At 39.1% G+C, this 72,089-nt stretch overlaps 1 protein-coding gene across 8 annotated transcripts; it reads left to right on the top strand.

The window, feature by feature from the left end:
* Window positions 1-27,309: 27,309 nt before the first annotated feature.
* MED30 (mediator complex subunit 30) lies at window positions 27,310-69,989 on the top strand. 8 transcript variants are annotated; one of them, XM_057532244.1, is made up of 5 exons: window positions 27,310-27,641; window positions 35,007-35,165; window positions 37,103-37,207; window positions 67,011-67,210; window positions 69,765-69,989. In XM_057532244.1, exons 1-5 carry the CDS (start codon window positions 27,465-27,467, stop codon window positions 69,853-69,855), a joined length of 732 nt encoding a protein of 243 aa, XP_057388227.1. In that variant the 5' UTR covers window positions 27,310-27,464; the 3' UTR covers window positions 69,856-69,989. The 8 variants fall into 8 exon arrangements, with proteins under 8 accessions (XP_057388227.1, XP_007188865.1, XP_057388228.1 ...); XM_007188803.3 differs by lacking the exon at window positions 69,765-69,989 and adding an exon at window positions 52,544-52,602 and having other exon boundaries at window positions 67,011-67,202; XM_057532245.1 differs by lacking the exons at window positions 67,011-67,210; window positions 69,765-69,989 and adding exons at window positions 52,544-52,602; window positions 53,162-53,442.
* Window positions 69,990-72,089: the final 2,100 nt, after the last annotated feature.

Here is a 72,089-nt window from a genome sequence, read left to right as displayed (position 1 = left end):
TGTGAAGGGGAACTGTTTCTGATCCTCTTTCCTGATTTAAATACGAGAGAAAACACATTTGCCAAATCAATGGCTCTGTATTATGTACCAGAGTCCTTATTAATTTGTCATAGCAATAAAACCACATAATGTATAGCAGCTATGATCAAAACTACAAGTTGGTTTATTTTATGGTTGTCTATAGTCATTTTCCAGGACCCATCTGGTTTTTACATGGGCAAATGGGATTAAACGTAGATATGACAAAAAATACCACTGAGTCCTTTAGATTTTTAAGAGTAGCATTAATCTCCAATGTCTGCTCTCAGGATGTGTTACTGTTTTTGATTGACCGTCCTGACCAAGGCAAGGTATAATGAGGCAGTTTCAAAAGCTTCCACCTGACCTTCCCCACTGTCATAGCTCTTATCTCACAGGACCAGGATGCAATGTGGGAGTTACTCCAAAAGCCAAGTGTGCCAATCCCAAAAATACATTGAGGGAATGGGGGAAATGATCACTGAGTGTGTCTGCAGACCTAGTAGACCAACCAGAGCTAGCATGTGGCTAAGACCCTTTTTTTCTTTTTTTGTTGTAATATTCCTTTTTTATTGAATTATAGTTGATGTGTAAGTTACAGGTGTACAATATAGTGATTCACAATTTTTAAAGGTTATACTCCATTTTTGGTTATTATAAAATCTTGGCTATATTCCCTATGTTATACAATATATTCCTGTAGCTTATTTTATACATAATATTCTATAGTTATACCTCTTAATCCCCTACCCTATATTGCCCCTCCCCCTTCCCGCTTCCCACTGGTAATCACTAGTTTGTTCTCTATATCTGTGAGTCTGTTTCTTTTTTGTTATATTCACTAGTTGTTTTATTTTTTAGATCCCACATACAAGTGATACCATAGAGTATTCATCTTTCTCTGTCTGATTTATTTCACTTAGCTTAATGCCCTCCAAGTCCATCCATGTTGTTGCAAATGGCAAAATTTCTTTTTTATGGCTGAGAAGTATTCCATTGTGCATGTGTGTGTGTGTGTGTATACATATCACATCTTCTTTATCCATTCATCTGTTGATGGACACTTAGGCTGTTTCCATACACTGGCAATTTTAAATATTGCTGCTATGAACATTGGAGTACATGTATTTTTTTGAATTAGTGTTTTCATTTTTTTCAGATATATACCCAGGAGTGGACTTGCTGTGTCATATGGTAGTTCTATTCTTAGTTTTTTGAGAAACCTCCATACTGTTTTCTACAGTGGCTGCGCCAATATACATTCCCACCAACAGAGTAGGATGGTTCCCTTTTCTCCACACCCTCGCCAACATTTGCTGTTTGTGTTCTTTTTGATGATAGCTATTCTGACAGGTGTGAGGTGATATCTCATTGTGGTCTTGATTTGCATTTCCCTGATGATTAGTGATGTTGAGCATCTTTGCATGTGCCTCTCAGCCATTTGCATGTCCTCTTTGGAAAAATGTCTATTCAGTTCTCCTGTCCATTTTTTTTTGCTTTTATTCCTTTGCTTTTGGAGACAGATCCAAAAAAAATATTGCTATGATTTATGTCAAACAGTGTTCTATGTTTTCTTCTGGAAGTTTTATGGTTTCCGGTCTTACACTTAAGTCTTTAATCCATTTTGAGTTTATTTCTGTATACAGTGTTAGAGAATGTTCTAATTTCATTCTTTTACATGTAGCTATCCACGTTTCCCAGCACCACTTATTGAAGAGACTGTCTTTTCTCTATAGTATATTCTTGCCTCCTTTGTCATAGATTAGTTGACCATAGATGTGTGGGTTTATTTCTGGGCTCTCTGTTCTGTTCCATTGATCTATGTGTCTGTTTTTATGCTAGTACCACACTGTTTTGATTACTGTAGCTTTGTAGTATAGTCTGAAGTCAGGGAGCATGATTCCTCCACTTTTGTTCTTCTTTCTCAAGATTGGTTTGGCTGTTCAGGGGTCCAAGACCCTTTTTATTACCTACCTCCCATATGCCCCAATCTAATGGAGGACGCATTGTGAAGCATCAGGTCACTACATATCAGTGTTTATCCTATGTCCAATAGGCCTCTATATGTTTGAGTGTCACCCCTTCTCCAATATATAGTCACTCAAGTAGTCTGTTGGCTCTTTAGGAAAAGGACAGAGGAACCATTACAGTATATAATAGAGTCCTTCCCTGTGAGGACCCCACACCTCTTGAATCAGTGGAACCTACTCTGCAAACTGGCTCAGGTCTGGAAACTGGACAAGGGAATGTGACTTTATTTGGGCATCAGACCTCAGACTTCTGATCATTAATTCTTGTTTTCTTTTGATTGTGTAGGCAATCCATCTATTTTCCCATGGCAAAATATAATGTTTTATTAACCATCTTCTTAGTTCTTTGTGGGTTAAACTCCCTTGAGAACCACTCTGATCTTATCTGTGCTCAGGGGAATAATGATCTCCTGGCATTTGGTGTTAAGATCTATTTCCTGGCCTCTATTACATTGGATCCCAATTATCCCCACTGCTATTAGTGAGCCAATGTCAATGACAGTCTCTTCTACCTTCAGCTCTGGTCCACAGAAGACAGCCAACACTGGGCTCCACGGTGATGCTGATGTCCTTCTCACCAGTGAATTCCTGACTGCCTAGGTGAAAGTCTGATTTGGGGACCCACCTATGGAACATAATCCTCTGCTGATTCTTCTTGCCTCACATAATATACCTATTCCAGCTTGTCTACTTCACTCAGCCTTTTAATTCCTTTCTCTAGTTATTTTACTAGGCAATATTAAGTATTTCAACCTCACTCAGTATAAGCCATTGCCTTATCTAGGCTGTAGGAGCCATCCTAGCCACAAGTTTGCACCATCCCCTGGGGTCCTTGTCAGGGGGTTCAATCCTGTACCCCAAACAAGTGTCTCCAAACCAATAAACTCTCCAATAATCAATCTTATGTTTGAACTCCCTTGTTCAAGCACCCTCAGCCTCCAGCACATACTCAGGGCTGTGACTGAATGGGGGCACTGGGAAAAAATATTTCTTTGAAAGAAGGAAGAACAATTATATATATATTTCAGGTTATAGTAGTTTTTAAGTGGGAGTGGGTGTTTGCCATGCATACCTTGCAGTTTGTAATGTGAATATTTTAATAAGTATTTTTTTCTTTTAATGATTTTGTCTCTCTTCTCCAACCTTTTGTCCTTGAGTGTTCTTGCTATTAACACTATTTATAATTTAGTTTGTAATTCTTTTTTTAAATGTTCCTAGTTTTATTAAAAAAAAAAAGAAAGAAAGAAAGAAAGAAAGAAAGGACTCACCCTAGCCCCTGCTGGTCCACGATGGCTGGTCTTATAGCTCCTTTGGAGTGTAGCCCTGTTTTTCCTTATGTGATGCATTTTATCCCTGGCTGAGTTATACTGCTCCTTAACCCTGGTTAAGGACCTGGAATCAGGAAAGCAGTGGGAGCAGCTTCTGCAGTGGAATACTTACTGTCCAGTCTTCTAGTTTGGCACGAGCTGGGGGAGGCAGGTGCTAGCTCTTAAGGAGAGGAGTTGGGTAACTTCTTCAAGTCCAGAAGAGCAGATAAGTCTGAGAAATCAAATCTTCAGGCCAAATGTCCCCAACCTATGTGTCAGGGTCCTAGGTTTTACCAACTTCTCTTGACTTTGACATAGCAGGTCTGCCTCATTTGAACATTCATTCATCTCTGGAGTTCAAACACTGTATCAAATCTTGTACTTGACTGCCAGCTTTTTCTGGGTAAGACGAAGGCTTCTTTATAAGTTGGCAAAGATATTCAATGCAACTTAGTAATAACCATCCAATTCCATTGTCTTGATCTTTATTATTTCTTGGTACATGTCAAATCCTGATCTACTGCCCTGGGCAGTACATGTCTCATCCCATCTCAACATCCCAGCTCCCCATGGGTGAACATTTTAACAACTGGGCAACTACCTTGTACTAGGGGCTACCTGTGAGGGATAGGATCCTCGTCAGCCAGTCAGTGAGTGGTCCATTTCCAAAGTGCCATTTTACACACCTGTTTTTTCAGCCACTCCTGGTACCAACTGTGCTATGTTGGATTCTCCAGGAGGGAAAGGCTGAGATGGACTTCGGAATGTAAGCAGTTTCTTAGAGACTAACTTCTATAAAAAGAAAAAGAAGGAAGCTGGATTGGACAGGGGGAGCCATTAGACTGTGATACAGATCTCACAAGTCTCTGCTAGCCCAAAGGAGAACTCTGGAACAAAGACTGCTCATTGGAGGAACCAGGCATCAGGTGGAAAAGGCCAGGCCCTCATTCCACCACCCTGCTTGGTCATTGGCCAGGGACTGACCTGAGAGTATCAAGACCTTGGCTCAAAGGCTGAGGTACATGAGGAAGAAGCACAGAGCTGCAGACTGCCAGCTAATCACACCCTTTGCAGCTGGTCTGGGAGTCCTTTCTTGAAAGAACCGAGTAGCACATCTCCACATCTGCCACACTTATGTCCTCTCACACAAATGCTTAAGGGGTGATAAGCCAAGCTCTAGATCACAAGATAAATGTTGTAATGTGTCTTCAGCAGATACACAAAAGAATCTTTGACTTCTTAGTCAAAGTAGGGAGGGAGGGAGAGGTGGGATTGTTTAACTGTAGACAGTGTTTCTCAGAAGGACTTTGTGGTATCTTAGGGATTTCAGATTTGTGGTTAGGGGTTCTACAACAGATTGTGATTGGAAAAAAAACATCTTTTAAACTTAATGGGCCACTCAATGTTAGTGCTTGCTGAGGTAAGTAGTGACTGAATGGCCCTATTAGGTTTGTGATAAAGGTCTTCCAATCCTGTATGAGGAGGCTCAGTAGGATCGTGTTCATCTGCTTGAGTCAATTTTCAGTTTTTGATATGGGATAAAGGAGGTCGTTGATAATTGGTGAACACCTTATTGCACAAAAGTGCAAAGAGGACAAAAGGCTGATGGTGTCAGCTTACCTCGCCCAATCGCCCATCGTGTGTCACCAACTGACTTATGAGAAATTTCTATCTTAAGGAAGGAATTTTCACATGCCATGGCTTAGCCACCCCCTGCCATTTTGCTATTGCTGTGAATGTTGCAAAATACGAACTGTGTAAATGCTAACTCAATTTTGTTATGAAGTTTTTACACTTTGGGTGATTTTCTCATTTAGTTTTTTAGGCCCTTATATTTTATATATTATTAATGTTTGTGTTTAAAAACACATCTGATGATATAATGTGGTAAGTTTTTAAGGCAGATATAAGATGGAAGAGAAGGATTCTAGTCTTTGATTCATATACAAGTCTGATATGTCTACTGATGAAGAATTATAATCTTTTGAGTCATTTCACTGCACTAGTGAAACACACATATACACACACACACAACGTTTGGCACTGCAATGAAATGCCAATGCTTTGTTTAAAACAATCATCTATAGATATATAGAGATATAGATAATTTTTTCCAGTGCAAAGGCTCAGGAGCCAAGTTATTTAGTGGTAGTATGAACTGCCCAGAAAAGTAAAGGTAACACAATTGTTAAGAACCTAATAATGCCAGCATGTAATATTCAAGTGAATAAAATGCTAGGACATATGCAGTAACAGAAGTTGAAAAGGTTCCACTGTCAGTACAATAAGACAATATATTAATAACACTTGTCAATAATTTTCACATATAAATAACATTTAAAAAAATCTATTTGGATTTTTCATTAAATCTACCAAGCCTGCCTTTTAACAAATTAAACTCTTCTTCTGGCTTAAGTCAGTTATTTAATAGAAATGTATTATCGTTGCCTTATGAGTTTTTTAAAAAAATTGTTAAAAGGAAAGAAAAAAATAACTTCAAAAAAAGTAAGCTGAGCTTACCTACTAGAGTTTTTTTTAAGAAAGTTTGGCTACAAAGATACTTTCAGTTTCAAGTAGGGAGTAAACCTACTCTTGTACATGTCATCTACCATATACAATGGCTCCTCAGCAACTGGGTGGTGATAAGACTTCCAAGCCTACTGGGATGAGGTTTTAAAAAAAATCAAGCAAGAATTTAAAAACCAAAAGAACTGATGTTTACTGCACCTTCCCTACTGACTAGTGTAAGAGCGTGAGAAGGAAGAACCATACAAAAAGAATATCTCAAAAGTTGGTCAAATAAACTTATCTACAGAAAAATATCTTTCTACACTCAAAAGAGTGTTGAGGGTTATTATTGGATTACTATATGTACAACTCACTGATCCCACTAATGTATTGAGAGCTGTAGATATAATAATTTTATACAGGGATTCCCTGAGACCTGAAAATTATTTCAAAGGTTCTTCTGGGGTAAAAAGACTAAAAAAGGCTGCTTTGGGTTTTTTCCTCACCCTTCGTCATCTTCCCTGCCATGTACAACCTCCAAATCAGGGTGAACATTTGTAAAAACCAGCAACTAAAGTTTTATTTAATGACTTGGGAATTATTTCCTTGAACTAAAAAACACTGTTCCTTCTTAACTACATTAAGGCTTAGTCTGAGACACAAACTACTAACTCAAATAATGGGAAGACAGGAAATATAAATGGTTAATGGTTAAAATGGACAGTTCTCTAGTGAAAGGTACCAAAATATACTCAGGAGAAGGATCTCAGAATAAAATTAAAGCCTAAACTTGGAGAAATAAATTTGGAAGGATGCCATGGTTGATTTAGAGGCAAGCAAATTGAACTTAGTGAATTTCAAATTAATTTCACAGATGTATCCAATTCTGATATGGCTGGCAGGGTTCCAGGTTATATTGGAACATAAAGAAAAAGCAAAAATCTCACTTCAATTTTCTTTGGCAATGTGAGATGCTCGATGCCTAATTGTGTTTTTATATGTATGTTGGTGTGTGTTTGTGCATGAGTGTGTGTTTTTGTAGGTATCTAATAAACATGATATAAAAATTAACAAAGGGAAAAAGTACCCAGTCTGCAAGTCAGCTAGGAAATAAATTCTCAGATACTTGTCAAGGAAAATATCAAGTAAATATTTATTGGGTCTAGTTTTAAGAACTGCCAGATACATCTTGTTATGACTTTGAAAATAAACTTGATCCTTACTCAAGGGGCAGGATTATATATTAGTGATGTATATATTATAGCTGAAGTCTTGATTCCATACATCTTGTATAGAAATTAAAAAATAACAGCTGCCTGAAATATATATTTAATGCGTGATATTTAATATCCAATATTATATATATGCATGCATTCTTACTATCTCAGAAGACTACAGGATATTATTTACACATACTTATATACATGGATATTATTCACCTTTTGATTCATTTTTGTCCCCTGAGACACTATGCTCTTTTTAGATATTTGCAAACAGGTCCACAGCTACTATGAGACCTTTCTAAAGTTTAGAGGCTCCCACCCCGTATAATTTCAAACATATAAAAATACACCCATGTCACATGTTAAATATAGCTTCTCTAAAAATTTTGAAAGGTTTTAAAAATTTTTATGAATTTTTTTCCAGATCTTAAAAAAGCTATTGACAAGCTCATATACTAGTCTACGGTAACTACTACTAAAGCTGTAGTGCCTAATGGATAAAACTGCCATTTGGTTACCACTAATGATGCTGTCTTCTCATTGTACTTGGTATAAAACCAAGTTTTGTACCATGATCTATAATGCTCTATATGAATTTTAATAATCTCCTCTGACCCCACCTCATGTACTATTCCATTTATTACTGTGTCCAAGTCACACTGGCAGTTTTTTTGTTCTAAGGACTCATCATGCATTCAAAAGAGAGAGGATAGCAGATTAAGAAAGTATGGGTGTTGAGGGAAGGGTTAAGAACTGAGCATGCCTATAGGCAGACAGGAAATAGCTTTGGAGAGAAAGACAATCAGAAGAAGGAGAAGAAAGGACCTGTCTTTTTTTTTTTTTTTTTTTTTTGGCTGCGTTGGGTTTTCGTTGCTGCGCACGGGCTTTCTCTAGCTGCTGCGAGCGGGGGCTACTCTTCCTTGCGGTGCGCAGGCTTCTCATTGTGGTGGCTTCTCATGTTGCGGAGCACGGGCTCTAGGCACGCGGGCTTCAGTAGTTGTGGCTCACAGACTCTAGAGTGCAGGCTCAGTAGCTGTGGAGCACGGGCTTAGTTGCTCCGCGGCATGTGGCATCTTCCCGGACCATGGATCGAACTCGTGTCCCCTGTATTGGCAGGCGGATTCTTAACCACTGTGCCATGAGGGAAGTCCCAGGACCTGTCTTTTTTGATTTTTGAATTACTGCCTAGCGCAGTGCCTAGGTAGCCCATGGTAGGAGACCTCAAATAAATCTTTCTCTAAGGACACTGTGGTGCAGTGATGCCCTGGTATCAAAGAGAGTGTGTTGGTTTCCTACTGCTGGGAAAATATCTTCTTCCAAGCTCCCTCACATGCTTCATGATAGGCTTTGGGTCCTCACAGGCTATTGGACCAAAAAGCCTCACTTTCTCACTGACTGTTTGCCAGAGGCCGTTCTCAATTCCGTGTCACATGGGCCTCTCCATAAGGCAACTCACAACCTGACAGCTGGCTTCTCTCAGAGCAAGCAAGTGAGAGAGCAAGAGAGGCTGAGAACCCAAGACAGAAACCAAAGTTTTGTATCACCAAATCTTGGAAAGGTCATCCCATTACTTGTGCCACACTTTTATTCTTTAGAAGTGAGTCACTGGCGCCGTCCTCAAGGTCAGATTAGGACAACCAGCCTGTGCCTAGTCCTGACAATCAAGACTAGTTGGAAGTGGTGGCATTCGCAAAGCCATTCATATCCAAGTTTCACCCTTCCTTTGAGTACTATACCCATTCAAATCCTTGGTCCAACAGCCCATTGGTGGCTGGGTGTCACGTCTGTATCCCAGGGATGATGTCCAAAGGTGAACCGATGGAAGCTCAGGACACATAATACAAAGCTGAGTCTCGCAGAATGCATTTCTGAATCCATTTGATACATCCACATGACACACTCCTTGAGTCATTGGAAATAATGAGGTGAGTGTTGGCTGAGCCACATTCAACATCACATCCATTGTAGAAAGGAAATACTTTCACAAATAGACAGACCACATGGCCCAAATAGCCCTTTTTCATTTTAGCTGGTTTCTTATTGCTCTTCAGCAGATAAAACATTTCCACACAAATCTTTCTTGAACTCCCCAACTAAGACTAAATTAATTACCCATGTGAACACAGATCCTGTGTCATTATAGAAAACTACTTAAGTAGTAGACATTTTTGAGGAAGAAAGAAAGCAATACAAAATATGAAAGAAAGCAGGACAGAATAATTTTTGAAATACTGAGCTTTGGTTTTCTCCCTCTGTACTGTCCAGTCATCCTTTCCCAAATCAAACACTTGGTCACAAGTTAGAATTATGTGATTTTTTTTCCTTGTGAGTCTAAGAAAAAAGGACAACATTATGTCAGGTACCTTGTGAGAACACCAAGAACAGACAGAAGTTCTTCCCCCGTCTACCAGGGATGCCCTCCAGGCTTGGGCACAGGGAGGGAGAACAGTTATGGGCCAGCAATTTAGAACCTGGAGGTGATGGGACAGAACTGGGTGGAAGACAATGGATAGGGAAGGTGCCTCTGCTTTGGATGTGAAATGATGAGAGTATCCAGCAAATATTGGCAAATGATTGCTGTGGAAATGATTAAAGACTATTTAAATGAATTACCTTAATATAACCTGCATCCCTTCCACCCCAGCCACCATCCCCATCATCTCCCAATTTTGATTTCTACTCTTTAAACCATGATCACCAATGAGTCATATAAAACTGCAAAGAACAGGTTTTGAATTTTAAAAATTTATCTCATTTTGTAAATGCGATGTAAGGGAAATAGTAGCATTTATAAAATAGCATAAAAAAATAAGTGAGTCACTAAGTGGAGCCCACACTCAAGGAGAGGAGTTACACCAGGGCATGAGTACATGGAAGTGGGGATCACTGGAAGCTTTCTTAGAGCCACATTTACTATCTAGCAGATGATTCAGACATCTAAACAAGTAACAGTATACAATGTCAACTAATAATCTACAAAGCAGATAACCTAGAATATTTATCCGTTTCTGGAGCAGAGAAGAAAATCCTCAGAGCAGGTAACATTTAAACCAAGGCTGGGATAAAGTATAGAAATTCGCTAGCCAGAGAAAACAGTATGAGCAAAGAATAGATGCAGAGATGTTTATAGCATCTTCCTGGGACTTCAAGAATTTCAGCGAGCTTGAAGGAAGTGTTGGAGAAAGTGGCTATAGATGGGAGTGAAAGAGACAGACTTCTGAAGATCACGGAGTTTCCCAACCATTATGCTGAAGAGGTTAGACTCCATCCTATACTTGACAGAATTCCCAAAAGGAAAGAGATGAAAATCATATCTTAGAAAAATAACTCTAATAACAATGTATAGAATGACTGGGAATAGGGGAAAAAAGAAATCAAGGAGACCATTTGGGAGCACATTGTGGCAGCCTAGATAAAGATATGGTGCATTAAACTAAGGTAGTAGCCATGGATGTAGAGAAGTAGTGACAAACTTGACAGTTATGGATGGACAGGGGTTGTTGAAAGAGAGCAAAGAAAGGATGACTTCAAGGTTCCTGGCTTGCATGATTAGGCAGATGTTGATGACATGAACCACAGGTGGATGGATCAAAGAGGATAAATTTCTCTTTGGATATGTTGAATTTTGAGTATCCTATAGGACATCATAGATAAAATATGGATAGGCTTTACTGCATAGACAGCGAAAGGGGGAGTACATATAGAACAATCATCATTTGGATAGAGATAAGCAAGATCAAGTTCAGTTTCACAAATATTTATTGAATACCTACTACATTCTTGCCACCATACTAAATGTGGTATCTTAATGAGTTATGCCAAAGTATTAATATATATATTATATTCTTTTTTTAACATCTTTATTGGAGTATAATTGCTTTACAATGGTGTGTTAGTTTCTGCTTTATAACAAAGTGAATGAGCTATACATATACACATATCCTCATATCCCCTCCCTCTTGCGTCTCCCTCCCTCCCACCCTCCCTATCCCACCCCTCTAGGTGGTCACAAAGCACCGAGCTGATCTCCCTGTGCTATGCGGCTGCTTCCCACTAGCTATCGGTTTTACATTTGGTAGTGTATATATGTCCATGCCACTCTCTCACTTTGTCCTATATATTATATTCTAAAGAAAAAAAAGATTTTCTGGAGTAGTAAGTCATTAACTTCAGATTCACCATTATACGTATACTATCCCCAAAGTATAAATTCTGGACTTCCAAAATAAACACAGAAATCAAAGTGAACACGAAGAAGAAAATGTATGACCAAAACACACACCAAGCAACCATATTTGAATCGTGTATATTGTTTCCAAGAGTTTGTCTTTTATTAATATTTATTTTCTCTTGATTCAATTAGGCGTGTAGTCTGTAATTCTGAGGCAATTCTGCATTTTATGTGGCTGAGTTTTATATAAATGATTAATACAATGTAGGAAAAGATAATACTCAATGAATCTCTTATGTATTAACTTGATTACTAGAATTAAGTTGGATAGTTTCATTCTGAAGTCGTGTTTAACACATAATGCTTATGCAGCTTAGGAGAGTTTGCATTTCACAGCTAGTTAATTAAAGTTTGTAGTTACTTATTAAAATTATAATTGCATAGGGCCATGACTGGGGGTCTTTTAAAAATCAAATTATTGTTTACCAAAGTGGCTCTGAGATTTTAGTGTGTGTGCTTGTGTGTGTGTGTGCATGTGTGTGCATGTTTTAACAGCACAATATTTAAGACTTTTTTCCTCATTAATCTGTTCTTGAAAAAAAAAATATGAGCCACAAAAAAAAAAAAAAATATGAGCCACAGCTGCTTAGTTTCAGTGGCAGGTTTGTGTGTTCTGTCCCCAAACGCTTTCCTATTAGCTTTTTCTCACTCTTCAGAAGCACCACTACAAGGCTCTTGCTTACCTTCTCCAGATCCTAAACATCACACATTTTACAAAAAATTATGCATATGCTATCAGTTTCAATGTAGTCTATCCACTTTAACTTCATAGTTTGAACCAAAGATGTTTAATTCCTAAAACGTGCCTAACACATCAATGCTCTCTCCTGATTGCTTGTCCAGTTAGACAATGTCACAAACCTACAATGGTTCCAACAATGAGAGTAACTGAAGGAAAGGGGAACTGTGAATTTTAAAAAATTGTCTTCAGCCTATACATAATTTCTCTTCCCAGCAAATGAAAAAAAGGCAAACATGGGTATGTTTTCAACCATTTGAAAAATAAGTGCCCCTAAAACAAGAAAATACTTTAAATGATGTAATGTGAGATAACCACTGGATGGTGGTGGAAGTTGAATTCAAGCAATTCCCTCGGTTTCACACTCTATCCAAAGCAATTATGAAAATTTGCACATTTCCTTATATTTAGACCTGAAAAATGATATAATAGACTTTAAAAGTGCATTTATTTAACTAGCTTTCCCTTTCCCTTTTATTCTTATTTAGTTGACTTTTCCATTTAGTTGACTTTTCATAGAAATGTGCTTGCAAACAAATTTTGATTCCTTAAGATTTTCTATTAATGCTTGAAATGCACCAGGATATATTTTCATCTAGATTCAACCTGATTGAAACACTATAGTAGACAGAGATTTTCAGTAAGAAATACCAATAAAGGAATTTCTCAACACTGGAAATAAACTTTATTTTATTCACTAATATACACCTAGAACGCAGCAAAAGGCCTTGCATCTTGAAAGCCCTCAAAAAAAGATTTGTTGATTTAAATAAATGAAGAGTGAATGAATGAATGATCAGGCTGCATAAATGAAACATGATCCTGTGTCCAAAACAAGAGAGTCAAGGAAGATACTGAAATTAGAGCTACCCACTATGGCCCTGGACAGCTGGGTGGCAAGGCCAAGATGAAGTGATGAAGTGTTGAAATGTACCAGTATAGGGAAACCAACCTGAAAATCCCAGAAAGATCAGGATCCCTTGGAAGAAACTCCAAGATGTGATACCAAATGTAAGATGGGTTTGCAGTGCTAAGGAACAAGAAAGGACAAAGGAGGCTAAGTAACAGTACGTATGAATGGAAACCAAGGGCAAGGCTCAGTGGGCCCCACCCACTCTGAGTGAGCAGACTCAGGGAAACCAACCCAGTGTTTTCAGTTTGAAACAGAAAAGGGATAAAAACAGTATATTTCTGTTCATGTCACTGTGAATTAACTAGATACTTTCAGGAGATAGGAAAGCAAACTATGTAACATGTTAATAAAACCCAAATCACTTGGTTTTTGACTTCTGTCTAGTCTTCATTTCTATTAAAGCACTGACTACAATACCAACATGAGTTTGAAGTATCCACTCAATTAGAACATGATCCTCAGCTTATAGATGAGGCCATACGAAACTTTCTTGGTGCATCTCCCCGTTGGTGGCCCCATAACAATTCTCTTTCTGAGGATGATGGAGATTTTGAGCTAGAAGGAGACTCTCAACTACTAGAAACACTGTATTGTCAACTTGTTACCTTTTACTTTCCACCTTTCCCTCCAAGGCCTCCCTCACAAAAACAAGACAGTTCCAAGCCTTTCCCTAAGTCCTCCTACCTGTGAAAGAATGCCCAGAGTTACACAAGAAATGTTTACTAGCTATAGGGCTCTGAGCAATTTACTTAACTTCTCTAAACCTCAGATTACTCATGTGTATAATAAGTAGGATGAAAATAGTACTTATATAAAGTCATTGGTAGAATAAAATGAGTACAAACACATTTTTTAAAGTGTTCTGTAAAATGACTACCATCTGGTAAACACTCCATAAATTGTCATGATTGTTATTACTTCTTGATGAAAACATTTCACCACAGTGAAAAGCTGCTAGAAGTCCAAGATGAGAAAGTAGATACGAGACGCATTTCTACCAATGAGATGGCAAAACCTCAGTTTCAGAGAGAGAACTGACTGACCCAGAGGACAGCAAAAAGTCTACAAAGAGATCCAGAGGAACAGTCTAGCACCCAGATTGGGATAAATTGGCCCAGGGGTAATACCATGTGTCCCAAGGTTAACTGAGAGGAAGTAGGGCAACGTTATCCAGTCAACTTCCTACTTCTGCCGTCCTGAGAAAACTAGCTTCAAAATCACTTTTGCTCACGTTATTAGTTGGTTCATGGGTATTGGGCACAATACTAATGTAAAAACTTTGATTCTGAAATATTTGGATTTTTCAGCTCATTGGGTTGCAAGTTACATGAGTCAGGACCATCTTTTAAATCACATCTCTCAAATACCAGCTTTTCTTCCCACCAATGATCTCAAGGCCTAAGAAATATTAAAAATGTTCCCATACCTCAAAGGATCAATGACATTTAAACTAGCTTGTTTTAAGTTGAATTCATCCTTAAAGTTTTATTTTCATCTGTTGCCTTCTAATAATCAGTTCTCTTTTGTGTTTCCACATCTCATTTATCATTGGGAAAAAGGGAGTTTTGGATGAGTGATATCTTCAGTCAACTGAAACTACTCCCTAAACTGTTAAAACATTTATTGTAATTGCATTTGACTTATTTATTTTCCTACCTTAACAGAAGACATTGAAAATAATAGAAACTTTTGGATAATTCAGGAATATGATTTGAGATTTCATTATTAGAAATAACAAAATATATTACAGAATATATTGGATTTGAGTCAGAAAACCTGGATTTCAGATCTGGTTCTGCCACCTATGGCTGTGTAACCTTAGCCAAGTTACTTAACTATTGAATACTTTGAGATCCCAATTTTCTTATCTGCAAAATTGGTAACAATAATTCATAACTCATGGTTGTTGTGATGCTTGGGTGAAAGAATATAAAAGACTGTAGTTCATGATTTCCTATTACTATATGCTTACTTGGTATATATACTGCTTATTGATATAAATTTTTTTCATAGATACTCCATTTAATATACTATGTATAACAATGGGGATGGTACCTTTTTAAGTAACCAATGTAATGAGCTAAGCACAGGATTATGAGATGAAATCAATTCTAGCAACAACTAGCTTGTTAACGTCTTGGCCTTTGTCTCCTCATCTTGAAATATTAAAGACCTGAGAAGCTGACCCCTTCCAGTTTTGATTTTTCCCAGTAAAAACAACAATATTTACTATGCCTTTATGTTATGTGCCAACATGGTTTTAAATTTTTTAATCTTCCTCTTACCAACTAAAATTTTGGCAATTAGAAGGAAAAATCCAAATGCACCTGGATCTCTGCCAAGGCACTCAGTCTTCCCTCCTCTTTACTCTGGATGAACTGCCCACCCTCTTATCCAAGGCCAACTCCTCCACTTGTGCACTAGACTCCATCCCTTCTCGCTCCTTTTGGCAGTAATTTTCCCCACTCGCTCCTGCACCACCATTTCTCTCTCTTTATTGGATCATTTCTAGAAGCATACAACCATGTTGTAATTTCTCCCATCTTATTAAATTAAAAAAAAAAAATCTCTTGACCCTACAGCTGCATCCAGCTACCCACTATTTCTCTGCCCCTCTTTTAGAGGAAATTTCCTGGAAAACATTCTCTATACTCACCAGCGACAGTTCCTCTCTTCCAATCATCTCTAAAATACTTTGCAACCAGTCTTCACTCTAATTAAACTGTTTTAATGTGATCATGATCTCCAGTGACCTCCACGTTGCTGTTCCTCACCTTACTTGACCCGTGAGCAGCATGCAACACGCTGATTGCTCACTCCCCTGAAACACCCTCTTAGTTCGGGTTTTAGGACACCCTCCTCTCCTCGCTGGCCTCCTCCCTCACTAGCCTTACCTTCTCAGCCTACTGTCCTTATCGTTCCCCATCTCCTGGATCTCTTAATTCTGCTGCACTCCAGAAATCAGCAGCAATCTTAACCATCTTCAGGGTATTAAACATCACCTATATTCTGAGAACTCTCACCATTATGTCTCTAGTCCAACCTCTCCCCTAAACCCTGCATTCCTGTGTTCAACTGCCCAGTATTTGAGTGTCTGATGGACATTTCATTCATACTTTACATGTAATAACTACCTTATTGTTTTTTCATAATATACTCTTCTCAAGGCCCTCTCTCTCTCGGTTACTGATGATTACATTGGTCCTGGTGCTCTGGCCAAAATTTTGGATGCATCCCTGACTTCTCTTTTGCTCTCATTCCACTCAGCAGTTCCTTCCAGCTCTCCCTTCAAAACAAATCCAGTGTATGAGCGCTCCTCACCTCTTCCCCTGTCGCAACCCTCGTCCATCCTTTCAGGATCCTGCCTCTGAATTATTTTAATCACCTCCACTGTTTGTTTGTTTGTTTTTCCCCTTCTGATCTGGGTCTTCTACAGTCTATTCTATTCAGAGAAATCCTGCTAAAATAAAAGTCACACCATCTTCTTCCACTGCTCAAACCAGCCCTCCACCCCCGTGTCTTTCTAGCATAAGTGCCTTACATGATACAGCAACCTCTGTCCACCAGCTCCGCCCCCCTCCACCAGCCACCTCTCTCCACCTCCCCCACCCCCGCGGCTGCAATGTGCGGGCCCCATGGGCCTGCTTGCTGGGTCTTGAATGTACCAGGCAGCTCCCTTCCCAGTGCCTCCCTGCTCAGGGTCCTCAAACCATTGGTCACGTAAGAGAGATGACAAGCAGTCACTCTCAAGCCATCTGGAATGTTTTTACTCAGTACATCAGAGCCTGATTCCTCATCTCCTTCAGGTATTGACTCAAAGATTATCTACTATGTGATGTCTTCTCTGACTAGTTTAATTAAACAGCATTGTCTATCTCCTTTCTCTGATTTGTTTTTCTCCATAGCCCTTATCACCACTGACATAGTATATATTTCCCTCTGTTGTTTGTTATTTGATTCATTTGTTAGTTTATTGTCTGCCTCCCCCACTAGAAGGTAAGCTCATGTGGGCAAGGACGTTTCTCTATTTTCTTCACCGCTTTAGCTCCAGGGCTCGGAACAGCGTCTGGCACATATTGGGCACTCAATAAATGTTGTTAAATGAACAATGAATGCGTCATAGAAAGAAAAATCCCTAGCCTCTTCAGAAATAACCGGGTTCACAGACACAAACAGAATGACAATGTTAGGGAAAGAAAAGAACTCCGGGACATAAACCCCTATGTTTTTAACTCTGAAAGATGTTAAGAAATGTTAAGAAACTTCTTAAGAATGCATAACACTTCCCTGATTTTGGTATGTTTATCCATTAGTCCTCATCTCTTCTTTTGTGAAGCAGAGCAAGAAAAAAAATCTTGTAAGTGAAAAGCAAACCATTGATCATACAAGACAGAGAACAAGCTGTTAATGAGTTTCAAGTTGTTACAATGTATGTGTTAAGGCACAGTTGAAGGTGCTAATAGATCTTAAGTTGTATATGATTTTGTACTGTCATGGTTATTTCCGTGATTCACTTAATCTCCCTAAACGCTTTTCCAAGGACTCAATTCATTTCAACAAGCATTTATTGAAGGCTTGTGTGAGCAAATACCTGGAGTACACTTCTTGATAAAAAAAGGGAAATGAGACTGGCCTTCCCTTTGTAATGCAAGTACAGAATTTTCTTTCAGCTCCCAATTTTTGTTTAGATCTGGACATACGTTGCATAGATGGTAGCCCCTCTGGGAGGGATCAACAGCTCCCTAAGTCAACAAAAGAAAATGATGCCCTGTCAGAATAACATGGAGAGGCAGAGACACTAGCACAGAATTCAAGCTTGAGAAGCAGGGTGATGAAGGGAAAGGGACAGGGCTTTGGTAACAGAAAGAAAAGGATTTGTGCTCCACTACTTCTAAACGATGATCCAAAATATCTATTTTGCGATGCTTAGGAAAACTTTGACACTTCTGATCTCTCCCTCAGCCACGTCCCCAACCTCCCAATTTCTGTTTGCTCCTGTATGCCCTTTCAATTGTCTTGGCTATGTATACTCACATAGAAGCAGAAAGAAAAATGGTGACCTGATCTCTAAGCTCCTGCTCTGGCTCTAAAGAGACTGCAGCAAGGAATAAAAGAGATAACAGAATATATGGTGGAGTTCCCCTTCCGGTATGGTGGTGTAACTCCCTTACAGACCAGTCCTCCCACTTATAACAATTATAGACTCTGGAAAAAACAACTTAAACCTAAAGATTTTGAAGAGTAAACAAAAGCAGGCAGATTATGGAGGGAACTAGAAATCTGGAGCAGCAACAAGCATGGGGGTGAGTTTTGTGTTTTCCTATGGCTTTGCCCCAAAGTTGGGCTGCAGTAACAGAGTTTATTGCAACTCAGGAAGCTAAAACTATAAGAGAAGCCCCACCATCTTGCTGGAAGAACCAAGGAAAGAGCCTGGACAACAGCCACCACTGGAGAGTGGGAAGAGAATCCCAGAGGGAGAAAGCCAGAGGAGTAAATCCCCTAATTCTATGCATGAGAACTTTTTTAAAAGGTTAAGGTTGACCCTGTTACCATGCATATGTGGGACAGATTTAAAGCAATACAGCAATGGCTTAAAGAATTGAACTAAAATTTAGATGACTGTCCACAGAAAGTAATAAAAGAGTTATAGCTTATGTCGTACCAGGTTAATTGATGGTGAAAAAGGAAACATCAACAAAATTTCTCAGAGGAACATAATAGAACCCAGAGTCTATACAACAAAACTTTCAGAATGCCCATGATAGAATCCAAAATGTCTCAAAATACAAAGAACCAGAAAAATACAACACATTCTCAATGACCTAAAATTCCACCACAAGAAGCTAAAATCTGAAAATTACTTCGAGCAAAGGACTTGAATCCAGAATACATAAAGAACTCTACCAACTTGCCAGTTTACAAATCGGCAAAAGATTTGACAGACATTTCACAAAAGAAGATACACAGATGCATAATAAGCACATGGAAAAAAATGTTCATCATCATTTGTCATCAAGAGAAAAAAATTAAACAATGATATACCTAAATTAAGCACTTTTCAAAAGAGCCAGGATTAAAAACACAGGTAATACCAAGTGTTGGGGGTGATATGTCCTCATAAACTGCTGGTAGGAATGTAAAATTGTACAAATGCTTTGGAAAACATTTTAGCAGATTTTTAAAAATTTAAACATACACCATGTATAACCCAGTGATTACACTATTACCCAATTCCATATGAAAACATGTTTACAAAATGATCGTAGCAGCTTCATTTGTAATATTCTAAAAGTGGAAATAATGTAAATATCCATCAGCCGTGAACAGATAAACAAAATATGGTATGACCATACAATGGAATAGTATTCAACAGCCAAAAGGCACCACCTACTAAAATTTGCATCCACATGGAATGACTTTCAAAATTATTATACTGAATAAAAGAATCCAGGCAACAAAAAGTGCATGTGCTGTACGTTTACATTTTTATAAAAGCCTATAAAATGAAATTTTACCTTTAATGATAGAAATAGATCAGTGATTGCATAACATAAGGAATAAAGTGAGGCATGAGGTACAAGGGCACAGAGAAATTTTGGAGGTGTCAGAAATGTTCAGTACCTTGATTGTGGTAGTTTTGGGGGTGTAAACATATGTCGAAACTCATCAAATTGTACACTTGAAATATGTGCAGTTTATTGCATATAAGTTTTATTTTAATAATAATTGGAACTAAATTAATAAACACTACTTGCTTGAAAAAAAGAGGATATGGTGCCTACTTTCTAAGACTTCTGTAAGCTAGATATGGAGATGAGATAAAGATGAAACAGTAAAATTTTTACTAATTAAGGTAGCTAGGTCCAAAAAGTAGAACTAAAAGCAATACTTAATGAATGTTGAATTCTCATGCTTTAGGTGTACTTCCTTTTTTAGATTTTTTTGGTTCTCTGCTATTTTTACTGTACTGTTTCATTTAAATTTCCTACATGCTTTGTGCAATTGAAATAAAATTGCAGTATACATTAAAAAAATAATTTTATGCTAGTAAATGTTAAAGTCTAATTTTTAGATGAATCAGCAGGGCTTTCTCACCATTTATGACTTTGTTCACGCAAAGGTAACCAAAGAATCTGATTATTAATATTCAAAGCATTAAGCAGGTCTCAGTTGTCTGTTTAAGTTTTAACTGAAAAACATATTAGGACTATGTTTGTAAATGGACTTTAAAACTTCCCCTGTGCTTACTCTAGAGCTCTGCATCTGTGGGCCTTTAATTCTCAGTCATGAGGACAATGATGATGGAAACTACAGTTCCTTCTCCTGAAGAGCTTTTTTTCCTAATGTGTGAGACTTAAAAGTAAGTCTCTAGAACTTCATAGCACCCCACATCTCCATCTTTTGGTGCATTCACTGAAAGGGACTTGTTTTAGGCTGTCAACTATTTATTAAATTTCATAACGTGTCTGGTACTGTGCTAGGCACTTTGTGGAAGGAGGGGATACATGGCATGAGACACTCCCTGCTTTCATCAGTGGATAAATTAACCAAGCATGCATAAAACAATTAAGGAATAACAGATGATATAATAATAAATGTCAAATGTGCTTGTAGTGGTTAAACTATAAATGTAATTAAAAGATAGGAGAAAAAAGAAGCACTGAGATAGAGAAAGGAGTGAAGGATCTTATGTCTGGACTTGAGAAAAGTAGATGGGAATGAGAAGTAAGGGAACCATTTAATATACTTCCTTCCTTCCTTCCTTCATGCATTGGCTATTAAAAATCTACAATGTCCTAGGCACTGAGCTAAATGCTAAGAACACAGTGGTGAACAAATATGCATATACTCCTTACCCCATATGTTGTTTACAGACTACTGGAAGGAGCAGTCATCAAATAAATAAATGTGCAAATAAAAATATAATTGCATAAAGACGCAGATGAAGACAATGGACTTGAAGACACGGGGAGGGGGAGGGGGACGGGTAAGCTGGGACGAAGTGAGAGAGTGGCATGGACTTATATATACTACCAAATGTAAAATAGATAGCTAGTGGGAAGCAGCTGCATAGCAAAGGGAGATCAGCTCAGTGCCTTGTGACCACCTAGAGGGGTGAGATAGGGGCGGTGGGAGGGAGACGCAAGAGGGAGGGGATATGGGGATATATGTATATGTATAGCTGATTCACTTTGTTATAAAGCAGAAACTAACACACCATTGTAAAGCAATTATACTCCAATAAAGATGTTAAAAATATATATATAATTGCAAAATATGGTTAGTGCTATGAAAGGATGGAACAGGAAGTACTATGAATAAAAGAGGGATCATATTTCAGTTGGGAGGGTCCAAGGAAGCCACATTTCACCTGGGATTTAAATGAAGGGAAGCCAGCAGAGAAATAAAACGGTTGGGAGTGAGTGGGATGGGTTAAAGCAATCCACAGAGAGAGAAGAACTTGCATGAAAACCCAGAGGACAGAAAGTACTTGGTACCTTTGAAAAGCTTCAAGGACAATGTGACAATGCACAGTGCATGGGTGCAAGAGAGGCAAGAGCTGAGAAAAGGTAGAACATGGACAGAATATGCAGGACCCCACCAGACATGTCCAGGAGTCCAGATTTCATGTGCAAATTTGTGAGCAACTTGTGTAAAAAAAAAAGCGTGCCCTCTGAGGTCAAATAAATTACAGTAGAAAGATGGTACCTGAGGTTGTATGGTCCTGAAGCATAAGCTTCCTCCAATCACCCCTCCCAACACCACCAGCCTCTCAGTCTCTACCTGTCTTTGGGTTCACTTCTCCTCAAGCTCCCAACCATCCTGCTCCCTTTGACTATTGCCTGATTCACTCTTTCTTTCCCCTTCAAAGTCCTGAGAAACACTTTCTGATCATCCCACTTGATTACCTTCATCCTTGTTTGGGCAGAGCTTTGCATACAAAGCCAGCGATACATTGCTGGCCAGTTTATAAGTTGGTTGCCCTTGGGTCATATGCCCATCCCTAGTATTAGGATGGATGCGGAGTCATATGGTACAGAAATGGCTACCTAAGACTGCCACCTAAGTAGGAAGAGCAGTTTCCTTTAGAAAGGACCCTGAGGATGGCAAGGTCCATGATTGATCTGCTCAAGACAGTGAGAAATAAGGTTGCTCAAGTAGAATAGAAGTAAAACAATGGGAGGCCTTGAGAAGTCAGAGAAACTGAGACTTTTTATGGAGATGACTGGAATCATAGGAAGGACATAAACAGAGACTAACACGATGAAAGAGGAGTTTCAGGAAGACAGGGGGTTTATCTTAATTCTCTACTTCTTTTGCAATTAGACCATACGTTGAGATTTAAAGGCCATAATATTGCCTTTCTTTTAACCTAGCAGATCAGATGTGATGAGAAATACGTACAGAAAAATCAAAGGGATGAAGGTGAAATATCAGCCTTATTCTTGGTAAAGCTAGATCATAGAATATGCTTTAGCTTTGCCTTTCTCTTGTATCATCTGCCAGTCCCAGGCAGGGTAGGGGCAGCGCCTGAGGGAGAGGAAGTGAGGACACTGCACTGTGGGAGGGTTAGCCTAAGGGAGAGAAAGAAGGTGGGGGGCAGGGGGGAGACTGATTGACTGATCCTAGACCCAGTCTCATCACACAATCACCTCTCTGACCTTGGGAAAGAGTGAATGAAAGTAGGAGCTGTTTCTCGTAATTGGTCCTTTCCGAAAATTTGGCCAGTGATAAGCAAGTACTTTCTTCCAACATTATTTCTATCCTGAAGATTTGTGATTTCTCACCCCTGATTTGTCTGTTTCATCCTCTGCCAATACACGAGATGCCTCCCTCCTCTGCTGCTGCACCATTACCTGTTACTCCTCTCTCAAAAATCTGCTCAAAATTCAGGCTGTACATGATGTCCCCCTAAGAGAAATGCCTTGACTTACCATACTTTTATTTTTTTGCCCCTCAGAATGTGTGTAAATATTTTTAAATGTAGGTATTTTTCACTTTACATCATCATCCTCACTAAATAAAATTGGTTGTAAGATGATTCTCGCTAAAGCAACTGACAAAGGGCTCTGTTGTTTAGATCAGAAGTTCTCAATAGGGTAAGGTGGGAGGTGGGGGAAAGAAATTATATCAAAATACAAATGGAAGTGAGAGGCCAAGGGAAGAAAGAGTAAGAGAGAGGGAAAAAAAGGTGTAATTTTAAATAGTTTTCCAGGCATCCCGTTAGATACTGAAGCACTAGATGTTATGCGTTTGGGGCAGGGTGAATGTAGTCAATACTGGTATTTTTAAACAAGTATCCAATCTTCTAATGTATTAAGAAATCTGAAGACCATGCTTTAGACCATTAACAGCAATGCAGAAGGCTTTCCACCCAGTACTCTATGAAAAAGTTTGAAGCAAAAAAACTTCAAGAGAAGTCGTAGTAGACAAGGGTACAGAAAATTCTGGCAGGTGAATTATTCACTTTATTCTGCCTCATTTACTACTCACCTTGAAGTATCAATGATCACAAAGCCCTTATAGCTAGTTTTTACTAGTTTGTTTGATGACCATAAAACTTGAAAAGGAGGAGTGGAATATTTACTTCTAGCCCAAAAAAGGAACAACCAGCATCAGGACATGTGGTTGTGGGACAATCAACCACAAACAATAGGCAAATTCATATACAGTTTGAGCCTTTTCATCCCAAAACATGTTTGTCTCTTTAAAGCCCCGTGCTCTCATTGACGGTGTTTACAAATATCTCCTGATCCTGGCTAAGTGTGCCTGAATAGCAGACTTTGGTTGGCGATAACTGTGACACTTAAGGCAAAAAGACATTAAGCGCTTAAATACCCAAAACAGTTGACCAAGGCATACAAATTCTCTAAACCTGGGGGAGGAACCATTCTTTGGTGTGAAGTAGTGATTCAATTCATGCATTTCTTTTTTTTTCCCCCATACCCCCTCCCTCTTGAGCCTCCCTCCCACCCCTCTAGGTGGTCACAAAGCACCGAGCTGATCTCCCTGTGCTATGCAGCTGCTTTCCACTAGCTATCTGTTTTACATTTGGGAGTGTATGTATGTCAATGCTACTCTCTCACTTCGTCCCAGCTTCCCCCCACACCCATGTCCTTAAGTCGATTCTCTACGTCTGCATCTTTATTCCTTTCTTGCCACTAGGTTCATCAGTACCATTTTTTTTTTGTTTTTAGATTCCATATATATGCGTTAGCATACAGTATTTGTTTTTCTCTCTCTGACTTACTCTGTATGACAGACTCTAGGTCCATCCACCTCACTACAAATAACTCAATTTCATTTTTTTTTATGGCTAATATTCCATTGTATATATGTACCACATCTTCTTTATCCATTCGTCTGTCAATGGGCATTTAGGTTGCTTCCATGACCTGGCTATTGTACATAGTACTACAATGAACAATTGGGGTGCATGTGTCTTTTTGAATTATGGTTTTCTCTAGGTATATGCCCAGTAGTGGGATTGCTGGGTCATATGGTAAGTCTATTTTTAGATTTTTAAGGAACCTCCATACTGTTCTCCATAGCGTCTGTATCAATTTACATTCCCACCAACAATGCAAGAGGGGTCCCTTTTCTCCACACCCTCTCCAGCATTTGTTGTTTGTAGATTTTCTGATGATGCCCATTCTAACTGGTGTGAGGTGATACCTCATTGTAGTTTTGATTTGCATTTCTCTAATTATTAGTGATGTTAAACAGTTTTCCATGTGCCTCTTGGCCATCTGTATGTCTTCTTTGGAGAAATGTCTATTTAGGTCTTCTGCCCATTTTTGGATTGGGTTGTTTCTTTTTTTAATATTGAGCTGCATGAGCTGTTTATATATTTTGGAGCTTAATCCTTTGTCTGCTGATTCATTTGCAAATATTTTCTCCCATTCTGAGGGTTGTCTTTTCATCTTGTTTATAGTTTCCTTTGCTGTGCAAAAGCTTTAAATTTCATTAGGTCCCATTTTTTTATTCCATTACTCTAGCAGATGGGTCAAAAAAGATCTTGCTGTGATTTATGTCAAAGAGTGTTCTTGCTATGTTTTCCTCTAAGAGTTTTACAGTGTCCAGTCTTACATTTAGGTCTTTAATCCATTTTGAGTTTATTTTTGTGTATGGTGTTAGGGAGTGTTCTAATTTCTTTCTCTTACATGTAGCTGTCCAGTTTTCCCAGCACCACTTATTGAAGAGACTGTCTTTTCTGCATTGTATATCCTTGCCTCCTTTGTCATAGATTAGTTGATCATAGGTGCATGGGTTTATCTCTGGGCTTTGTATCCTGTTCCATTGATCTATATTTCTGTTTTTGTGCCAGTACCATATCGTCTTGATTACTGTAGCTCTGTAGTACAGTCTGAAGTCTGGGAGCCTGATTCCTCCAGCTCCGTTTTTTTTCCCTCAAGATTGCTTTGGCTATTCGGAGTCTTTTGTGTCTCCATACAAATTTTAAGATTTTTTGTTCTAGTTCTGTAAAAAAGATGTCATTGGTAATTTGATAGGGATTGCATTGACTCGTGTTGTTTTAAGTCACTACGTTTGTGGTGATTTGTTAGAGCGGCAATAGGAAACTGATACCAGTCATAATTTCACTGAATCATGTTTTTCTTCAGTGTACTCTACCTTGGTAAATGGCATACACATCAGCTGTTTGTTCAAGGCAGAAACATGTGCCATCTTCTTCTTCTTCTCCTCACACTCCCAATCCAGTCAACATCAAGTTCTCCAGATACTACTTACCAAATACTTATTCAAAGTTACCCACTGTACTATTTCTCTAATACAGACCATCACCATCATTATCATCTTCCTTTGGGAGGGAACAAGGAGACAGTACATACTCACCATTCTCCATTTAGCAGCCACAATAAACCTTCTAAGCTGAATATTTCTGGCAATTATTCCTGTCTCCTGAAACTCTTCAATGCCTTGCTCTTTCACTCAGAATAAAGCCCAAACTGCTTGATATGTCTTAGAAGGTCCTCCAAGGTTTGCCTCTCTTCAGCCTTATTTCCTGACACACCCTGATGCTAAACTTCTGACCCTGGAAGCATCTGGAGGTACCCTTGTCCCATTATCCCCTCACAGAAGAGGCTCCAGTGTTCTGCACCCTCTGCCATTCACCATCAGGGCCCAACTTATTCCCTTCAGATTGTCCCTGATCCCCTAAATTGTTAGCACCTAGATATTAGGACCTTGAACTTTTGCTTCTAGACACTCATCACAATATTTAGTGGTCTGTCCCAGGAGAGCAGAGTTTTTGTCTGACTTGTCCACTACTCTATCTCCACTCCTAGCACCCATCACATAGTAGGTGCTCAGTAAATATTTGTCAAATGGCAATTGCTCACTAAACAGCTGTAAATCACTATGCTTAAAATCTCCACAATGGCTCCTATGTCATTTTTAACAACATTTTCCTGTTAAGTCCTCACCAATGGAGTGTTCAGATACTATTTAAAACACAGTAATTTAGTGCCTATCACCAGTTTTCACATTCTGGACTTTCCCCCTCCTTTGGAAATGGACAGGAAGAGGTAGGAGAGAGAATGGCTTTATTCTAATTTTTCTTACATTTATAATGTCATAACATGTATTTATCGAGCACCTTCTATGTGCCAATCACTAAGCATTGAGAATACAGTAAGCAAATAAAACATAGCTTCTGTTTTTACAAAGTTTGCATTCTAGTGTGTGTGTGAATAAGGCGAGGAGAAGTCAGAATGTAAACAAACTGAAAATTGTATACAACATAGTGCCGAAGTCAGAAAGGGGAAGGGGGTGGGGGGATAGTGTATGTGAGACAGAAGTGTTAATTTTATACTTCCGGTGATCAGGAGAGCTTCCCGAATAAACCAACTTTTCAGCAGGGACCAACAACAAATGGGGAGTTGGTGTCAGGTCACAATGAAGCATGAAGATCAAAAACTCAAATCGCAGGTTATCAGTTGCAAGCTGTATGCGATTAAACATGTCAAACTAGCCCCTCTGAGCCTGCCTTCTAGTTGTGAAAGGACAATACTACTACAAACTTCGTACGCTTGTTATAAAAAAAAAAAATGATCAGCAAGGAAATTAAGACTAAGTAAGCGTTCTATCAAGAATTCTAACCACTGGCTGAGACTGGGAAACGAAGTGGTGGGAAAACCCACCGGCCTTCCACCACGCGCTCCACCCCCTCTGGCTAGAGTACAGCCGGTGATTGGCTACTCAACCCGTCCGTCCCGCCCCGCCCGGGCGTCCAGCCCAATCCCGGCCGACCTTGCGCTGACACAGGTTCCCAGGGACCCCGCCGAGTGCGCAGTCCCCGTGACGTTTGATGACGTGTTACGTCACGGTGGCGGAAGTCGCGGCAGCTGTGTTTAAATCAGACCGCCCGAGTCTTACAAGCTTCTGCTCGCGCCGAGGCCAGCGACCGCCGAGCGTCGGGCGGACGCCCTGACGCCTACTCTGCAGCCCTGCTGACCTGACGCCGCTGCCACGCCATGTCCACCCCTCCGTTGGCGTCGTCGGGGATGGCGCCCGGGCCCTTCGCCGGGCCCCAGGCCCAGCAGGCGGCCCGGGAGGTCAACACCGCATCGCTCTGCCGGATCGGGCAGGAGACGGTCCAGGACATCGTGTACCGCACCATGGAGATCTTCCAGCTCCTGAGGAACATGCAGGTGGGAAGGAAGGAGGGCTCCGCTCATGGCCGTGCGTGGAGAAAGCGGGATGTTTCTGCGAGGGAAGGGGCTGCTGGTTTGTTACGTGGGGCCCCTGGGCGTCGACGCGGCTGCACTGGCCAAACCTCGAGTATGTGGTCGCCCCCATTTACATTCAGAAGCGTTCCCCAGTAATGTGTCTGTCCCCAAGATGTGGAGGTGATGTTTTCCATGGCGGATTTCTGGAAGATTGAAGCCCCATTTTCTAGATTCGACCGGGTTCTCAGGTTTCTAGGCGAACTCTTGTGTCTTTCAAGGTAGAGGAGAGTCTCACTCCGCCATGCTCTTGGGATTATTTTAATCTCATATTTTCCCACAGAATACTTTTTGAGGGTCCAAGGTGTTGAATTCAGATTCTGCTAAGCATTTTGTTAAACTGCTTTATTTTGGTATAATTGACGTACAGTACAATGCATTTAAAGTTTTGACACATGTGTACTTGTGAAACCATCCATCACCCCACAAAGTTTCCTCGTGCCCCTTTTAAATCTTTACTTCTGGCCTTCCATCCACAGCCAATCTCTGCTTTGCTTTCTGGCACCGTAAATTAGTTTGCATTTTATAGAGTTTCATATAACATACACTATGATTTTTGGTGCGGGCGGGTGGTGTGACTCCTTTCACTCAGCATATATGAGTAGTTCCTTCCTCTTCATTGCTGAACAGTGTTCTGCCGTATGAATATAACACAATTAGCGTATCTGTTCATCTGTTGATGGACATTTGTGTTGTATCCGCTTTGGAGCTATTATAAATAATACTGCTATGAGTGTTCAGCTACAAATGTTTGTGTGAACATGTGTTTCATTTCTCTTGAGTAGATAGATGCCTGGGAGTGGAATTGCTGGGTTATAAGGGAAATGTCTGTTTAACATTTTAAGAAACTTTTCCAAAGTGGCCTCACCATTTCACATTTTCATCAGCAGTGCCTGAGCCTTCTAGTTGCTCCTCATTCTTGCCAGCACTTGTTATTGTATGTCTTTTCTTTTTTTTTCTGCATTGCATGTCTTTTTGTTTTGTCTCGCAGTCTGTGGCTTGTCTTTTCATTCTCTTCACATTGCCTTTTGAAGAACAGGTATTTTAAATTTTGATGGAATCCAATTTATTTGTTCTTTTACAGATTTTGCTTTTGGTGCCATATCTAAGAAATCTTTGTCTAACCCAAGGTGGCAAAGATTTCCTATGTTTTTTTCTGGAAGTTTTATAGTTCTAGGTTTTACATTGAGGTCTATGATCTGCATGGAGTTAATTTTTTTATATAATGATGGATATGGATCTGAGTGGTTTTTTTTTTTTTGCATTTGGATATCCAATTATTCCAGCACCATTTTGCTAACCCATTTTTAATGCTTATCTTTACTACTATGTGATGTGGGTATCATTCTTGTTTTATGGATGAGGATTCTATGATTCTGAGAGGTGAAGTGACTTGTCCAAATCTAGTCAGTGTAGGGTAAATTTGAAACCAGGCCCTCAGACTCTTAGAACTCTTATTTCAATTGGTGCACTAAAGAATGTTTTATTGCCTTTTTTTTTTAATGGTTGAGTTTTTTTTTTCCTCTTGATTCTAGAAGTAATACAGTTGTATGGAAATCTTTTAAGACCATGTCAGTAAAGCCAGTGTGAAATAAAATACAAAGGGAATCCAAGAGAAGATATGAAATCTTTGGCTATTGTTTTAAAAATTAATAGATTAATATATAAGATGATTAAAGTATGGGTTAAATGATCTCAGAATTTAGCAAATATTTATTTTCAACCTGCTGTATTGGACTAGTAGAGCTAATAGCTTACATTTATCAAGTACTTTCCTTGGTCAGGTATACTGTTATAAGAACAGTTCTAAGAAGTATTTTTATCCCGATTTTACAGTTAAGGAAACTGAGGCTTAGAATGAGAAGATTTTACCCAACATCACACATGACTGGTAGCTCGTCCTGCTAACCTCTTTATGATACTAACTTGCTGTCAAACAATTTGTACTATTAACAGAGAGAGAATACACATCCATAACCAACAATGAAAGAACTGAACTCTTTCAAAAAAGTATTATTAATAACTAGATTACATGTGGACACATATTCAAAACCAATTTGTAAGGGACTACAATAGTTATTTCTTTGTGCTTCTTATATTGTGAATTCTGTGATTTAACTCCTCTAAGACCCTGTGGGCCATATCATAATTGGCTGGAAATGAAGCAACAACGTGCTCCTTCATTTATAAAAAGCTGAGAGAGGTGGTACAAACGAGACTACATGTAAGCTGTTTATTAATGCATTTTTTTAAGTATTCAAATTTTTAAAATAATCTTCTATATTATTAATCTAGAAGGATGAAGTGTCATAAATATCAACTGCTGAGGTTATATCTGAGCATTTGTTTTAGAGAAATGGTTCTCTATTAGTTGTCCTGTAGCCTCTTGAAAATCTAATGATAACTGTGGACTCTCTTCTGAGAAAAATGCACATGTAAACATTTTGAATAAAATTTCAGGGGGTTAACAGATGTCTCCCCAAAGATCGCTAGATCCCAGATTAAGATTTCCCTGCAGAAGAACGTATTGCTTTGGTTCTATTTGTTATGCTTTACATCTTAAAAAAAAAAATTTGTTTTGAACATATAATACATTCAGAATTCAGAAATAAAAAAAGGACATTACAGTGAACATTCCCCCTCCCATCGCTATCTGCTAGCTAACTTCTCTCCACAGGTGATGATTATTATTGATTTTTATTACTATCCTAGTATATCCTTCCAGATAGTCTGTGCATATTTAAGCAAATGTATATGTATATTATTTCATTTCCTCCCTTTTTGCACAGATAATACTAGTATATTATACACATTTTGCACCTCGCTTTTTTCATTTGGTACCTTTTGGAGTTTATTCATATCTATACAGAAAATACTTCCTTTTCCTTTTAAGGTGTATAATATAGTAATCCACTGCATGGACATACTGTGCTTTATTTAGCCAGTCCTCTAGTGAAGGGCATTTAGATTGCTTTTAATCTCTGCTATACTGTAGTGAATACCTTCCTACATAAATGCTCAAGTATACCTGCAGGATAATTCTTAGACGTGGCTTTGTGCTTCTGTAATTATATAAATTATGATGAATTGCGCTCCATGGAAGTTGTACCAGCTTATGCTACCATTTCCTGACCAACAATCAGGCTGTGATTAACACAGCAAATTATATTTCTGGATCTTTGATCATTTGATAGGTGAAAATCTACTTTACATTTCTCCTAGTCTTAATGAGTCCCAGCATCTCTTCATATTTTTATGAATCATTTCTGTTTCCTTTTCCGTTAACTGCCTGTTCATATTATTTGCCGATTTTTCTGTTCTTTTTTTTTTTGGTCTTTTTTACCCTCTCCCCCAACTATAAGATTTGGCTATTTACATATTAGAAAAACCTGCTCTGTATGATATAACTTGCAAGTATTTTTTCCCCCAGTCTGTTGTTTACCTTTTGCCATACATATATTTTTTTAAGGTAGCTGAATTTATCAGTCTTTTTAGGTTCAATGTCTAAGTTAGGAAGTCCTTCCCCACTCCAAAATCAGGAAAATTCAGTTTTGTTTCAATTTTTATACCTCAACTTTGATCCGTATGGAATTTATCCTAGTATGAAGTGTAAGGCATAGCCCCAACTTTACTTTTTCCAAAAGGTTGATTGAATAATTTGTTTTCCTCCCCCATTGATTTCAGATGCTACTTCATATAAACGAATCAATTTATGGATGCTCTATTCCACTTACCTGCCTTCTTTTATGTAGTAATGGCAAACTTTCTTATATTTATTGAGTCTCTATAAAGTATTTACACTTATTTTTCAAAATTGCCCTGGCTATTCTTGCTTATCTTTCCACATGTACTTTATTTTTTTTATTTTTTATTTTTTCAGAGATATGCTCCCTGTACATTCACAGTAATTATTCTGGAATCTAGTCTTTGTTTTCAGATTCCTGGGGGATATTTTTCTTTTCTTTTTTTTTTTTAATTATTATTTATTTATTTATTTATGGCTGCATTGGGTCTTCGTTTCTGTGCGAGGGCTTTCTCTTGCTGCGGCAAGTGGGGGCCACTTTTCATCGCGGTGCGCGGGCCTCATGTACTTTAGAATCACCTTAATAGTTCTGAGAAAATCCTGTTAGTGCTTTTATTCGGTTCATTTAACCTAGAGAGACTTTATAATGGTATGATGTTGAGTCTTATTAACCAAGAACACAAACTATCCTTTTTTGTGTCTCTATGAAGTATTTTAAGTTTTCATATTTATCTTGACGTTTTTTAAGTCAAATATTTTATCTGGATATTTTATCCTTATTGTTGCTGTTGTAAATGGGGTCTTTTTCCTTTCTCATTTTCTTTTGTTTTTATATATGAAAGCAGAGCTATGGTTTTCTGTGTATTAATTTTGTACCCATCTCTCTCTTGACTTCCTTTATTGATAGCAGCACTTTATATCATTTGTAAATAGTGACGATTATACCACAGCTTTTTAATATTTCAACATTTTTTTCTTCTCTGACTGCATTGGCCAGTACCTCCAGAACAGTGTTCACTGGTAGTATTAGTGGCCTTAGTAGACATCCTGTTCTGTTCCTGACTTTAGTGCAGATGCTTGTAATATTTCCACATTAATCATGGTGCTGACTTTTTCTTTTTTTTTCAAATTGAAGTTTAGGTTGCTTGTATTCTTTTTTTTTTAATTTTTTTTATTTATGGCTGTGTTGGGTCTTCGTTTCTGTGCTAGGGCTCTCTCTAGCTGTGGCAAGCGGGGGCCACTCTTCATCGCGGTGCGCGGGCCTCTCACTATCGCGGCCTCTCTTGTTGCAGAGCACAGGCTCCAGACGCACAGGCTCAGTAATTGTGGCTCATGGGCCTAGCCGTTCCGCGGCATGTGGGATCCTCCCAGACCAGGGCTCGAACCCGTGTCCCCTGCATTGGCAGGCAGATTCTCAACCACTGCACCACCAGGGAAGCCCGGTGCTGACTTTTTAACTGAGATAAATGTATTTTATCGTGTTGGGGAATTTTTATTAAGAGTTTTGTATTTGTTTTAAGAATGGATGTTGAATTTAGTTGAATGCCTTTTTAGTGTCTAGCGGTATGATCACATATTTATTTACAGATATTCAGTATTCAGTAGTGAGATGGTTATTGATGATCTTGTTAGCTAAACATCTACATGATATAGTATATCCCAAGAGCTCCTAGGCACTATTATAACTTATACTCTATAGTATAGGAAACTTGTCTCTCTCATGTTCACTGCTCTACCTCAGATTCTAGAACAGTGTCTGACACATGAAAAGTGTACAGTAAATTTTTTGAAGAATTAATTGCTTCCTTCTTTGAGAAGCTGATGCTCTATGTGAAAACTAATACCCAGACTTGCTAAGAGGGTGAATTTGAGGAGGGTGGTTCTTTGTATTTCGACGGATTTTGTTTTCCTTTATGAAAGGATTTATCAAGAGTTCTTTTGCGTAACACAGAATTCTTAGCAAATTTTAAGTGTCGATTTATGGAAAAAATAATTCATGAAAGTAAAATAATCCAGACTGTACTTTAAAACTTTGTGTGTGTGTGCACTATACTAAATACAGGGATATAAATGCCAGTTGCTTCTAGTCTTTATTAAATACAAAATATGGGCAAAGTACTCAACGTAGTCAGTACCATAATAAAGGTAGAGCCTGCTTCTGTATGCAAGATGTAATCATTATACTTCTTATTACCACCCAAACAAGAAAGCAGTGACGCTTTGAAACTTTTCTCTTGTTAATGTTTGTGAAAGTTCATAAATTGAAAGGTCATGAGAAATCCTACGTTGTATTGTGGGGTGAACTCTTAATGCTTTTCTCCTTTAAACTGTTTTCACTAAATCAGTCCTTAGTACTTTTATCACATTTCTTTGAGATATAATCCTCAGGATGTTTTAATTCTTGAGAATTTCCAAAAATCCTAATAAAACTCATTTCAAAGAATTTCAGAAGATCCATCTCCTTAACTTATAAACATAACATTACAGGAAATTTGGAAATGAGAGAAAAGAAGAAAATGAATTATTAAGCCTGTCTTCCTATTACATCTTTTATCAACTATTACACCTTTTAACAACTACGTATAGGCCTTTACAGTCTTTTTTTTCTTTTTTTAGTGTTTATGGTTTTACCTACTTGTAATGATAGTGTGTCTTCTTTTCTTTCTTCTCTGAACACTCTATCAGGCTTTTTTTTTTTTTTTTTTGCATTCCTACCTCATCTGTTTAGAAAAGAAAAAAAGGGTGAACTGAGGTTTAGAAAGACTGGACGGATTTTCTAGCTATTAGACAGTAGTTTGGGTCTTGGTTTTAAGTCACTTTATTCCCCAGGGTAAGTGTATGTATGAGTGCGTATAATGAAATTACCTCGTATACTAGAAAACATGGTACAAATTTTGTTAATTCTAATTTCAGGATGATTTCACAGCTCAAATTGTGGGAATAAAATACTGTAAAGATGTACAGAGAAAGGAATATTTTGTTTGTGAGTTTCAGCACTGCACAAAAGGTGCATTTAGTTCTAAATAAGTAGTAGTTTTTCCATTTATCTGTGATTTTTGTCATTTCAGTATATATTTTTGGCTTTTGATAAAATTCCTGAATTAAAAATATATAAGCATCCAACACAGAGTTATGATCATAGCAGTTACTTGTAATAATTTATTAATGATGTTCAAGTAGATTGATTTGCACCTATCTCCTGCTATTGATTTCCTTTTAAAGTAAAACTTCTGGTGACAGCTTTATGTTTTAATGCATGCCTTGAGTATCTTAATTATCTTATATTTAAGGTATTTTGAGATTATTTTTGCAACAGTGGCAGCATACTCTTCTTCTTCTGCTGAAAAGTCCTGATCTTAATTTTTTTCTTTTCTTCTTTTCCTTTAAATTGTATTTTGTTTTTAACTTCCTGGTTGAGTTCAGAAGCTTGCTGCCTTTACATAATAGTAAGTGATATTAAAATTGTGTATTCTTTTTAAAGTTATAATACAAAGCTGTGATACAAATATAATCAAAAGTTAGAGGTGGAAAGCATTTCAACTGATCAGAGAGGCTTATCACAAAGTCTTTTCTAGAGCTGCTTTACAGTATGCCAAGGAGCTAATTAATAAATGAACATGTATTACTCTTAAATTCTTAAAATTGCACTTAACTGTGAGGAACAGCTTGCTTTTATGCATTGCTTAAAGATTGTTTCTTTTTGCTAGCTTTACTGAAAGAAAATCTCGATTTTCATTACCTTATATTTTTGTTTTTTTGTTGAGAAGCTGCCAAACGGTGTCACTTACCATACTGGAACATATCAAGACCGGTTAGCAAAGCTACAGGATCATCTTCGCCAACTCTCTATTCTCTTCAGGAAGCTGAGATTGGTCTATGATAAATGCAATGAAAACTGCGGCGGGATGGATCCCATTCCAGTAGAGGCAAGTTTTAGTGGTAGAGGGAGGATGAGTCTAAGATAGTCTCAGGACATTTGTAATTTTTTCCTTTCTCTCTTCTATTTTCACCATATTTCCAGATTATGAAACACACTGGTTTTGCTTTGACTAGAGAAGACGAAATTGTGATATATATATATGCATAGAATTATTACTGTCTTTTCATGTTAATAATTTCTAGTAGACTTTAACATCCAGGCTGATAGTAAATTTTTATTGTTGGGAGGAGAGGGTTGTCTGTGGCAATTTTTATTATTGCTTCCAGTGTCTCATTTTAATTAAATCAGTGCATGATGTTTTAGTAGGCATATTAATAGTATTGTAAAATCCTTTTAAAGTGGTTTTCATGTAAGTTCTTTACGGATAAAAGGTTATAACTATTTTTATCATTATTAAATTATCTTAGTGGAATCACGCTAGTTTTTAAATATTTTTTTTAATTTAATCTCGGATCATAGATATATTTTAGTTAATTAGGTATATGGTATTTTTATAGGTGCCCTTTTCCTGTTGACAAGTTATATCTCTGCCACCAAAGGTAGCTGGGAAGGTTTGGATGTTCTCTCATTACATATAAGGAACAGTTTCCTGTGATCAGTGCTTTCTTGTTTGAGTGATCAGCATGTAAAGAGTGAATAGTGAAAGAGTAAACTGCAGTACAGCCTGAAAAGAAGTGGTCAGAGATGTGGAAGATGGGAAATGTGGTTGATATTGACAGATGCTGCAGAGAAGTCAAGGAAAATAAAGAATGAAAACTGTCCACCAGATTAATTGTTGGTATATTTGAGCAGAGCTTCTGTGAAAGGTAGCAACAAGAAGTCATATCACAGTGAGCTGAAGATTAAACAGGAAATAAGGAACTGAAGCCAGAAAGTGGATATCCATCTTTCAAGAAGCTTAGATTATTAAAAGCAAGGGAAGAAAGCAGTAGATGGAAGGAGGGATAGAGTTGAGGGTTTGAGATTTTTTCCTCCAAATGGGAGAACATGTTTAGATAAAAAAGGAAGAAAATGGTAGGGTGAGGTTGGGGGAAATAAATAATGAAGACAGGAGGGCAGAGGAATAAGGGCACAGGAATGGAGACTAAGTGTCTTCAGGAGGAAGGACCACTCTGCTTGCGTTAGGAGAGAGGAAAGGAAGAAAGTAGCTGTGAATGTGGGCAAGTTTATATTTGTCCCAAGAACTCATAGAAGTTTGGCCAGATTGACTCCTGATTGTACCAGTTATTTACCTCTGTCCTGTTCCTGCATTGGTAATAAAAGATGGAAGGACTAGATAATTCCTGAAGTCTCTGTCACAAGAGGCTTCATCAAATAAACTTCATCACAAATCATACGTATTTAATTATAATCCTGCCAGAAGTTTCACTGCTATATAAATTTTCTTCTCTTACAAAAAAACTTTCTCCCAACTAAAAGACATCTAGAAATCTGCACAGATACTAGATAGCAAGTAAATCACATTTATATAATACACAACCATGAAGTTCCTTTCTTTTTAGTATAGATGAAGGAAAGCCTGTTCCATCTCAATGAACTATAAATTTCTTAAGGGTAGGACTTCTATCTTATTTGTCATTACTTTTGCAGTGTCTCCTCACCCACTATCTGCCAATTAAATACTTGCTGATTGACTGAGTAGGATATTACTTAAGTAGGACATTACTTAATTATATGTGACAACTAATTTTGCTAAAAGGACTATTTTGCAAAAGAAACCTGAAAAGCTAATGTTAGAGTGCACTGAAATGACAGACTTCGAAGGCTTTTATTTTAGGCCGTCATTTGAATTAAAATGTATTTTTGTACTATTAAGAGAAAAGTATAAAAATTGATCTTAATCGGATGCATTATCTATACCAGTATAATTGGAAATTGTGTGTCATATGCTTGACTTTTTTAACTTTTGTCTGTCACTCCCAGCAACTTATTCCATACGTGGAAGAAGACGGCTCAAAGAATGATGACCGGGCCGGCCCACCTCGTTTTGCTAGTGAAGAGAGGCGAGAAATTGCTGAAGTCAATAAAGTGAGTTGCTAGTCTGTATGTTTTATATTTCCGAATTATTGATACAAATTACAAGGGAGTCTGTGTAACTCAAAAACGTAATTTGAATTATAGAATTACCTGAAGTTGTTTTCTGTGACAAATTTAACCTACTTAGAGTACAACCCAGAACTAAAAGGTAAGCAGAAATGCCATCTGAATAGTCAGAAGAGAGATCACAGAACTCAGGCAATAAAGCTCTTAGAAAAGCCTCATAGGCACTCAGTCACAACCCATTTACTTTTTTCTTTTCTAGGCAGAATTGTAGCTCTCTAGCTTATAGCATATTTGGAGCAGCAAATGATAAAAATTTACAAGTAGGAGAGGTGAATGTCTCAACAGCTGAATAAGAAATTGAGTTATCAAAGCACTACCCCATCCCACCCTCCACCCCCCAAAAGTTCCTAACTTGAATTTATTACTGAGTACTTTTAGAAGTTCAGAAGATAATGTTCAGATAGTTCTCTAGAAACATAGGGAAAAAAGGAATGTTGTCAGTTCATTCTGTGGTGGAAACATGGCTTACCAAAACCTAACAAATAGCACAGTAAATAAAACTACCAATCTCGCTCCTTCACTTACAAATACACGCTCCCACCTCCTGCCCCACTCCTGAAATTCTTAATGCTAGTTAATAGAATTCATCAGGGTATTAATTAATCCACTACAGCCACAGAGGGTTTTCTGAGGTAGAGGAGGATGACTCAGTTTACATATATAATATGTAATATCAGTAGATTACATTGAAAAAAGAATTTATTTTTCTCAGATCTAAAAGACATTTGATAGACTTCAAATGCTGCTGATTCAACGAATGCTTAAAACTATTAACAAGATAGTCTTTTTTAAAAAAAAACTTATTTCAGATAAATAGCCAACATTTTTCATAGAGATGAAATATAGGCATAAAATAGGGTGCCTTACACCACTGTGTTTAATACTATTTTAGAAGTTATAGCCAGTGAAACAGAAATAAACTTTAGGAAACAGGGGTTATAATATTATGTACAAATCTGTTAAGTTCGTTAAGCTTGTACATAACATTTTAACTCAAGCTTAAGCTCAAAGAAGCTCATTGATTAATGAGTCAGTAAGTGTTTGAAAAAAGTGCTTAATACAAGATTGATACCATTTTTCTATAATGCCATAAAGAAATTAGAATATAAGATACTATTCACAATTGTAACAACTAATATTTAGTTAGGAATTATTTCCATGATATATGTAACTAAACTTATTAAGATACATAAAAGAAGTTTTGAATAGTTGAAAGAACACATTAAGTTCTTATATGGGCAATAACTATTCTAAAAATGCCAGTCGTGATTATTTCATAGTTTTAATACAGTAACAGTCCAAATCCAAATATGAATTCTCTTGAAACTGCACAAAAATAGTAAGATTTTAGTGCAATACCAATCAAAAAACAAATCCAAATAAAATCCAAATGGGAATTTTTTTCTTGAGAGCATACTAAAATACATATATAAAACAATTCCTATAAGAGTAATAAAATAAAGAACTCTTTGCTTCAAAAACTAAAACGTGATATGAAGCATACTGTAAAAACAATAATTAAGTGTGAAATACCAGCACAAAAATAGATTAGTAAAATAATAGCCAGAAAAAGTCTTCCTATTGTATATGAGAATTTAATATGACATAAGAGGGATTGTGTGGAAAATTAGTCTTTAAAAAGAGACACTTCTAGGGAAAATTAAGCTAGCTTTTATATTACACCATGTGTCAAAATGAATTTCAGAGTTGAAAATAAGACTTGCAAAACAAAATATTGGAAAATTAAAAGAAAAATTATATCAAAACTCAGGAAAAAAGAAAGATGGATAGATTTTTCTAAAATAACATTTAAAACAATTTTTAAGGGGTGAAATATAAATTAAGAAGAATAGTTCCAGCAAATTTGACAGTAATAAGTATAAACAATTTACAGTGGGAAATTAGGAGGGGATTAGGAGGGGATTGGGAACTTTTAATTTAGATCTTGAAGAATAAGTGGTGTTTGGTAGTACAGAGATATGAGACATTCATTTATTAAGTGTTACATGTTTCTGTTGATAATCTATGTATTAATTCACAATGGATGTGTTCTATTATTTTTCTCTGTAGTAAGGATATTATTTATAAAATACAATGAAATGTATATATAAATAAAACACAATTGTGATGGTAACTTTGATTTCAGAGTACCACATGTGACATACATATAGTTTGTTCTCTACCATAGAAGATATCATGATATTTGTGGGGGGATCAGGGGGAGGGTGGGGGGAAACTTGTGTAACTTCAGAAAGATGTAATTTTTCTAAAGTTAAGTTTCATTTCACTTTCCATTTCTCTAAGTTTCTCTTTTTTTCCTAATATGATGATTTAGTCATAAGCTACTCTTGATTTTTTTAAAGACCTATCATATAATCAGAGTATAGTAATACTTTGACAGCGTGTAATCAAAAAACCCTTACTAGCTATTGATGTAGAATTTTGTGAATTTTAAGTAAAGGATGTAATTGATACCAAGACTATGATGTATAAAAGTATTTCTTTCTCCACATGAGGATGTAGCTCTCTGTACAGTCTCTCTCTGTCCTGGACCCACCTACATACTTTCCTTCCCCCAGTCCTTTCAATGCCGTGGTCATAATTGGGGTTCAGTAAATATTCTGTGTTCATATTATTATGGCACATAAATACTGCTTATTGCTAAGCCACATAGTAAACTAGAATTACATTTCCTTGAATAATTATTTTGTTTTCCTAAAGTTAATAATTCTGTAATTTTGAAAAATTTTAGATAGTTCTTTATACATCTGTGGCCGCACCTCAGTACTGTTTTCCAACTTTCCAGAATCAAATTATCAGACGACTTACAGGTTTATTCCCCACCCCCCCCCCCCCACCAGAGTCCTCCCATCTCGTCAGGTCTGGGTTGAATGCTCCCTAGGCCTGCTGTTCATCCATTGCCCTGGGGCTTTCCTTCACCTCTTCTGTTGGTTTCACTATTTCCTCAATCTCCTATCTTTCTCTTTCTTGGTTTATTTCTCCCTCAGTAAGGTCCATATGTCAGTGGCTTCTTTAGGAGGAATGCAGGGACTTAAGTTTTTAGCCTTCACGTATCTGTCCAGTTGATCGTTTGGCTAGATATAAAAGTCTATGTTGTAAATTAAGTTTCCTCAGAAATTGGAAGGTATTCTTCCATAATCTTCTCATACAGGGTTTGGCAAACTTTAAAGGACCAGATAGTAAATATTTTAGGCTTTGTGAGACATGTGGTCCTTGTTCTTCTTTTTTTTTTTTTTTTTTTTAATTATTTCATTTATTTATTTTTGGCTGCGTTGGGTCTTCATTGCGAGCGGGGGCTACTTTTCCTTGCGGTGCATGGGCTTCTCATTGCGGTGGCTTCTCTTGTTGCGGAGCACGGGCTCTAGGCGCGTGGGCTCAGTAGTTGTGGCTCATGGACTCTAGAGCACAGGCTTAGTTGCTCCGTGGCACATGGGATCTTCCCGGACCAGGGCTCGAACCCGTGTCCCCTGCGTTGGCAGGCGGATTCTTAACCACTGCACCACCAGGGAAGCCCATGGTCCTTGTTCTGATGTAAAAACCATCCTTAGCTCATGGGCCTTACAAAAACAGGTCACGTGCCATAGTTTGCCAACCCCTGTTATGCTCTGTTGTCTTTGCAGATGGAGGCTCTAAAAGATCTGGTGAGCGTCTGATGCTTAAACATGAGCCATTTATATTTGGGAGGGAAGCACTAGGAAGCCTATCACAGGCTTTGTGAGTTGGCTTCATCATAGCGAGATTTGGAAGCAAGTTGGCTCTTCTCTTTGGGGGGACCCCCAACTATCATTTACTGAGGCTTTTTTTCTTTAGGGCTATTCCGTTTCTTCAGAGAAGAATCTTCCAGTGCCCTACATAGAGTATAGTCTCATGTCTTCTTGCCGTCTGCTGTGCTGGTGGCACTGAATCCCCAGCTGTTCTGGTTCAATTTCATGGGAAACAAACCTCTCGTTCCCTGAAACGTGGGACAGGACATGGGAGAGCGTACTCAGTCCCCTGTTGGTGAGGAGTGGGAGTGAGCACCTGGGGCTCTCGCTAGTCCCTGTAGCTGTTTCCCTCCCGTTTCTGTCCCCTGGGCCTCATGTGCTGACTTTGCGACGGCACCTGTCTCCAGTCCTCCGTGGAGGATCAGCCCGTTCTCATTGGCATCCTTCCTGCATCCATCTGGGCTGTACAGTAGTTTCCTCCTATGTCATTTATTGCTCCCCTTCTACTTTTCATTCTTAAAATGTGCCACCTGACATCTACTGTTGTCTCCTTTCTGATCATTTTTCTCCACATGGATTTATAGCTTTTTCATTCCTCTCCTGCCATTTTATTAGGGTTTGAGAAAAAAGAAAAGATAAACACATGTGTTTAGTCCGCAGTGTTTATCTGCAACAGGCTTATTTCAATGCACAAAGTAGTATTTCTGAACGTTCATCTATTTATGGAATAAAAGCCCATATTTTAAATTCTGTGTTCCCATTTATACTTCAGGCATTTGAGAATTCGTTTTGATTTTGAATAAACCATTTGAATCTGTTGAATTTGCTGTTGTACATACTTCTAACTTTGGGATAAAACTTGTTTTAGTTAACATGGTATTGAACTGAAGATTATTACAAAGAGGGAAGAATCCATTACATGTTTTAAATTAAACAGATTTAAAGCTTAGCCCTATATTTCCATGGGAATTTTTTTTTAAGAGAATTTAGAGAGAAAATATATTCTGTTGCATGGCAGAGGAAGTATTCATTTGATTGGCCTCATGGCTCTTACTTCCTGGGAATTGTTACTATAATTTGAGACAGTACTCAAGAATTAAGCAGTAAACAGAAACCAAAAAAAAAAAAGAGGGAGAGGACTAAGATTTGGTTAACTCAAATTGAAATTCCCCTAAAAAAGGCAGAAGAGAATAAAGTTAACAGCTGAAAACCAAAGTGGATTTTTTTTTTTTAATTTTATTTATTTATTTATTTATTTATTTATTTTTGGCTGTGCTGGGTCTTCGGTTCGTGCGAGGGCCTTCTCTAGTTGCGGCAAGTGGGGGCCACTCTTCATCGCGGTGCGGGGACCGCTCTTCATCGCGGTGCGCGGGCCTTTCACTATCGCGGCCCCTCCCGTTGCGGGGCACAGGCTCCAGACGCGCAGGCTCAGCAGCTGTGGCTCACGGGCCCAGCTGCTCCGTGGCATGTGGGATCTTCCCAGACCAGGGCTCGAACCCGTGTCTCCTGCATTAGCAGGCAGATTCTCAACCACTGCGCCACCAGGGAAGCCCCAAAGTGGATTTTTTGACCCAAAGAGGTTTTTGACTCATTCCTTAAATAAAATATTATAAATGTGAATTGACTATAATACATATTCTGACTGTTAACCAAGTTATCTTATGTATAATTAGTGGTACTAATGTATTTTATTTTTTCTTTTCCCCCCCTTCTTCCAACTTTGTACCTCCCTTCTAGAATATAAGATTAAAATATAATTGAAAAATTTTAAAACACTGAGTAAACTCATGATCAATTGATATATATTTTTCTGCCTTAATGGCACACATACCTGAATGTTTCTGTGAAAAATATGTTTATTTTAAATAGCTACCTTCAGATGGTAAAATGTTGGCCTAATTACATAATCACACAGATGCTATTAAAAGTAGTTTAAATTAATTGAGTTAATTTTTCAACTACAGTTGACCCCTGAACAACACAGGTTTGAACTGTGCAGATCCACTCATATGCGGATTTTTTTCAATAAAATACTCCAGTACTACACAGTATGCAGTTGACTGAATCTGCGGAAGCAGAACCATGGATACAGAGGGCAGACTGTGGGACTTGAGCATCCTCAGATTTTGGTACCGCGGCAGGTCCTGGAACCAGTCCCCCACATTGTTTAATGGTCAGCTGAATATCACTGTGTACTTGAAATTGTACAGAACATATTGATGGTCAGTCTGGTTTCTAACAACATATATATCACTAATGTCTACCATAGTGGCATGAAACTTTGGGGCATGAAATTTGTAATCAGTATTTGATATAAATCATCAGATGCAGAATGGCCTAATTTTAATAGTCAAATTTTTAGCTTTTTAAAATACTTCATTTTCTTTTCATATGTCCTTGAATCCATAAGCCTTAATACCCAAGTAAAGGATGAACACTTGTTTGAGACTATATTTTAAGGATATCAGAATGAGTTCTATTTTGCTTAAAAGTATTCTGTTAATGGTAAAATGAAACTGAAAGAGATATGTGGGTAGTTTTTACAGAGTTGACATATGATTGAGTTCAAGCAGTTAGAAGTTAAAGCATTTTTGACCAATTGTCACAGCCTTTGTATGAATAGTAAATTACATGGTATGACTTAGCATAAACATTTTTTTAAGTATCTACTCTACTTACACATTCACCTGTTAATGTAACAAATTAGGCACAGATGATGGATTTTGATAACAGCAGCTGTCAACCTCTGTTAAAATCAATCAGTGACAAGATTGTATATATTAAATCCTGTATCATGTCATGAAAATTTATTTACAGTTTAACCACTAATAAGCATAACTGTCAGCTTTGCTGTTGATATTTTCATGATGTGTTTTGGCTCTAGGTATTTTACTTGTATGCTAATAATTCTTTTAATTTAAAACTTTGTGGCCTCTTTGAGACAAACTGTCCAAATGCCTTATGACATATCATACTTTAAAAAAGTTTTACTATTCCCTAGAGTTGAATATTACCTTGAAAATATCCCACATTTTTTAGTTCTCTTACTTTATTTAAGAGTTAATGATGCTAAATTTTTTAAATGAGTACATCAGAATTTATATTTCCAAATGAGTATTCTTGAAAGTAGCATTTATTCCAGTGATGTAACCATTGTGGGAGCCATCTGTAACCTCTGTTTTGATATTGATTTGAAAGTCTGTTTTTAACCACTCAAGAATATAATTTCATTACTTCTAGTTACTCCTTAATTTATACTGAAATGTGATCACTAAGCTTCTTTCACCAGACTTGGCCTTTGAATGGTCTTCAGCTGTTTCAAAAACTTAAATACCTCCTCTTTCTCCTTTTCCATGGATACAGATTTGTCACTATTGAAGTTATTTAGGAGAACCCATCACACACATTTGCCCAGTTAACCTTTTTCACTGCAGTTTAAATCATATTTCTTCTTCTTCAAGAATTTTAATGGATCCCCATTGTCTACTAACAAGACCAAATTTACCCTTCCTTCCACTTTTTGCTCACCACCAACTTTTCTAGACCCCAAACAAAAATATTTTCCTTGTTTGCTGACCCTACCAGTTGGGGTTCCACAGCACCTGATATTTTTCCCCTGCCATCTGCCTTAACCAGGTTATGGTCTAGTCGTTTGGGCAGTATATCTTCTTCCTACTTCATGCTGAGTTTCTTCAAGGCAACAGACCGTTTCTTACTCATTTTTCTTCCCTTACAATGCCTAACCCAGAGCCGGGCACATAATGTACCCTCAGTAAATATTTATGGAACAAAATGTGTTACAGGCTAAGAATTCCATTCCAAAGAGAAGTTCTGAAATTTTTTAAAGTGACCATATTCAAGATATGTCAGAAGGTACCAATTCAAATAATTTTTAAAAAATCAACTCATATTCTTTCTCTTCCTTTTATTCTTATTAAGTTGCTCTTCTCTACTTTCCACCTGAAAAATGAGAATTGAGCAGGGAATCATGGTAGCTGAAGTCTCTCACAGCTTAGAGGAATGATGGCTTCGTGGAAAAGGGCAGCTGACTGAATCATTTTGAAGCCTTGAATTAGTTCCCTGAACTAAGCTTACTGGTTTTCATTACATGTGTCTGTGTAACTGATTTTCATCTTATGTATGGGTATAAAGAAATTAGAACTGGCAAGGGCCTAATAGATTATATAATCCAATTTCTTACAAAAGAAAACTGAGGATAAGGAATTTGTCTAAGATCAAATAGCAAGTTAGAGGCAAAGTCAGAACTGGAACTAAGGTTTTCGACCTCCCAATATACACCTTTATTTTGCTGCCACCCTTGATTGCTGGCAGAAGTTTTGCTGCCACCCTTGATTGCTGGCACCCTTGATTGCTGGCAGAAGTTTCTTGGTCTCTAGGATGACAGAGACTTAATAGGCAGCTACCACATACTTATGACAACAGAACTTAGAAGATCGGGCGTGTGAAAACTGAACAAGGAGACTGAGTACCTGAAGTACTAATAGTATCTTTTTCCCCAAAACTATGTTAAAGTGAGCTTTATGGTACTGAATACTGTATGCTTACCCTGTGTACTCTACGGTCATATGTTTTAATCTGACTGTGTTGTGTTAATTCTCTTCTCAAATATGAATTAAATTTAATTAATATTGAAGTCTCTTTAAATTGCTTTTCTGTTTTCCGATAAGAATTTCTTCCTCCCTTTTAGCTTCTTACCTCCTGTTACCTCTCTAACTCTAGATAGAATATGAGCGATTTATTTAGTCTTAGTTTGCTTTTAATGAAATCAAAATTAAGATTTTTAGGTCTCTTTATAATGAACATGTACTACTTGATCTGGAGGTATTTTAATATAGTATCTTTAAAATTATCTAACTAAATATATTACTTCCAAATGTAATGTTTCCAAGAGGTTACTTAAAAGTAATGATTATTATAATAACTAGTAAACACTTTGAAATTCTCTATGTTTATCTTGTTTTATCTACACAGACATTTACTACATAGGATTTGAAGAAAGGATGCTTAAAAAGAAGTGTACAAACTGTGGTCTAGTAGAAACCCAGATCTAGAGATACAGAGACACCTGCCATGTGCATTCAGGGCATCCAGCAAATCTTAGTTATGAAGAAGATTATATCAGGGCTGTACCATCTTGTCTTCAGTTTTCAGCATTAGATTGCACTTCATGCTGAGAGCAAACAGTGACTTCTGCCACATGTTTGAAAGACCAATTACATCAGGCATTGCATTTTTATTATACTTTATATTCTATATTGACGGTTTATGTTCTGTGCCTACCAGTAACATTTGTTGAATGCTTACTTGTATGCCAGGCACAGTTCTAACACTTGACATGAATCAAATCTTTTGATCCTCATAAAAACTCTTATGAGGTAGGTTCAGTTATTTTCCCCATTTTTCTGTTGTGGAAACTGAGGGACAGAGAGCTTAAGTAATTTGGCCAACATCATATATTTAGTTAGTGAAGGAGCTGAGTATAAACCCAGAGAGTCTGGCTCTAGAGATTGTGCTCTTAACCATTATGCTACGCTGCCTCTTGGAAAACCCATGTACTTAGGTTTTATAACAAGTAAATATTTAGCTTATTTTCTTTGGTGGTAGAAGTGGAGGAGTAAAGGGAGGTGGGGGATGGAGCTGTAGGCCTCTGGGGGCTGAATTAGAATTCATCATGCCTTGCAGTGAATGTTTGCGGCCAGAAAAGGATTGAGACCTTCTGCCTTTTAAGGAAATTAGCTTAATTTCTGTCTGGATCATTAGAGTTCTAACTTATGACATTTTAGTCTTCTACCTTCATGGTATATATTTCATGAAACATTTTTGATAAATTCTTTTGTTTGTACAGAAACTCAAACAGAAGAATCAACAGCTGAAGCAAATTATGGATCAATTACGAAATCTCATCTGGGATATAAATGCCATGTTAGCAATGAGGAACTAAACTGATATTTAAATGTCCAGCATTACACATGTTATACCATTTTTTTCCCCTCAAGTATTTTTTCCCTTTAAAGAAGATTATTTATCTGCTTTTATTCTAGTCACTAGAATGAAAGTTTCTATTTTTTACACTGTGGTTTTACATGAAAGCATTCATTGGTGGTTTTTCTTTAAGCTTTTGATTCTGTGAAAGATTATGGTAGTAAACTTTGATGGGGTTTGTTTTTGGTTAATCTTCATGAATTAAATAATTGTTTTTTAAAAGCAAAGTAACTAAGTTTTGAAAATAAATTTCTAAATTTGATCAATGGTTGTTTTGTTCATTTCATTACCCTTTTAAGAGAAAATGAAAGGTTTAAACATTTTTGCAGATGAAAATATCAAGTTCAGTCCATCTGTGGTACAAATTAAACATATAAGTTACCATTTCAGCTCAATTTTTAAAATTTAGTTTGAGTCCCAAGGAAGTTAGAATGAGAAAACAGTTAACTTCTCTATTGTTGTAAGCAGATGAAAATTGAAATTGTTTTTATTGTGGTTCTTCAAGTGTTTGGCCTTAATTGGAATGATCTGTCCCTAAAAGGAGAGGAAAATGTGTTGAAATCCCAACTATGTGCTTATTTGCTACCTGCTTTAGGCCAAGAAGCAACCCCCTATCTGATTTTTCAGATATATCCTAAAGTAATCTTAAGCATGTTTTAGAAACAGTGAATTTTTAAGAGTTTAAATGAGATAGTTCTGTATGACCAGTGCTTCTGTAGACTGGTAGTTGGTCTGCAGTAATAAGTCCTTTACAGGTCTGCCTACAGGAGCTGGTTTCTCAGATTATAAATAATGTATCCTCAAATAAGAGAGTTGGATCCTTCTCAGGAAAGATTTCTCCCAGCCTGATCCAGAAGCCCCTACCTACTGGCCTTGGTTCAAACTCAGTAAATACTGCTATTTGACTTTGTAGTATATGGATTCTCTGGAGGGTACCAGCTTCCTCTGGGGAGGGAACCTGGGTGGTTGAGGATAAGGGTACAGAAGATGCTTACTATTCATTGTATACCCTTTGGTACCTGTGGAATTTTCCAGCATGTGCAAATACTGCCTATTCATTTTAAGTTATACAGATTCCCACCTCTAACAAGTGGCAGAAGCACGACAAGACAAGCCAAACCACGGGGACATCTTTAGACTCTCTAAGTGCACATTCATCAGAGCAAGTTCCCCTGAGCAAGCCCAGTGTTAGTCAAATGGGGAAATGACCCCGTGGTGGGAAGCACAGCAGTTATAAGGCAGAAGGTAATGGTATATGAAGCTATGACAAGAAGAATTAGGACCAATACTTCAATCTACCCCAGAAGTCTGCAGTATCTACTATTTTATTTAGCCTATCACCGGTTGGACATGGAGGGGTTGTTTTTTTTTTTACAGGTTTTCACTGTATGTTCTTTGCATGGTAGATTGCTGATGACTACTGGGAATTTAGTGTTTTGGTACTGACAACTTGTAAAGCAGTTATAAAAAAATGTTTTAACCAAATGGAGTTTTTTTGGTTTGGTTTTGTTTTAATCACACTCAACTCCTTAGATCATTCAAGGTGTCACAAACTCAACTCTTGAAAGGAATGTGGAAATTGTATCTTGGGGGGCTTGGTTCTATAGGGAATCTCAATGTGGAGAAATAATCGATGCAGCTACTCTCATAGAGCAGTAGCCCCAAATTCTGGGAACCTCAAATTCTGTGTGTTCTTGAAGTCCTCAAAACTGATGCCGGTTTATACAGTCACTCACTAGTCTACTTGAGGCTTGTTATGAATGTGTTGGGGTTATAAAAACATATAGACTCCACTAACAAAGTTTCAGCTTTTTGAGGGACAGCATGCCGGGAGACTGAAGAGCCAGAAAGGCAATTCAATCACCATGTGTGGCCTTGGGCAAGTAAATCTCAGTTTTCTTGTCTGTAAAATGATAGGTGGGATTAGTTGATCTTATATTCTTTGTTAGAATTGTAGTTGCAAATGTTAGAAACCCAATTCCAAATGGCTTAAGCCAAAAAGGGAATTTATTAATTCATGTCCCAAGAAAGGATGCTTGAGAAGAGCTCACAGAAGCAGAGAAAAGCTGCAGAAACCAAGACTTCAAGAATTAGAACCAAGATTCAATGCCCCAGGATTCTCTTTGCCCACCCCTAATTTCCGCTCTCTCTCTGCTCCATTCTCTCCTACTGTAGACAGGCTTTCTCCAAATGGTGGGAAAGATGGCCTCCCACCAGCTTACCTTTACATCTTTTCCACGCCCTGACTCCAGAGGCTGGGCCCCTTCTCCTCCCACTCTGCGTTGAGAACTAGAGTGGACCCTGATCAGCACAGCTTGGGTCACGTAACCAACCTTTGAACCAACTGTGTGTACATGTGGGTTCTATAATTAGATCAGCCAGGTTATAAGCCCATCTCTGTGGCTAGGAATTGGGTGTGAGAGTCATGGAAAAGTTACTGAGCAGGGAACAAATACTAGGGAAAAAAATACCAATCAGAAAATTTGCGAGAAAAACGTACAACAATGGCAAACCACAGTCCACTGATGTTCTTCCTTGGTTCTAATACTGTCTCAGATAACATCAGTTATTCAACTCTCAAACCCCAAGAAAAGTTTTAGAGAAAACTAAATGCATCATTGACTATCATGAGAAAATTGTTAATTTTAATTTTTTTCTCAATTTGTGGACTTCTGTGTTGACATTTTTCTTTGCAGCCTTTGTTTTTTTTCTTTGAAGCTTTTTCAGTTAATTGCAATGTGATCTTATCAGGTCTTGGTTAGCCTCGCATGGGTTAAAGCAGAGATACGAAAGAGCTAAGAAAAAAATAAAATGAAAACTTCAGCATCCTGGTAATGAAATTATCTTTAAAATGATTTGGAAACCGAAGGCCCTCATCATTCAGACATTAGATCCCTTGGCACCATTACAAGACAAAATGTGTTAACTTGACATTTTGATGTAGTTCCAGTTTGAGTAATTCATTTTCTTACCTTAAATTCCCAAGGAAGTTTAAGCTAGAGAGAGCAGTCTTTCAGCCTTAAACTAAAATGTGTGCTTTGTCCTAAAGCTCAAAGACTTTGTTATCAAATTTGTCCAACATAACTGGATGCCTTAAAATTTTTTCTATTCCTTTAAAACATTTGTGGACCAAGGACTGATTTTTTTAAGCCTAAACTGAAAGATATTCCAGATGTATATATATTTTTAACATGGTAGCAGTCGTGAATTCTCTCATATCTTTTTTTTAACTTAAAGAAGTAGAGTTAATATATTTACGTTAATATCTTTAAGTTTATATTTTTACATAGGGTTGAATTGTACACTAATGCATTTACATCAGTAAATGTATGAATGCACTAATGATTCATGCATTTTTTTTGAAAATTCTAGCTGTTGTCAATATGTAATTTGCATTCCCAAAACTTACAAAGAAAATGTAAACCTGTATTTTCTCTGTACTTTGAGATCTTATTCTATGACACAGGATTACAAGATCACCAAGTGGCATGTCCTTGTTAGAACTACCTTAACCTGTTTTAACTTAATTCAGATGTCTTTTTGAGGCAGTACCTCTTCAAGGTTAGCGAGCACGGGAATCAACTTGGGTGCACTTTTAAAAATACAGATTTTGGACTTAGCACAAGTTTACTGAATCAGAATCTCTAAAGTAGGGTCTAAGAGTTTGCATATTTAAAAACAAGTTTTCCAGGTGATCTGTCACCAACACTGGAAAAATATTTTTCTATGCAGTTTAGTGATAGTCATTATGAGTATTTTAACATGAAAAACTGTATAAAAAGTAGCAGTATTGATACAAAATGAAAAGTTTTGTGCCATATTTAAAGTTCTAGCCTTTTAAGAATTTAAAAATAATACTTTATAGGAACAGTTCTCAACCTTGGCTGAACATTAGAATCAACTGGGAAAATGTCAAAATCCCCTGTGAAGCCATGCCCCAGGCCAATTCAATCAGAATGGCTGGGGTGGGATCCAGGCAGCAATGTGTTTTAAAGCTCCCCAGGTGATTCCAACGGTCGGCCAAGGTAAGAGCCACTGCTGTATGCAGATTTAAAAGCATGGAAAGAATCCTGAAGGACTGATTTTTCCAGTAATAGTTAAATATTTGGAGCAAAGAACTTCAAGAGGAAAAAGTCCTAAAACTCACCTGTACACTAATGTAGTTTTGAAGGATAGCTGGCTGACTGTACACTCTTGGGTGTCAGGGGTGTGGGTGTCATCAACCACAATTATACCGCTCAGGAGAAAACTGAAGAGAGAATGCCACCCAGTCAACAACTTTTAGAGGCAAAGGGGATTGATGCCTTATCTTCCATCCTTATAGATCGTAATAATTTCAAGACATTTGAGAGGTTGAGTGAAGACAAAAGGAAGATGACATTTCTCCTTGTTCCCTGTTTCATGCTGTACATGGCCACATCTTGTTTTATTTATTTTTTTAATAAATTTATTTATTTATCTTTTTATTTTTGGCTGCGTTGGGTCTTTGTTGCTGCACACGGGCTTTCTCTAGTTGTGGCAGCTTCTCTTGATGCGGAGCATGGGCTCTAGGCACACGGGCTTCAGTAGTTGTGGCTCACAGGCTCTGGAGCGCAGGCTCAGCAGTTGTGGCGCGCGGGCTTAGTTGCTCCGTGGCACGTGGGATCTTCCCAGACCAGGGCTCGAACCCGTGTCCCCTGCATTGGCAGGCGGATTCCTAACCACTGCGCCACCAGGGAAGTTCCAGCCACGTCTTGTTTTAGACTGATAAAATAACTAAGCTGGATTTATGATTTACTCATCTAACAGCCATCTGTTGATCACCTACAGACTCTGGGCACCAGGCTAGGAGGTGGATATACCAAGTTGGAAAGGACCTTTTGCTCAAAGGTTATGGAATATAAGCTAGAAGACAGCTGTCCCTATACACAAACTCTAGGCTTCTCAGGGGACTTCTTCACATTTACAAATTGGATGCTCACCAACCAACCCAAAGAACCAATGGCCTGCTTTTATCCCATGGGGACTTAGATTATCTTGGTGCCTGTAGAGCAGATTACAGAGCTCAAGCTAGAGGTCTCCTTCCCAGGGGTTCCACACAAAAAAATTATCTCTGTGGTTAGAAAGTTACTGCTACGTATGCCCAGACCTGTAACAATCTAAAGACACAAAAAGGCAATGCTATAAAAATGTTCAACTCCGGAAATGAGAATGTAGCACAGCTTTAATTGCAATAAGGTGAGGGAAATAGTTTTCAAAACAGCTTTGGGAGGGGGAAGAAAAGTCATTTGTCAAAGCTCAGTACTCAAAATCTACAGATGGCATCACTAACAAATAAATCAATTAAAGAATGCAGGGTGTGAATGGAAACATAAATGTGAATTAAAACCATACAAACTTGAAGTTATGTATGAAGTATTTTAACCACTGACACTAAAATTTTAAATTGAATTCTCTGATGAAACAGAAAACTGGTATAATTGCCTGAGTAAAGGGTGGTTTGAGAATTACAGCTGGTGGGGAAAAAATAAATGTGTTTCTGTGTTTTGAATAGACAGTAAAAGCAAGACGGATGAACGAAAAGGGCTTGCCAAGGTGCCAGCAACGGTCCAGGTGAGAAATAACTAAAGCATGAAACAGAGTTGTAGCGAGTGTATTTCCTTGCTCGTCTTGATGGATTCCTACATGTTGCTTGTTCTTGCCAATCCATGCAAGGTTGTAGCAATGCAGTTTGTTGGCCTAGTGAGGTCAGAGAGTTTGGGGCATTTCCTGGAGCTGCTAGCTTCTGTTTTGAGGGTGTATTTTCTCCTGAGCCTTTGAAGGATTTTTGTATAAGTACTGGGTTATTTACTTGTTTACAAGACTGTATTTGTGGGGGAGGAGGATGGGCATAGATAGGAAAGGTCTTCTGCTTCTCGATGGTGAGAGAAATATCTCGGCTCTTAGAGAATTCTCACTCTATGAGACTGAGTCCTGAATAGTGGGCGAGGGTGTGAACCCTAAAGACAAACTCCCTACGTCCCAGCTCTGCTGCTTACCAGCTGTTCCCTTGGGCAAATTTTTCAGCTTGCTTATGACTTGGTTTTCCCCTCTGTAAAAGGGACACATAGTATGTTATGTGGATCATATTTTTAGATAGCTCTGAAAACTGGAAAGTTTATATTTACAAAAGCTATATACTGGACTTCCCTGGTGGCACAGTGGTTAAGAATCCGCCTGCCCTGGTCTGGGAAGATCCCACATGCCACGAAGCAACTAAGCCCGTACACCACAGCTACTGAGCCTGCGCTCTAGAGCCCATGAGCCACAACTACTGAAGCCCATGCACCACAACTACTGAAGCCCACGCGTCTAGACCCTGTGCTCCGCAACAAGAGAAGCCACCACAATGAGAAGCCTTCGTACCGCAAAGAAGAGTAGCCCCTGCTCGCCGCAACTAGAGAAAACCCTGCGTGCAGCAACAAAGACCCAATGCAGCCAAAAATAAAAATAAAATAAATTTTTTTAAAAAACTGGTGCTGAGATTTGCAGCAACACGTATGCAACTAGCAATTATCATACTAAGTGAAATAAGTCAGAAAGAGAAAGACAAATACCATTTAAAAAAAAAAGCTATATACTTAAAATCTACCACTGCCTCACCTAACAATCAACTTGGTCGTTTACAAGGATGGAGAACGTAAAGAAATACATAGATGTCAGATGCCATTATCTCTACTTGGAATTCAGTCTAAAATCAAGCGTGAAGAATAAACTCATCACCACTTGTTACCCCCTCTCTACAGCCAATGCTTACTCCAGCCTCCAATAAGCGGCACTCAAGTTTCCTCACACTCACAGCGGAAACTCAAAACTCAACTAGATGCACTGCCATTGCCATTTCTCTGTCTGCAAAGCCCTAACTCCTCACCCTACCCTGAGCTTTTTTTTGATCCCATCTTCTTCTTGCTTCTATCACTTCTGTCCTGTCAGTCTCCAATTTCTGGCTATGTTTTATTCTAAACGCTAACCTGCCTGAGACAGACCCGGGTAGCTGATGGCCGCCCTTCAGAAGGCTCTGCTCCCAGCCTTTCCATGTCACACGCTGGCGAATCCAGCACTGGCTTAGCCTCTTCCTCAACCTGGATGCCCTGTCCTCCCTTCCTTCTGTCTGGTTAAATCCTTAACAATCCTTCAAGGCTCCTGTGAACCCACTGCTGGCCCTCACATCTTTCCACACTGATTTCCACCATCTCTGAACTCTGCAGACTCCTGGGTCAATCACACCCTACCTTCTGCTCTTATGTTCCAGCTTCATGTGTGTGCTTTGTCTGCTCAGGTAGATGGAAAGCTCCCTGGATTCAGATTAATTTTCCCTCTTCCTCCACCCAGCACAATGCTATAACCATCACAGATATTCAATTAATAGTGTTCAAGCTTGTTTGAATCAAAATTCATTTTAGTTCGTAAATTTCTACTGATTAGGAAATGGATCTTTTTACTTTGTACGTTACCTTAAGCAGTTATTTCTCTTTTTTTTTTCACTATACTTGATGCAAGAAACAATACTTTTGAGGTCAAAATATTTACATATTAATGATTAAGTTTATACATTAATGAATGCATTAATTAATAATGATTGGCACCCATAAAATTAAAGATAAACCAAAAATCTTAGAATAAGCTTCTATACTACAATATCAAGAGAAGTTCAAACTCATTTATGGAGTGCCATCTATGAACAGACAGTACAGAGGGTAATACTTTCTATACATTAAGTCACTAGGTCATTAAAACAATCATATGAATCATTCCGTTTTTACAGGGGCTAGAAAGGGGGTGAGGACTGAAAGGAAAGAATATATTTTCCTTGGAGAATTAATCATAGAGGATGAACAAAAATGACAGATTTTGTGTGCCAGGCCCTGTTCTACATGTAATAACTCATTTAACCTGCACAACTTCGTGAAATAGGAACTATTAATTCTCCCACTTTACAGATCAGGAAATGGAAACCCAGGGAAGTTAAAACACTTGCCCCAGGCCACGCAGCTAGAAAGTAGCTGAATTGGATTCAAATCTCAGTCTGGCTCCAATGTCCTCATTCTTAACCAGTACACAGACTAGAAGATTTAAAAACATGGGTAGAACATAGACAGATGTGCATGGCATGAAAATCTGAATGCCCCTGGAAGATCTAGACCTTGAGCTCCTCTTAGCAATCAGTTGACCCCTCACAGACACACACACACACAATGTGATAATATTGGTACAGCCCTTAGCGTGGGCCTGGTCCATACAAGCGCTTGGTAAATGTCAGGCACTCCTGCCATGGCCACCACTGTTTTCCCTTCAGGTGCCGTGGAAGGACCAGCACCACTTCAGAACTATGACTCCCTAGAACGTGAGACTGGAATCTTGCTTGCTTTCACAGAAGGAGATGCAGTACCCTTTATCTTATTTTCTACTTCTGCAGTGTTATAAAGGACTATTTGAACAGGCAGGTCATGGAAAGGAAAAAGAAAGTAATATTTGAAAAAACAGAGCTAACGTCGTCTTCCTTTTTTATTTCCTGCCCCTAGATATCTTTTGCACTTTCTTTCATCTATTTTCCTTGTCTCTAGTTACATACTTGTTCAGAAGCCACCAGGCATTTCACCATAAGGAGAATCCAAATGCATCCAGCAAATCAGAGCAATACTTCGGCTGAGCACAGCACTCCACTCTGTGAGGCCTGTTAGCTAAAATTCAGTAAGACCTGTGCTCCAAGGGCTCTTGGCAGAGTCCGAAATGCTCTTACAAGCCACAGTTGGTTACAGAGCACAAAAGCTGGGCGAGAGGGGGTTTTACTTCCTGGGGGGGGGGCGGGGTGGATTGCCTTCTTCAGCCAGGGCAGTGCTTTCTGGAGGAAACTCCTGAAGAAATAGCAGCATCTCAGAGGACATGAACAACTGACCCGTGATGGGGCTTGTCGGCCACACGTCGTTCAAGGTGAATGCATCATTTTGAACATCAACAAGGAGGGAATCTTCCTGGCACATAATAGGCACCCAATAGGTATTTCTTGAATAAATGACTCATAAGGTTATAAAGAATTTATGAAAATAATACACAACAGTTATTAACTTCTGTGCCCTGTGGTTTATAACCACTGCCTCACCTAATCCTTATAGACACTACTATGAGGTAGGTTTTATTAAAACCCTCATTTTACAAATGAGGAAACTAAGGTGAAATAGCTTGCCTGGGAGACATTCAGATAATCAGATTGAAACATATGCTCCTGGGACTTCCCTGGTGGCGCAATGGTTAAGAATCCACCTGCCAATGCAGGGGACATGGGTTCGAGCCCTGGTCCGGGAAGATTCCCACATGCCGCGGAGCAACTAAGCCTGTGCACCACAACTACTGAGCCTGCGCTCTAGAGCCCGTGAGCCACGACTACTGAGCCTGCGTGCCACAACTACTGAAGCCTGCGTGCCACAACTACTGAAGCCTGCGTGCCTAGAGCCCATGCTCCGCAACAAGAGAAGCCACCACAATGAGAAGCCTGTGCACTGCAACGAAGAGTAGCCCCCACTTGCCGCAACTAGAGAAAGCCTGCGTGCAGCAATGAAGACCCAATGCTGCCAAAAATAAATAAATAAAATAAATTAATTTTTTAAAAAAACAACATATGCTCCTAAGAATCATGCTTCATTGCCACTCTTGAAGGAGCAGCTTTGCTTGACTATGTTCCAGAATGTTCTGGAATGTAAATACAGAACTTTCTCAACTTCTGTTGGGGTTATGTCCCAGATAAGCCCATCACAAGTTGAAAATATTGTAAGTCAAAAAGGCACTTAATACACCTAACCTTCCGAACATCATAGCTTATTAGCTCAGCCTACCTTAAACTTGCTCAGAACCGTTCCATTAGCCTAAAGTTAGACAAAACCGTCTAATACAAAGCCTATTTTATAGCAAAGTGTTGAATATCTCATGTGATTTACTGAATACTGTACCAAAAGTGACAGACAGAATGGTTGTCAGTGCATCGGTTGTTTACCTCGTGACTGCGCGGTTGACTAGGAGCTGGGGCTCGCTGCCACTGCCCAGCATCACAAGAGAGTATTGTACCACATATCCCTGGCCTGGGGAAGAGATCAAAATTCAAAGTACAGTTTCTCCTGAATGCCTATCACGTTCCATCATAAAGTCGAAAAGTTTTAAGTCAGGGACCGTCTGTACTGAGCATCTGCCTCCAGTTCACACTACTCATGAAAGCTGCATCCTGACCAATGTTTTGGTTCTGAATCTGGTGAGATGTCACAACCATATGACCTCAGTCTGCAAGGCAAATGTGGGTATGGGGACCAGGGCTGCCTTCCTTGGCAGCTGGTCCAATTCAGCACCAGCCTATGCCAGATCAGCCTGCAAACACTTTTACCAAAGACATGGGTCTCTGCATCTTGCAGTACAGTGTACTGCAAAAAAGTAGGTAAGAGGAGCATAAAAGAAGTTGTCCACTCCAGCACTCTTGAAAATTTCCAGGGAGGAAGGGCCATTTTGCACACTTCCTTGAGAAGGAAGGAAGACACAGGGGTACTTTAGTCAGGCAGTTCAAGAGCCGAGCCTTGGGCGCTTTCTGGCCCTTTGAAATTGGAAGAGACCAATGCCTTTTGAATTCCACTTGAAGATACAGAGGAGGCTGCAAGAGCCATTGTTGGCCTGACAATGGAAGATGATTTTCATAGACAAGTTGATTGCTTTCTAAGAAGCAGACAAATAAAGCCAATTTCAGCAACCACCAAAGAGTCTGTGAGAGCAGCCACTTCTGGAATGACAAAGAGACGAGAAACAAAAGAGAGGAAGCTTTACCAGCGAACGCATTTCCTCCATCTGGGAGGAAGATGGGTTTCACAGTGTTTTCATAGTAGATCAATGAGCATCCTGTCCAAGGTTCTGGTAAAGTCTGTAGCCTGCTGAAGCTTATACAAACTTGGAAAATGTTACCAGGAAAATCTGATATGATGAGGCTTAAACCAGTCTAGCCAGGTGTAGAAAGAGTTCTTAAATGGAGAGCTATCGTTAAGTACCCAGACTGTTTTCTGAGCCTTTGAACTCTACTGTGATAATCTCCCTTCCTTCCCAGAGAAAGGAGAAATAGTCCACTTCCGAACTAAGCAGTAAAAAAGATGTTAGGAGAAAAAAAATCATGTAAGTGTGGGTATGCATATTTACACATACATCATATTTACAAAGTAATAATATAAAGGAATGTAAAGCAAAAAAAATCATTGTACTGTTCACTCTATACCTTAGAAGGTTCATAAAATAGCTGTAGCAATATTCATATTCAGCCAAAAGCAGTGCATCACACTTCCAATTTTTCTTTACACTTAACTAAAATGTGCTGAGTATCTATTCTGAGATGGCATTTTGTCAGGTGACTTATGTAGATCAAATTATTTAGTTACCCCCAATTCTCCTAGGTGGTGCTGACCTCACTTTTTAGATGAGAAAGTTTAGGTTCAGAGAGCTCACATAACTTGTGTATCACTTAGGGTGCTTTAAACCGCAAGCAACAGAATACCTAACAACGGCTTAAACAAAAACACTTCAAGTTATCCCCGAGAACAAGGAGTCTGGAAGTCTGGGTCCCAGGGTTGGGTCATTAAATTAATAATGACATCAAGGACCCTGGCTCTATCCATCCTTCCTCTCCTCCATCTTTGACACGTTGGCTTACATTCTTTAGGCCTGTGATGGCTGTTGTAGTTCCAGACACCACATGTTTACACCACCAGACCACAAGCAAGATAGAGGGGAGCTGGGACTTCTTTGGCTACAGCACCCTTTTTCATCAGGGAAGAACATTTTACCCTGAACTCCCTAACACACTTCTCCTTAAATCTAATTTGGCAGGAATGAATGGCATGACCACCTGTAGCCATAAGGGATACTGGGCAAGTGGGTATACAGCATTTTAGTCATTGGCATTGGATGCTGGCTTTGCCAGGAAGGAAGCAGAGAAGAAGAAGAATTGGGCCAACATATAGTGTCTGCACACTTACAAAGATTAGAGGTTGACAGAGCTGACTCTCACTTCAAGAGGCATGTACCGTTTACCCCACAGTATGCAGAAGCATAAGGAAGGAAAACCCTTCCTCAGATGGGAGCAGCCCACAACTTTTAATACCAGTGCTCTATTCTTAAAGGAAAAAATGAAAGGCTACCAAGAAGACTGATGGTGCTGTGGAACTGAGATTCCTTCTCCAGAGCGTGGGTGATCTGACTCCCTGTCCCGAGCGTCACTTGAGTTTGAAGTCTGTAGGGAGCCAAGCAGACCTCCGCTTGAGAAGGCCTTGCCAGAGTTGAACCCACACTCCTGGGGTCTGAGAACGGGTGGGGATCTGAGAAGGGCATCTCATAGCTGGCTTGATTCAGACTTTTCACTAGGTCAAGGCACTTGCCAGGCTTTTATTTTTACTATTATTTTTAAAATTTTATTTATTTATTTGATATGTTACTGCTACCTCAACTTTCTTTCTGATTCCATTTGCATGGACTATCTTTCTCCATTCCTTCACTTTCAGTCTGTGTGCGTCTTTAGATCTGAAGTAACCTGTGGACAGTATATAGATGGGTCTTGCATCCACTCGGTCACCCTATATCTCTTCATTGAAACATTTAATCCATTTACATTTAAAGTAATTGATAGGTATGTACTTATTGCCATCATGTTAACTGTTTTCTGGTTGTTTTTGTGGTTCTCCTCTGTTCTTTTCTTCTTCTCTTGTTCTCTTCCCTTATGATTTGATGACTTTAAGTGTTATGTTTGTATTCCTTTCTCTCTTATTTTTTGTGCATCTGTTACAGGTATTGGTTTGTGTTACCACGATTCGTATATAACAACCTATATATAGCAGTCTATTTTAAGTTGATGGTCACTTCAACTCAAGCACATTCTAAAAGCATTACATTTTAATCCCTCTCCAATGTGTTGTGGTTTTGGTGTCATATTTTACGTATTTTTATTTTTTGTATCAATTATTTTAGATATAGATCATTACTTTTGTCTTTTAAATTTCATACTAGCTTTATAGCTGGTTGATCCACTACCTTTACTATATGTTTGCCTCTACCAGTGAGATTTTTTTCATTCATAATTATCTTGTTTCCAGTAATGGCCTTTTGTTTAAAAAAGGCCCTTTAAGATTTCCTGTGAGGCCAACTTAGTGTTGATGAACTCATTTAGCTTTTGCTTCCCTGGGAAATACTTTATATCTCCTTCAATTCTGAATGATATCCTTGCTGGGTAGAATATTCTTGGCTGTAAGTTTTTTCCATTCATTACCTTCAATATATCATACCACTACCTTCTAGCCTGCAAACTTTGCAGAAAAATTACCTGATAGTCTTATGGGAGTTTCCTTTCATGTACCTATTTGTTTTCCTCTTGGTGCTTTTAAGATTCTCTCTTTATCTTTAATTTTTTCCATTTTAATTACAATATGCCTTGGTTTGGGTCTCTTTGGGTTCATCTTGTTTGGGAATCTATGCTTCCTGGACTTGAATATGTTTTCTTTGCCAGGTTAGGGAAGTTTTCAGCCATTATTTCTTCAAATAGGCTTTCTGTCCTTTTCTCTCTTTCTCCTCATTCTGGAACCCTTAGAATGTGAGTGTTAGTATGCTTGATGTTGTCTTAGAGGTCCCTTCAATTATTCTTTTTAAATTTTTTTTTTTTGCTATCCCAATTGGGTAATTTCTACTACTCTGTCTTCCAGATCACTAATCCATTCTTCTGCATCCCCTAATCTGCTGCTGATTCCCTCTAGTGCATTTTTCATTTGTTACTGTATTCTTCAATTTTTTTAAAAAATATTTTCTATCAAAAAAAAAAAATATTTTCTATCTCTTTGCTGAAGTTTTCACTAAGTTCATTCATTCTTCTCCCAAGTTTGGTGAACATGTTTATGATTATTACTTTGAATTCTTTATCTGGTATTGCTTATCTCCATTTAGTTTAGTTCTTTTTCTGAGGTTTTGACTTGCTTTTTCTTTAGAGGGTATTCCTGTCTCCTCATTTTGCCTAACTCTCTGTGTTTGTTTCTATGCATTAGTTATTTCAGCTAAGTCTCCCAGTCTTGAAAGAATGGCCTCATGTAGAAGGTGTCCTGTGGGGCCCAGTAGTGCAATCTCCCCTGGTCAACAGAGCCAGGGGCTCTAGGGGTATCCCCTGTGTGGGCTGCATGAATGCTTTCATTGTGGTTGGGCCACAACTGCTGCAGACACTCTGCTGGGCAGGGCTGGTCCCTGGCCCAGCTGTCTATGAGGTCTGGCTATGGCTGCTGTGGGCGGCACTGGTGAGCAGCGCTGATCCCCCTAGAGTGGGAGCTGCTTTGGAGGGGTGCCAGTGCTGTCTAAGGCTGCCCACCAGGTGTGATGTGGCAGGGGGACACTTTGGAGGAGTGCCAGCTGGGGCAAGTCCCCAGGTGAGTGACAGGACAGGTGCTAGCAAGGTAGATGGGGAGAGTCAGAAATGATATCCACCAGCACTGGGCCAGCTAGGTAGAAGGAGAGCAAAAAGAAATGTGACCTGCCAGTGTCTCCATACCCAGAGGAAGTTCCAATAGATCCTGGTCCCTCTAGCACATGCCCTAAAATTAGCCAATGACTCTCCTTGTATGAGCCAAGTGCTTTTCAAGCTGCTGCCTCTGCACTGGGACTCAGGGAGAGTAAGTTTGTGTGCAACCCCCTTAAAAACAGAGTCTCAGTTTCCCACACCCCTCCAGCTCTCCCAGACATAAGCCCCACTGGTTTTCAAACCCAGATATTATGAGTGTTCATCTTCCCAGTGCAGGTTTCCCAAGCTGGGGAGCCTGACGTGGAGCTCAGACCCCTTGCCCCTCAGTGGGGACCTCTGAGGTTGTGATATCCCTCCTGCTTGTGGGTTGCCAAACCGGGGGTGTGGGTTCTGATTAGACCACATCTCTGCCCCTCCTACCCATCTCAATGGGGCCTTTTCTTTATATCCTTAGGTATAGAAAATCTGTTCTGCTAGTCTTCAGGTTGTTCTCAGAGACAGTTGTTCTATATGTAGTTGTAGTTTTGGTTGTGTCTGCAGGAGGAGGTGAGATCAGGATTTTCCTACTCCATCATCTTGATCTGACCTTGTCAGGCTTTTAAATGTCTTTCTCTCGTGTGCCCACTGTGATGTACAGAGCTTCTCCAGCTCCATTCTGCTACTGGGTTTGTTGACTTCTCCCTGAGTGGTCCATATGTGTGCTCATACCATACCACATACACATTTTCTTGTACATTATTAGCGAATTCTATCAGTTGCATATTGAAAATTATATACAATAATTATTGAATAGTTTGGAGTTATTTGTAACACACTGACTGTGTGAACATATAAGCATATAAATAATGTGGATTTAACATTTTCATTTTCATTTGCACAGTTATCAGTCCCCAAGAGCTCCAAGAAACAAAGCATTGTGTATAGACTTTTTGTGTATATAAACAAGAGACACACACAGACACAATCCTACCTGGGTACTCAATGATGAAATAAAGAGAGAAGGCATAATCCTTATTCACAAAAGTTTACAGATAAGAAGCAAAAAGGACAAATATACACGGCAAATGCAGAAACAGATTTGGGTTTAAATTCTGGCTCTACCACTTACTTGCCCTTTGACATCAGGCACATTGAATCATCTCACTGTGCCTCAATTTCTCACTTGAGAACTAGGACAGTAATACCTTCCCTGTATAATTGGTGGGGGATTTGGAAAAAAAAAAAAAAAGCAGGTGAAACACTAGCACAATGCTGAACACCCATAAACACTCAAAACACTCTATTCTTGTTCAATCGGAAGTGAGATTTATTGTCTCACTATCAAGCTTGGTTTTCTTGGCCCCAAGAGCCAGTCCCAATCCTTAAAAGACTGTTTAGGAACCCTGAAGTGGTACATATAAAAGAGGGACATCAGGCAGAACCCCTCATTACAGTGGATGTCCCTGGTCCTCCCAAGTCCAATGTGGCCTCTATAGGCAATCGATTTATCATGTCTGCAGTCATCTTTAGTAAAGCAGATTTCAGAGCCAGCTTTTGTTTATGATCCCTATTTTCAGGCACACAGACAGGCAGGGAACTGCCCTTTGGGTTTGGTCCCTAGGCAAAAGAAATCTTTCTACCCATTCCAATTACTCCCTTCCTGAGGAAGAACACTGTGGAACTGGTTAACCAAACACCAGGACAATTTTTCTCATGTTTGGAACTCTCCATCTCCATTTGCGCTGGTGCTAACTAGGGTATGACTTTTCAACCCCTTGGAATGTAAGTTTTGAGGCTTTGATTTGTGTTCAAGGGAAAGGGGCAAAAGGAGTCAACTTGCTTTGACTCTCGGCTGACATCCTCAAAGTGGTCCATGGACCAGCATGACTGCCTCACCTGGAAGCTTGTTAGAAACACAGACTCTCCGCCCTCGCCCCACAGCCTGTGGAACCAGAATCTGCATTTTAACAAGATCCAAAGGTGATTCACATGGACATTTTGGGAAGCACAGCCCCAGGTGTGTAAACTGGCTTCATTAAGGTAAAGAAACCTTGCACCTAGTCCAACCTAGCTATCTGGAACACTACAGTGGGAGTTAATATAAATTTCTATGTGGTTAAACTATATTAATTATATATATATATATATATATATATATATATTTTACATTTATATATATATATATATATTTTACATTTATATATATATATATATATTTTACATTTATATATATAATTATATATTTAGATATATAGTTACATTTATATCTAATTCCTTTATGCATTGATAGCATTAACTGTTCCGTGCACTTACATTTTCCTCTGGGACTGCTTTGTGAAGGGCTGCCTGTGCCAGCTAGAGCCAGCTGGCACAGGCTCATGAGAGCCAATTCTTCATGTCCCTTCCCAACTTCCCATTCAGTGATGACATGTTGGTAGCAAGAAATTGGCCATGATGGGAGTATTTGCACCACAGAAATAGGGAGACACTACAAGTCATAGTATTTTTCCTCCCAGAGAACTGGCTTACAGGACAACATATGGACCTGGTCTAAATCAGGGATGCTCTCTCACTGGCATGATACTGTCACATTCAAGCAGCTCAATCCTATTGTCCTTTCCAACATGGTCTCATTCTTTTTGCAGCAGATTAAGTGCACTTCTTTTTACTCTATCTTCAGTAGATATGGAGAATAATCAGTTACCACCTAGCATTCTCTCATTGAAATGCTATTGCCCTACAATTTTAATTTTTATAAAAATGATCTGGAGTATCTGTTAAAATTTTTTCATGGCTTCATTCCCTGGATTTTTATTTAGCAGATTTGTAATCACACCTGGGATTCTGCATTTCAAAATACACTCCAAGCGATTTTAATGGAGGTGATCTTTAGACGAAGCCTTGAAAATGATCAATTCTGAGGCACATTCCCAGGGAAGCAGCTCACTGCATTCACCTGGGGGTTCTGAGCTCTCCCACCCTCTACCACTGCTCACTCCCAATGCCTGGTGTCTCCCTAGAGAAAGAAAACTCTATCAATCAAACACCTCAACTCTGAACTCAGTTACATAACACCAAATTGCAAAGCTTATAGTAGCCACCTGTTCACATAGCAACGGATGGTTAGGTAGCGTGTTTTCCAAACCCTTGGATTCACCATCAGAAAATTGAGACCCCGTAAGAAAACTGCAGGTTTCCGGCTTTCCAAGGGATATCATCTCCAACTGAAACCAGCGATGTATTCTCAGAGCCTTTGGCTCAGGTCTCCCAAGCACGTCATTATTATCCTAATGGATTTGGGAAATTACATGTTCTCTAATAATAACCCATGAAAGGAATGCACAAATAGATATAGAGAGAAGTGACTTGCCACGGCCCTTTTAAGCAGTTAGTGACTGTGTAAGCTCAGCTGTTATTAGCTGATAGAATTAGGTTTAGTCTACTGGGCCTCACTGAATAAAAATCAGAGAATTTCCCATTAAAATGTATATTCCAGGCTCTTGAAAAAGTCAGAAGGTCTGACAATGCTGGGCCCACATTTCTGTGCGGCCACCGTCCAGAGCGGAGCAGTGATGGCTGTGTTTGAAAGCGGCACAAATTCTCCAGGTCGCAGTATAGTTCCTATCACGCCCGCTTTCCTTGTTTCCCATACTGGCCTTGTCCATGGAAGCATGTGAGTTTGCAACCTCTACTAAGCTTTACTTCTGTCCCTGCTTCTCTTTCCCTCTTCCTTCCCAGCTCCTCTCAGCATAAAATCCTTGGAAATTCTCCTTCTTTCTGTTGCAAACTGGCCTAAACCAATCTCATGCTTCACAATGATTGGATTCTTTTTGGTATCAACAACTAAAGTCAGAGGTAGGTGAAGTCTGTAACAGAATGTGCATGAATCGCCTGGGATCCCATTAAAATACTGATTTTGATTCAGTAGGTCTGGGGTGGGCCCGATTCTGTATTTCTAACAAACTCCTAGGTGATAACCATGCTGCTGGTTGCATTCACTATTTTGAGTGGCAAACATGTAAGTTTCTGCCCCCAAAACTTTGCTCCCAGGTTCTATCAGAAACAGGCCTCAAAGAAAAGTCTGCAAAGGAAAAAAAGAGGCGTACAACCCACTCTATAAACTGGATGAACTCCCAAAACTTTGCCCTCTTAATTGTTCTGACCATGCCCTTGCATAAACCAAAGTGACAGTGTTCTGGAAGCAGAGTTTCTGTTAATTTTAGAGGATGAATCAGGCAATCGCAGAATCAACTGCCAGATAAAGGGCAGTTTCAGAATCAAGCTTCAGGCACCACTGTGAAGAGTACAGACTGCTGAGTTCCTTGGATTGCAGTGCTCTATGCAAATACAAGAGGGGTTTTTATAATATGAGATTTCTAGAATCCACATATTTTGAACACCAGTAATCTCAACGTTAACCTATTATAACAATATGCTAATATCTGAAGCTCTGCAGCCAATTGGAGATAAAAAAAGCTGAGCATTTACAGCAACCATCACTGCAGGGAACCAGCCCTGCAATGTGTATCCCAATTAGAGCAATTAGCAGCACCTATTTTCATCATACTGTCTTTGGTAATATATCTTAAATTACAGACTACATAGCACATTCTTAGTAAGAAATAAGTGCTCCAAACTGGATTCTTCCTGTAATCTAAAGTATGAGGAATTAATTCTGCATTTGAGAGAGACCACTGTGAGGGGGGTAGGGGAGAACAACCCCTTCCAGCGAGACGCAGACCCTTCCTCTGCCTCCTCCTAAGCAAGCCCTGGGGGTTCCCTCAGCCAAAGCCCTGGTACCCTCCACACACCCATTTTTCCAATTTACTTCTCTCTGGGCCTTTTTCCCACCGTGTGTTCAGCACAAGGTACTCTCATGTCACCTCATGAAAAAACAGAAACAGAAAATAAGAGGCAGAAGCAATCCTAGAGATGGCCGACGCCAGTGGGTTTTCAATCTTAGCCTTGAAAAGCCCTTTGCAGACCTAATATTGCCCTGCAGTGCAAACACATAGTTCATGCAAGAAAAAGCTGTTCTCCATGGTGGCAGCGGGGCAGGAGATGAATGTGGATGTAAGGAAAACTGAAACACAACCTTTTCCCATTCTCCCTGTCCCCTGAGACCTTTGTCCTTGAAGGGCTTCCAAAGGACACCGTTTAATAACACTAACCTGATCTGAAGGCACTCTTCCATCGCCCGTTTTGCAGATTAGGAGGCTGAGTTGTTGAAGGGGTAAGCAATTTGCCCAAGTTCACAGGGTGAGATGGGGCAGAACCTTACCTCTCCTTCGGCCGCAGGTCAGGTTCCAGGACCAGGACGTAAGCAAGCGAGAAGGTGCACACTCCGGTCAGGAGATGGGTGAAGCACACTGGCGCTCAGTGGGATGATGTGAGGCTGAGTCCCGGCCTGGTTGTCCATCTCCCTACCCCTCTCCCAGCCAGGGAGTTCATCCCTTTATCTCTAGGTAATGGCTCAGTTTTTTCTGGGTTTCAGGTCCATCTCCCCAGTTCCAGAAGAAAACGTCTCTCTCTGCAGTCCCTGGTGTCACCTGAAAACCAAAATAAGGATTCTTCACTCTCACCGATGCCATCCAGCACTGTAAAATGTACTGCCAGCAAGACATACTGCAGCTTGTCATGGCCAAGACGACACGGCTGCTCCCCAAAGATGGAGCGTTTTCTGACTTTCCTCCTGTGAGTCAGTGCTCTTTTTATCTGCCTCAGATGCACCCCATTAGCTGATATTGTATCAACCTGTTCATCCATTTCCCTAAAGCTTCCATTGTTCTCTTGGTCTCCACCTCCCACTCCATCTTTACATCTTCCCAACCTTTATGGTGGCCCATAAGGGCCTCATTCGTACAAAAGCAGGTTTTCCTGATGCACGTATTTATATTGAAGTGTTAACTGCAGTAGTGCTTATAATCAAGGATAAATTATCCCCATGATAAGATGGTAAAGCACTTCAGGAAATAATTCATGTTTATGTTCTGTACATTGTGGGTATTGTCCCCCTCAGGATTTTCTGTGGCTCTTCTTCACTCTATTCTCTTTCCATCTTCTCCCTCCTTCCTCCCCTTTCACGCCTCCCCTCCCCTTGCCCCTTCCTCCACCCACTTTCCTTCTGGGCCAGGGGTTGTAAGAAGGTGTGTTTATTAGCCTTTGTATCATCTGTAAAGTACTAGCATTGACTCTGCCTACATTCCAGTCACCATCATGCCGCCATATTATTTGCCAAAATCAAGTGTGTCTACAGCCTATTCTTGGGATACAATAACAATAATGACAGGATGAAGATTAATGATAGTAATAAGGGAAAAGAAGAAACAAACAACAGGGAGAAATCTTAAAAGAAGAAAAGAAAAAAGGGAAGGAAGGAATTAAAGAAAGAAAAATAACCAAACTATAAGCTGATATCACTAATAATATGAATGACTGGCATTAAGGAACTCTTTTTATCACACACTACTGTGTGTGTGTGTGTGTGTGTGTGTGTGTGTGTGTATTTACACTGAGCTCTTACAAGTACTCTATTATTTTCCCTTATTTTATGCATGGGGAAATCTAGGTACATCCAAGCCCAACCAGTAAATACAGAGCCAGGGTTCAGTGCCAAGGTCTAAATATGGGCAGTTTGATTCCAGAGTCTGGGCTCTGTAGACCCAGTGCCTGTGTTTCAGGACTGAGAATGATGATAGTATAAGAGTCCAGGTATCAGGACTGTACACGTTGGTGGCTCGGAGATTCAAAGGTCCAAAGGTGTCATAATACGAAGTGTTTCTCCATATCAAGGCCACAGTATTGGGAGGATTCTGAACCGTTAAAAGCAAAGCTATTCCTAATCAACAATCCAGAGACCACGGTTTTACAAGTAGAGCAACAAGAAGGAAAAGACCAGAGCAAAGCTTGTGTTAACCTCCCAAGATCATTATATCAATAGTTTGCTACATACCTGCCTATTTTAGGAGGAGGCTCAAGCCAATTTGTTTTCTTTTGAAAATCACTTAATAAGCTTTGGAGGTTGTTTCATCAAAACTGCTGTCTTAACTGTTGTATTTCAGTCACTTGTTACTCACCTGTGGATTATCCACTTTGTGGGCCATTTCTGGGAAGTTTTTAATACTGGTGTGACTTTCCCAGGCCAACCACTGGGCTCCTGCCTCCTTTATCTATTGCCCTGCCATTGACACTAGTTAATTTTTATATGACTTTTTCAGACATTAGTCAAACAAACCCCTGCTTATTTTGCATTTTTTATGTACAATTTCTCCTCCTTTTCTATCCCCACAGCAGAGAGGGGTTGATGGACAGCTATCCTATCGTGCTTGAAAGCAGACCTCTATTGTGTAGGAATTATGTTCACTTAAAATTTGAAGGAATGTAAACACACCTCTCCTACAAGGTACCCTCCTCTTTATTGTCTCCTTTTCTGCACTAATGAACTGTTCCTTTTGGAATGTTTAGGAACCAAACATTCTGGCCTTCATCTTGGATGAAATGATACTATTAAAACATAAATGAGAAGTGAGACTTTTTCTCTCAGAAAACAAGTCAAGCTTCCCCTCCATCAAAGTCCTGCCTGCTCTGCTTCCTGCATCTGTCTGATCTTATCTCCTGCATTTTCCTTCTTGCTCTCTCTGCTCTGACTACCCCAGCCCCTGTCCACATCCCTCACGTGTCTGCCTCAGGGCTTTTGCACTTGCCTTTCCATCTCCTGGAATTCTCTTTCCCCAGATACCTGCTTGCTCATTCCCATCATTCTCTAATCAAAGATCATCCATCAGAAAGCCCTTCCCTGCCAGCCCAATTTATGACAGCTATCTCCAAACATTTCCTATGTCTTACCCTGCTTACTTTTTCTCTACACCATAGCCTGGTATTTTATTATGTATTTATTTACTTGTTTGTTGTCTGTCTTCTCTAGAATATAAGACCCATGAGCTTTGTCCACATTAAAACAAAAGAAAACAACAACGAAACTATCATTTCCTTAGCACCTAGAACTCCACTTGGCATGTAGCAGTATTTGTTGCATGAATGAATGCTTAGCTATGGTAGGGGACAGGCACATGCATTTGTGGGAAAGACACCAAATCTCCAGAAATATATATTAGAAGTTTCTGGATCCAGCCCTTTTCCAAGGATGCAAACTGTTTAATTGCACATAAGAGTTTTTTTTCACCTCTTCAGCACACCAGTTCTGCAGCTCCTTATATTAAGAGTCCTGATTTCCCCTTCTATTTTTCAGCTGCCATCTTTTTCCAGAGGGATTGTTCCCATTTATCCTTGACAAAAGAAGACTTTTGCTGAATGCACTGTGGTTCTCACAAGCTAAGTGACTGCCTGGGGCATCGCCGCTGAAGGACAGTAGCCAGTTCCCACTTTCTACCTCCCAACACGCCTGGGCCAATCTCCCTCACTTGGGGCTTCTCCCTTGGGCTCTCTGTGCACTGAACAGGATACTGGCAATTCAGACTAGTCCAGAATGGATACAAAAGCAATATATTTAGCGTCTCATGGCAACCACAGTGCCAACTTAAGAATTTAATTTACTCTCTTAAGTTTGGAATCTAATGTGAGCATTTGAGCAGTACTTGGGACACAGAGCTACAACTTTTTCACATCTCTCTCTCTGCTTTAATTCTGCTTTGCACCACAGTTGCCTACGTTATAGTCAAGTTTGGGAGCAGGCTTTGGAGTCTGACAGTACTGTGTGCAAATTTCAATTCTGACAATACTATTTGCATTCCACAGAAACTACTATGAATCCCTCTCAGGAGGGGGATAAATCAACATTTATTGATCAGTTACCTGGTTCTGGGTCAAGCACCTTTGAATCCTCACAATTCTAAGAGGTAGGTAGCATACTTGCCCAAGTTTTACATGTGTAACGAAATCACCTGCTCTACCTTTGTTTAAAGGAGCCAGACTATGTCCCAGTTGTATCACTGTCAAGCCTCAAAACTGGCTACAAACTGAGGAAGAGTGGGCCTTCCATCCTGCAACCTTTTTTTCATAGGAGGACACTGTGGAATGAAGGACAAAGGCTTTCTGAGGGTCTCCTACCTTCTTGGGGGGCATGTCCCTAGGAAAAGTTGATCTAACCTGACCCCTCAATGTTCTCAACTGTTCAAGAAGGCTTTGGACCAAAGTCTCCAAAATATTCATAAATGAATAAATTAGTAACACTTATTCTCCTACATTCAATGGTTCTGTAATCAACAGCCAACTTCCCATGGGTTCAGTTTCTGTAACCTCTCTAGGCTTCGTTTGCAGGGCTCTGTTGACCCATTTCCTCCAACACAGAAGTCCTCATTCAAAGCTGTGACACTTCACTTCAATCAGATAATATCCAGTCATCTGGTCACCCAACTGCCTCCTTAGATAAAGTGTAATTTCATCTCTCACGTTCTTGCTGATCTTTTGAATACTACCACAACTACTATGACTAAAGACGGCTAACACTCTTTGGGTCACACACCCTTCTAATCATCTTCCACTTAATTAATAACTCCTTTAATCCTCACAACAACCCCATGAAGCAGGGACTATTATTAATACCCAGCAGACGAAGGAGAAGGAATCGTCATCCCGAATCATTTGAGCTCTTCTCTTGCTGAAGTTTCTCAGCAAGCTTTGGCTGCTGGCCTCGGCATCTGTGAGGGCCTTTGAAATTAGCAAGGGAAGGGGTGGGGGGAGGAGGGGCTGCCCAGGTTCACAGGGAAAATATGCGGGAAGGCCTCTTCCTAGGTTCCCTGCAAAAACAGGCTGCCCAGCTGCTGCTCAGGGCTCATACGTCCTTTCGGCACTGACAGAGCCAGCGGCTGTTTCTCCCCGGCCCTGTGTAAATATAAATCTGCCGCAGAACACTGCCGGCCTCCTTTCTGCTACACTGGAATCTTCTCTCCCTGGTGAGAAGCCTTAAAGACTCTGAAATGTCCTTCTGTTCTGGAATGGCAACAAAAGAGGCTGTTGCTTCGATTTTCTTGTTCTCCTTTTCCCCAAACACTCTGGGGGAACCGGATGCATCGGCCCACCTGGGGGTGGGAACGGGGATGCCTCGAGTAGACATTAGGATGTGCTGGAGATACTGATGGCAGAGGCGGTAGCTTTCTAGAAGTCAACAAAGGTGAGAAGATGCACCGAGAGGGAGCTGTTCTCAGCCTTGCTCTTTAACCAGCTCTGTCATCTTATCACTTGCGGATGAATTTTCAGGCTCAGGTGACAGAAAAGGGGCTGGCTGTCGCCATCCATTCACAGAGCCCTGGGGACCTAGTCTTAAGCGAGCTTTGCCTAATGAGGCTTCAAGACAACCTACCCTTTATGCTTACTTCCTCAGGACAGTACAGGTTGCTACTTTCCTGCCAGTGAAGGCAACTCTCACAGTTACATTATTTTTGCAAAAAGAAGGGCCAGAAATTTTTCGACAGTGATGTAAATTTCACCTTTAGCTCTGTTCAAGGGGATTGATTTTTCTTTCTTTAACAAATGTTTTCAGTGGTTTGGAAGTTTCTTAATCTCAGCAGTTTCCAAGTCAAGCTGAGAAGAGTTCACATGTTTGGTCACTGCACTC

This window comes from Balaenoptera acutorostrata, chromosome 17, assembly GCF_949987535.1.
Source record: "Balaenoptera acutorostrata chromosome 17, mBalAcu1.1, whole genome shotgun sequence".
In the NCBI taxonomy this organism is placed as follows: Eukaryota; Metazoa; Chordata; class Mammalia; order Artiodactyla; family Balaenopteridae; genus Balaenoptera; species Balaenoptera acutorostrata.
This window is presented reverse-complemented; position numbering and strand designations above follow the sequence as displayed.

What these genes read in the sequence shown, in the direction of transcription:
- MED30 (XM_057532244.1), top strand. Translation starts at nt 27,465, where the DNA reads ATGTCCACCCCTCCGTTGGCGTCGTCGGGGATGGCGCCCGGGCCCTTC. An exon ending in TGGATCCCATTCCAGTAGAG is followed by an intron (nt 35,166 to 37,102) that starts GCAAGTTTTAGT and finishes TGTCACTCCCAG; the next exon opens with CAACTTATTCCATACGTGGA. An exon ending in AAATTGCTGAAGTCAATAAA is followed by an intron (nt 37,208 to 67,010) that starts GTGAGTTGCTAG and finishes TCTGGGTTTCAG; the next exon opens with GTCCATCTCCCCAGTTCCAG.